This window comes from Malania oleifera, chromosome 2 (assembly GCF_029873635.1).
Source record: "Malania oleifera isolate guangnan ecotype guangnan chromosome 2, ASM2987363v1, whole genome shotgun sequence".
NCBI classification, from domain to species: domain Eukaryota; kingdom Viridiplantae; phylum Streptophyta; class Magnoliopsida; order Santalales; family Ximeniaceae; genus Malania; species Malania oleifera.
This window is the reverse complement of record NC_080418.1, coordinates 59,777,558-59,849,646: the sequence shown is the minus strand read 5'-3', so window position 1 is coordinate 59,849,646 and position 72,089 is coordinate 59,777,558. Positions and strand designations below refer to the sequence as shown.

Genomic DNA, 72,089 nt, shown 5'->3' with positions numbered 1-72,089 from the left:
TATGTAGATGATATTATATATGGTGCTACAAACGAAGATTTGTGTAAAGATTTTGCAAAATGTATGCAAGAGAAATTTGAAATGAGTATGATAGGAGAATTAAATTACTTCCTAAGATCAAATTAAGCAACCCAAGAATGGAACTTTCATAAATCAATCTAAGTATATAAGGGACATGCTTAAAAAGTTTGACATGGAAAGTAGCAAGCCAATAGTAACTCCAATGAGTATATCCATAAGTCTTGACAAAGATGAAAAAGGAAAATCAATAGATATGAAATATTATTGGGGGATGATATGAATTTTATTATATTTGACAGCTAGTAGACCAAATATCATGTTTAGTGTATGCATGTGTGCCCAGTTTCAATTAGCCCCTAAGGAATCTCACCAAATAGTCGTGAAAAGGATCTTAAGATACTTGATAGGTACTATTGACATAGGTCTATGGTATCCTAAGGACACCGGCTTTGAAATAATAAGCTATTCGGATGCCGATTATGCTAGATGTAAGATTGATAGAAAAAGTACTAGTGAGACTTGTTGATTACGCGCTTAAACTGCGTAATTAGGTGCTTTAATTCATGCATTGAGGCTTATATTTTTAATTAAACACCTAATTATTCACAATATTTCAACATCGTGTCTTATTTATAATATTTAGATTTTATTGAGTAAATTATGAATTTTCGGTATTTTTTATCGCAGGACGATTATTGGAAGTTAAAACCAATGCTACTTCGTAATATGTGCATCATTTTTTCGTTCGAGCTCCAATCGAGATAATTCAAAATTATGTGGAAATCTGATAAAATTATCTACAACTTTTGTGTTTTAAGTTTTGAGAGATACTGACTCTAAGATAGTCAAAATCACCCTCGTTTGCTAGAAAACAAAATAAAGAAGAAAAGGAGAAGCAAAGGAAAAAAAAAAAAAAAAAAAAAAAATACAACACTTACCTTGATGTGACCCAGCTATGCAGCCGGGTTTGGGTCTTGGGTCTCCTTTGCTGGGTGTAGGGCAGCTCCCCGCTCTCTCTATATAATTTCCTCCTTTCCGCTCCAACACCCGACTCCCTCCTTCTTCCCTTTCCCTTCTCCCTTCTCTCTCAACTCCCAACTCTCAACTCTCAACTCTCTTACCCTTTCTCTGCCTTCTCCTTCTCCTTTCCTCTCTCTCCCTCCCTTACTTCCCTTATCCTCCTTACTCTACTCTTGTTTTGCTACTCTGCAACCAGCGAAGCCCTCTTCCTTCAATTTGCTACCATTCTCCCCTTCCAGCTCTCTCGAACTCCTCCTCTGTCAGTCCTTGGCCCCCCGCTGCTTCTCCTGTGCTACTGCCCACCCATAGCCGTGAAGCCTCCCAGCTCTAGCTGCTCTTCCCTATGTACTGTTGTTGCTGCCGTGAAGTCAAGAAGACCCCCCTCTCAATCTTCTTCTTCTTCTTCTTCTTGCTGCCTCCCTATTGTCCACAGCTACTACCAGCTGCCGCTACAAACCCGAGACCCCTGCTATTGTCGTGCCACCACCGAGCTCTGCTGCTGAAGGTCCCTATGCTACTGTGTTGTTAAGGAGACCTCCCTGTGTGTTGTTCCATTGCACTACTATTCCAACTTCCCTACAACCAGCTTTGTCTCTCTCTCTCTCTCTCTCTCTTCCTTTCTCCCTTCTTTCTTCTCTCTTCTTTCAGTTTTATTCTGTTAATGCTTTTAATTAAGTGAATAATTGTTTTTTTTAAGTAAAATTTTAAAGTTTTAGTTTTTAAATTGTGTTTAGGAGCTATTATTAAGATTATTTGTTTTCTTTCTTTCTTATTTAGTATAGCATTAGATTTAATTTTATGCTTGAGTTGCTTTTTTTAGTTGATTAAAGCTCGGGTTGGTCTCTTGAAAAAAAAAGGGAATAAAATACCAAAAATAAAAAAAAAGTATTTTCTTTAAAATTTAAATTTGTTTTCTTTTGTTTTAGAGTTAAATTGTGCTAGGTTTTCTTTAAGATTTAGTGTAGGTTAATTAAATTCTGAATTCTTGTCGTGTTTTTGTTTATCGTTAACTATTAAAGAGTTAAATTTTTGTTCTTGCTTGTGTTAAAATTTATTTCTTTTTATGTCGATTGAGGTTGTTAGAATTGCATGTTTAATCATGAGTTTGTATTTGATTGAGTTTTTATCGCACCTTAAGTTGTGTAGGAAAGTTATCATTTTTAAGTCTACCTTGTCCGAAGTTCAACGTAGGTTTCAATTTTTGCTTAGCTATTAAATGTAGGATTTCCATTTCTCATTGTTAAAATTAGTTCATGATAGGATTCAAAATTTACATTGCATGCTCTTTTAATTCATCAAAAGAAATCCCAAACAAGCTAGAGAACCTGAATCTGAACTGTGTTTAGTGCTCTTTTGTTTCTTATTTTCTGATTAGAATTATGCAAATTTTGGAGTTAAACTGCATTCCCTAAAGAGACGATCTGACCTTTGGGCTAAATATTACACGACAGAACTCCTATACTTGAGATGCTTCCAAACTGCTTATTTTTCGAGTGAGTCAAGTTTTTGGCGCCGTTGTTAGAAAATGTTAGTTTTAATTTCAAATTAGTGTTTTTCCTATTATTTTAATTTCTCTCATGAAAAAGAAAAATAAAAAGAAAAAAGAAAAAAAAATTAAGTTTTGAAAAAAAAATATATGACTGCACCTCCACCACGCACGCTTATGGATTTTTTGCAACCCACATGAACCACACAACCATCTTGCATCATATTGTCTAAGAATGCACATAACTTTAACTATAAGCCTGGAATGATATCTCTGATTCCTCAATTTTATGAGATGGAGTATGAAAATTCGTATCAACATTTAACTGATTTTGAGCTTGCATATGTTACATTCATAAATGGGACTGCTACTAATCAGGCAATTAGATTGCATCAATTTCCTTTTCATTAAAAGATAAGGCTAAGACGTGGTTTAATTCTCTTAGACCTAATTCTATCTCTAGTTGGATTAATATGCAAAACGAATTTCTGCATAATTTTTTTTCCTTACAGAGAACTCAATTTTTGTAGGAACAGATCAGTTGATTCATGCAAGGAGTTGATGAGACATTTCATGAAAGCTTTGAGAGATTTAGAGATTTGGTTAACATGTGTCCCCACCATGGATTTGAATCATGGCGCCTGGTCAACTATTTCTACAATGCGTTGACTCCTGAATCAAAACAGTTCATTCATACTATGTGTTCAAGATATTTCTTCGACAAGGAACCTGATGAGGCATTGGATTTTTAGAATCATTGAGCTGACTATGCTCAGCAATGGAACACTAGGATTGACAAAATACCAATTGTAGCTCAACCATTGAGAGCAGTACATGGTAGAGAGTGGTTTAAATTTAAAGACGATTTTTATGTTGAGGCACGTATGGCTGAACTCACCAGAAGAGTAGAGGCTATGGAGATGGAAAAAGAGAATAGTACAAAGAAACTTTGGAATCAACCTTCCCACTCCTATGCACCCCCTTATCAGTCATCATATCATCACGCTGCCTTTCAACATTAGTACCAACCACAACAGATCTCTCCAAGCTATGCACCTTCAGGATTTCAATCTAATGCAGCAACTGCTCCACCAGAGAAGTCTCTTGAGAATGCCTTTCAGCAGTTCATGCAAATTCAAGTCACAACTAACAATCAATTCACTCAGGCCATAAATGAATTGTGGGACATCATTAATGAGATGAGCACGCAATTAAATATCTTAGAAAAAGGAGAATTTTCGATAGAACCTTAGCCTAATCCTCAAGAATACCAGCACCAACAACAACAAATACATAATGTTTCTCTTGAGATATCAGAGGTCGTTATTACTTCGAGAAGTGGCAAAGAAGTTCTCCAACCTGAGATACTCACTGACAGACCAACAGTTGTCCCAACACTTGAAGTTACAACTAAGATAGATGAGGTCAAAGAAAAATCAAGGGAAGCAAGCCTAGAATTGAAGAAGTCACTTAACGTGGATACCGAGACCAATAAGGAGTACCAACCTATGGTACCTCACCCTCAGAGATTGACAACTGTAGAACCATCATTCCTTACTGGATTAAATGTCATGAAGTGTAATGTTGAAGCAAATCCCCATAGTGGTAAAGTGATGGGTACACCAGATAAAGAGGGTAAGCAGACTGGTGAGAATTTAACTTTCAAGGAATCAGGTAAAACTTTTAATGTTAATGTTTCTGAAGAACCAAAGATAACTGTTCTGACACCTTTTCCTCAAAGATCGGTTCTTAAAGAAGTGAAATCCCTGGAAAATATACTGAATAAAGATCCTTTCTTGTTAAAACAAGGAAGGCAGTCTACACATGTTTTGTCTGGTACCTTAGAGCGTATTGATTTATTTTAGGCTAATTTTTGTGTAGGTAACAAGGCAAATTCGTTGTGGCGACTCAAATTTGGAGACTTGCCAGTTCAATTTATAGACTTGCACCCACCAAATGAAATTCCTCCAGAGCCTTCGCCAGACAAGACTGTGATGTTTTTCTTTCCCTTCTTTTCATTTTGTTTTACCTTACTTTATTTTTAGTTTATTTTCAGGTACATTCTTTTATAGTTTTAGTTTTTCTTTTCCCTTACTTTTCACCCAGGTACGCTCTACTTCTCCCGTGCACATTTTTTCTATTTCCCATATGCTTTCACATTGAGAACAATGTTCCACTTTAGTTGGGGGGTGAGAATTTGCATGTGACACTGTGCACGTCTACTTGCTGGGTTTTGTATTAATTAATAAAAGAAAAAAAGAAAGAAAGAGTATAAAGGAATTACACTGACTTATGCCATAATTAACACTGACATATACCGAATTACACTCTCGAGTCATATATGTGTAGTTTCTCTTTATATGACTTTGTAACTCCATAAAGGTTGATTGGTAGTTCATTTGGGTTAATCTAGCTATATAAACTTTTTTATTTACATGGTATCTCATGAGGCTGAAAATTCATGTTAATGTGACTTGTAGCACTTAGGGTTCCTTATGGGCACTGAGAGAGTGCCCATGATGACTATGACACCTTGTGAGGTATTGTTAAGTCATTTATCGTTCTTTTAAGTTTTTGACGTCAGCTCAAAGTTCATGAAACTCAACTTTCCTTCTTTTTTTTTTTTCTAGATATTCTTTGTACACTAGTCTATGTTTTTGACTTGTTAGCCTAGAGATGACATCTAGTGGGGAGATAGAAACCTAGGTCTTGTAGTCTACTCAAGATGTGAAGGCTAAACCACCTTAAGAGATAGACTTAGTTCATGGACTACTATTCGAGCTTAATTTCCATTGGTGGTATGAAGACAATAAAAAAAGTGTAATGATTGTCCTAATTGACCAAGGAAAGACAAGAATGAGCAGAAGAAATAATAAGAAAATTAGAAATGCACATGAAATGAAAGATTAATACCTGCCCCATAGAAATGCATAAAAAGTCATGGACATGACACATGTTTTTCACATATGAAGACTCTTCAACCACTTAATGCCTCAGATGTATTCACGTCTGGTTTGTGAATAAATTGATCTAGGGTGGTCTTGGTTGGACATGGCGAGTAGGTGAGAAGATGCTAGGGTGAAGGATCCAACACCTCACAAATAGGCTAGATCCTTTTCAAACTAGTCCAAACCATACATTTAGCATTTGTTCCTTACAATGTGTAGGATGTTTGATCGTGACACTCCTCCTCACATATGATGAGTGAATCTATCCTTTTTAAGTGTTTTGAGGGTATACCAGTTAGGCTAAATCAAAACGACCATTTTGTAGGTGTCCACTAGTATCCTAGGTGTAACGAGTCACACACATCACACATTCCTCGAGATTTCACCTGTTCATACTCAAATTTATATGACCGCATTAACTCTGAATAGTATTACTAGTTAACTTCATGTGAGTATACTGTTCTTAATTGTTATATAATGATGAAACTTGCATGAGTGACGTGCTTCAAAGTTGTGTGCATTGTATATGATGAGCTTGTGTGAAATTTGGTTATATTCATGTATGTGAAATGATATGGTTGTGTTGCATGGGCAATAATTTCATATTTGCGGAAGTTAGTATTTGTGGACACCGCCCTGGAGTTCATTCACATTATTTGCTAGAGACTAGAAAAACGTTAGTTGGGGGTGTGATTATGTGCTTAAATTACGTAATTAGGTGCTCTAATTCATGCATTGAAGCTTATATTTTTAATTAAATACCTAATTATTCTCAATATTTCAACATTGTGTCTGATTTAAAATATTTGGATTTTATTGAGTAAATTATGAATTTTTGGTATTTTTTATCGTAGGGTGATTATTGGAAGCTAAAACCAATGTTACTTCGTAATCTATGCATAATTTTCTCGTTTGAGCTCCGATCGAGACGATTCAAAATTATATGAAAATCCGAGAAAATTATCTACAACTTTTGTGTTTTAAGATTTGAGAGATACAAGCTCTAAGATAGTCAAAATCGCCCTCATTCGTTAGGAAACAGAATAAAGAAGAAAAGGAGAAGCGAAAGAAAAAAAAAATATAACACTTACCTTGATGTGACCCAGCCATGCAACCGGGTCCGAGTCCAAGTCCTGGGTCTCCTTTGCTGGGCGTAGGGTAGCTCCCTCCTCTCCTTATATAATTTCCTCCTTTCCTCTCCACCACCTGACTCCCTCCTTCTTCCCTTTCCCTTCTCTCTTTTCTCCCTTCTCTCTCGACTCTCAACTCTTTTTCATTTTATCTTCCTTCTCCTTCTCCTTTCCTCTCTCTCTCTCTCCTTTACTTCCCTTATCCTCCTTGCTCTACTCTGCTGTTGCTGCTCTACAACTAGTGAAGCCTTTTTCCTTCAACCTACCACCATTCTCCCCTTCTAGCTCTCTCGGACTCCTCTCTCTATCAATCCTCGGCCCCTCGCTACTTCCTATGCTGCTGCCATCCACCCATACCCGTGAAGCCTCCCAGCTCCAGCTGCTCTTCCCTGTATACTGCTGCTGCTGCCGTGAAGCCGAGAAGACCCTCCTCTCAGTCTTCTTCTTCTTCTTGCTGCCTCCCTGCTATCCATGACCACCACCAGCTGCTATTGCAAACTTGAGACCCCTCCTGTTGTCGTGCCACCACCGAGCTTTGCTGCTCAAGGTCCCAAGCTGCTGTGTTGCTGAGGAGATCTCCCTGTGTGCTGTTCCACTGTGCTACTATTCCAACTTCCCTACGGCCAGCTTTGTTTTTCTCTCTCTCCCTCCCTCTTTCTCTTTCTCTTCCTTTCGCTCTTTTTTCTTCTCTCTTCTTTCAGTTTTATTCTGTTAATGCTTTTAATTAAGATTATTTGTTTTCTTTCTTTCTTATTTAATACAGCAATAGATTTAATTTTATGCTTGAGTAGTTTTTTTTAGTTAATTAAAGTTCGGGTTGGTCTATTGAAAAAAAAAAAAAGGAAATAAAATACCAAAAAAAATATTTTTTTTTCTTTAAAATTTAAATTTGTTTTCTTTTGTTTTAGAGTTAAATTGTGCTAGGTTTTTTTAAGATTTAGTGTAGGTTAGTTAAATTCTGAATTTTTATCGTGTTTCCGTTTATCGTTAACTATTAAAGAGTTAAATTTTTGTTCTTGCTTACGTTAAAATTTATTTCTTTTTATGTCGATTAAGGTTGTTAGAATTGCATGTTTAATCACGAGTTTGGGTTGATTGAGTTTTTATCGCACCTTAAGCTATGTAGGAAAGTTATCGTTTTTAGGTCTACCTTGTCCGAAGTTCAATGTAGGTTTCGATTTTTGCTTAGCTATTAAATGTAGGATTTCCGTTTCTTATTGTTAAAATTAGTTCGTGATAGGATTTGAAATTTAAATTGCATGCTCTTTTAATTTATCAAAAGAAATCTCAAACAAACCAGAGAACCCGAATCTAAACTCTTTTCAATGCCCTTTTGTTTCTTATTTTCTAATTGGAATTACGCAAATTTTGAAACTAAATTTTATTCCCTGAGTAGACGATCTGGCCATAGCTTCTGAACTACTCATTCTTTGAGTGAGTCACTTGTCACTTTCTAGGACGATCTCTTGTCTCTTGGTTCTCTAAGAAACAAAACTCCGTAACTTTGTCTACTGCTGAAGCTGAGTATGTGGTAGCAGCCAGTTGTTGTGCACAAACGCTCTATATGAAACAACAATTAAAATATTTTAATTTAGAGTATTCATCTATTCCTATAAAGTGTGATAATACAAGTGCGATAAACATTTTCAAAAACCCTATATCACACTCCAAAACCAAGCATATAGACATAAGGCATCATTTTTTAAGAGATCATATGCAAAAAGAGGATACTATACTTGAATTTGTAATTATGAGTGAGCAATGGGCGGATATCTTTACTAAACCTCTCCCGGAAGATAGATTCATATCTATAATAAGAGAACTTGGCTTATTACACAGTAGGGAAGTTGCTTAGAAGGGTACATGATGAGTGCTAAGAGAAAACTTGAAAGATAGGTAAAGGTTAGGCGACTGTGCCTCTTACCACAGTCGACTGACATGCTACTGTATGGGCAAAATTAAAATGCACTAAACAGACAGGTGACTGCACCTTATGTATAGGCGATTGACTGGTAGGATGTTAAATACTTAAAGTGCGCAAAACCCTAACTCTTCAGATCCTCAGTCAACTGACTCTGTTTCTTCACTCACCCGTACTCACTTCTCCTTGATCTCTAGTGTCTCTACAACCAATATTCACCAATTAAATTGAGAATATCATCTTCCCACACCCTTCTCTCATGATTTTTAGGGTTTTTCACCATTTATTTCTTCTAAAATCAAAATGCCATGAACCAAAAACACTCCACATCATGGTACTATTTCAGGAAAAGATGATGACAACATTGAGAAGTGGCGTGTCGCTCCTCACGCCAAGAAACGGTATCGTAATCACCTTTGAACTACCGAACCTATCTTTGGTAAGATTCTAGATACCACATTTTTTGAAACAAAATTTTCGATATCCTACCCTTACCTATCAAAGCAATGTTCCTTTGAACTTAAACCTCCACGTGTCTGCCTGGCAATTACTTTTAAGTTTGGATTAAATAGATTAAACCTCACGTGTCCATCAAACGCCTATTCTATTACCCTTTTTGGGTGAATTGTACACATTCTAGGGATATGCCCCAGGTTAATTTAAGTTACATGACTGCAAAATTGTATGCATATTTACTTATAAATTATAATAAATTGATTATAGATGAGAATACAAGAAAAAGTTGTATGAATATTTATGTTAGTCAAAGAAGCTAAGAGTGTGTTTTGTTAAAACAAATGCAACCATATTAAAATTATCTTAATAATGGAAAGCACACAAACTCACACTCCTACCTTTTGCATCTATCCTTCATGCTTCAAAATCTCCCTTGAAAGAATATGGGTACTGAACTCTGGCTTTCATTTGACATAATTGATTTGTGCACTTTTTCAACTGGTGTGATTTTTTTTCCCAAATCCCAAAGACATATTTGCTAGCTCCAATAGACAGCGACCTTAATGGTGAAGGGAAAATTGTATTTGCAACATGTTATTATGATCTTAACTAGTTACTGTAGCCTGAACTGTCTAACATTTCATATTAGAAAGTAAATTCTCTAATCTAAATATTAGCTAAGATGAGCAAAAGGTAGGAGTGTGAGTTTGTGTAGTTTCCATTATTAAGATAATTTTATTATGACTGAACAAAACACACTCTTAACTTCTTTGACTAACATAAATGTTCATACAACTTTTTCTTGTATTCTCATCTATAATAAATTTATTATAAGTAAATATGCATACAACTTTGCAGTCATGTAACTTAAATTAACCTGGGATATATCCCTAGAATGTGTACAAGTCACCCATAAAAAAAGGTAATAGAGTAGGCGTTTGATGGACATGGACGCGTGGAGGTTTAATTTATTTAATCCAACTTAAAAGTAATTGCCAGGCAGACACGTGGAGGTTTAAGCTCAAAAGGAACATTGCTTTCATAGGTATGGTTAAAGGAGGACATCCCTTCCATTTTTAGTGTCCTTTTTCTGCAATCCCTAAATAGAAGGGAAGGGACATTTTGTGCCTCGCAATCCCACAATAATAGGATTTTGTGTCAAAAAGAAGTTGAGCTCAACGCCAAAAATTCTGTTTGGTGGAGAGATTGGAAAACCACCAACATCAAAGTCCACTGAACACATTAAAATGCACGGCAAGAGTTTTTTCAAGATTTGGTTTTCTCATTTGATGCTGCTATCCTAAAAAACGCTGCACCAGCTGAGGCAGCTCTTGGTGGGTTTCTTCAGTCTTTGCTTCTTGTGTAAAATAACACAGAAAATGACACATGATGAGACGAGCAGAGCAGGCAATGGAGGAAGACCCACCGTGTGGAAATTGGTTTTTGACCAAGAGAGAAACAAATGTCCAGATTCCAAGTGAAATGAAAACAAGAGAAACAAAATTGTCTTCTTTATTTTCCATCATTTTAATTTTAAGATTAATCTCTGTCCTTCTAATTTTAAGATCACTGTTGATTTGATGAGTTCTTCACATCTCCCTTCTTGTGCGAGTTAAAAACAAGTGAAAAGCAAAACAGGAAAAGCTTCTCGTTCAGCCCGTAACATTTGCCTACTGTGTTTGTATCCCTTCAAACCCGGCGGTATTTCAAGCACTGTTCAAACTACAAAAAATAATGATTTCTTTACCATCACCATGTTAACTTTAGATAAACAAACAACACCCCACCCCCCCTCGGTGAAAAAAATTAAAAAGATTTAAGAACAGTTAATTATTATGCTTTTTCTTTTCTTTTCTTTTTTTCCTTTTTAAAAATATACAGTAAAAACAAACTACAAATTATATTTCTTTTCAGAAAAGCAAAACCTCTGTTTTTGGTAGCTACAGCTAAAATTGCTGCCTCTCTGCAAAGCATATTGCTTGTCCAAATCTGCTAATAAGCAGCCAACATTCCAGTAAACCCCCAAGCGCAAGAAGAAGTGAGAGAACATAAGCTGTGTCATGACATCTTTGTCACAATTTCCAGCTAGGATCTACCCAAAATTTACATTATCCTTTTCAGAAGCCACCCCAAATTAATCATAAGTCATCTAAAATTGCTGCCTCTGCAAAGCATATTGCAGAGAGGGCTGCCTCAAGCACGAGCTGCCTCAGTGGGTACTGAAACAGGGGAAGGGAAAGGGAGGGAGAGGAACAAAAAAACGCTAAAAAAATAATTGTTTAGAGTCCAACGTTTTTTGCCCCAAGTAGAAGCCTGCCACGGTCCCCCCAAAACAAGCAAAATATTTTGGGCATATTTCCCGCCTTCAGTCAACTGGAAACTGCAACTCGAAATTCAACAGGGTACTAATTTCAAACCCTAAATATTTCTTGAGATTTTAAAAATCTTATATACCTGCCTAATGATTAACAAAATCGCGCAGATGTTATCAAAAATTCCATGAATGTCTTGAGTTATTTTCTTTTAAAACACTTGTACTCTATCCCCACTGATCATTTTACCAAATATTAAGAAAGACGGTACATTTTTTTGACAAACCCCAAGATAAACCCATAAGATCCTTAAAACATCAAAGAATGCCCACTTCTTTCTGTCAGACCCAAATGAAAATAAAATTTTAAAAATATCATAAGACCTATATATTGTTTTGCCACACCATAACTCAAAAAGGATTGATGCCTTTTGTCATCTTTGAAATACAATACCAAGAAAGATTTAGCAAGATCTATAATACTAGATTTGATGGTATGAATTTCTGAACTTAATTTCCTGAATTATACAAAGATCCGATGAACTCAGGTACAAGTTCATATTATATTTTCTCCAAACCCAAAACTAGAACCGGGAGCTCCCAGAGACAGCACAAGGATCATTCAGGAATTCCTGATTTCCCTGTATTCTATCCAACAGTAGGCTAAAACAAACACCAGAAGGAAAAAGTAAATAAATAAACAAGATCATAAGCAATGAAGAGGACGAGGTCACACCGACACATACTCCAGGACCAAATGCTGGTTCAAAAACAGAGGTATTAACTATGGGGAGGGGGGTGAAGAAAAGAAAAGAAAGGCATTCCATGAAAAGGACTGCAGTAGGATTAACAGTAAATGGATTTGCATCATATTTGTAAATTCAGTGGATTTATGGATAGAAGGATATCATGTACACCCCCACAGATATGGTGGCTCACAATTTCCTAAATTATTTACTAGCATCATTAACATGTGGGAGACTATGGAAGTAGGCAGTTAGGCTAAATGTTTATTTACACAGGCTCGTAAACATAACTTCTAGAGAAGCTCCCACTCAGATTCAAAGAAATCATGTGCCTCGAGTTTGTGCCTGTCTGAAACCATGGTAAGATGTGGCATCATACTGTCAGCACTCTGTTGTTTAGATGCCGTATCAATTTCCCTATACTGTACTGCAAGCTGCTCATACTCCTGCTTCCTGTCTGACTTCGACTTTGTTGAAAAAGTGTCCCGAATCTTTTTCTGGGAAAGAATTCTCAATTATTGAGTCAACATGCACGTGTGCACACACGAACAGAGAGAGAGAGAGAGAGAGTACCTTGTATGACCTGCGTTTGCTTTCCCTTTGAGAAACCAAACAAGATTTGTCAGCATAAACCATAACACAGCTTTCCTCGAGTTTTACCTTATCAAGAAGTTCAACAGGGTCGACTCCAGGCATAATAACTCCATAACTCTCAGTAGATTCAGCACCCAGGTTCTCCAATTTTTCTTCAAAATTTGACCAAAAAAAATATTTTTAAAAAAAATAACAATATATCAAAAAAAAGTGGAGCAAGTGTATGCTTGTGCACTGAGAGAGAGAATTCATAACAGAGGACCTAGGATTTAAGAGAAATAATTAGATGCGTTCAAACTTTCTGCCAATGGAAACCATGCCTCAACTCTTCGTCTCATATTTCAAACTCCCTCTGCTGTTTATACCAAATGCCCAAAGACAACTGGAGGTACATCTGCAGACACACTTTACTTCTCTCTATTTCTCTAAATAATTTCTCTTTTTTCACTTTTTGCTTTAACAAAAATTCCCAATCCAACTCATCAATTTATTCACAAACACAAACTACGACCTCGAACCCTTTAGGCTGACTGATTCTGACTTGGTCTAGTATCTCTTTAACACAGCCATTGCAACAACACAACATCAAGCTGCAGTCACCTCTACAAGTTCTCTATTCCAGATTTTCTGGCATTTTGCGATACAGCTGAACCACTAGAAAACTAAAACAAAAACAAGTGAGGTTCTACTGTCAGGCCATGCCCTACTTTAAGTAATTGGGCTTAATTTTCTATTTCAATTTTCCCCCAAACTCGGACTACACGAATTCAGCTTATGTGACTACAAACCCCAAATCTAACCAACAGAAACCTTTGCCTGTTTGCCAGTCATAGCTGCAAATCATGTACTTGACCTTACGCAACAGAAGTACACAAACAAAATAAAAGACAAAATGCCTGTCATCGAACAGAGGAAGCAAATACAGATCTGGAAATTTGTTCAGCGAAATTACTGTATTGTTAACATTTAAATCATTTTTTTGGGGGCGAACACAACCTAGGAATATAGATGTGCAGACAAGACAACATGAAAAAAAGTACAAAAAATAAACAGAGGAATTTATGAGTTTTGGTCATATGCATACATTATCGCAGCTCCTGCAAAAATATCCACCATATTGTGAACAAAAACAACCTTAAGGTTTCAAACTTTTACCCCTCGGCTAAGAATATAAATAGCCCCCATTCGAAAAACCTCAAAATATCCTCAGATTCAAAAATACAACACCACAGGGCCTTCTCACCATCAAAAAAAGGTTTTACTTATGCAGGGCTCAAAGCCCAAGTAGATTACTTCTATAAATATGAGCAATAATTCAACAATCTCTACCATTGGCAAATATTGAACCCTTGGGGACTTTTTAAACTTGTACCCGCACCTAAAGTATTAGATTGTTGATTTAGCAAATTGCATAAGCAAGTTCAAACAATGCAAGAACTTCTCCTTATATCTCAAAAGCAATCAACTTCTGTATCATGCAAAAACTAACTGCAACGTATTTGTCCTAACATGAATGTAGATCAATGGCACAAAAAGTCTAAATCCCTAAACCGCCACAGCTCCGCCGAATATTTATTAAATATGCTCCATCTTGCTTTGCTTTCCAAAAGGAAGGAAAAAATGGAAAGCTTGATATGATCAATTCAGCTATTTAAATTAAGAATGGAACTGTTTTTGCATATGAATGGAAACTGATGTCTATCAATTTAAGTTTAAACTTTAAAGTCTGGAATATTTATTGTCTGGATTAGTTTCACACACAGACATACATACACATACGTATATACACACACCACCAGTTAACCCACCTGTTCGGTATGCAGACCCATTCAAACCATGCCTGACTGTGGACAAACGCTGAAAATAAATCTAAAATAATTTGCCAATGGAGTAGAAACTGACTTAACATTACGCATGCTAAACCTCTCCTAAGACCTTTTCCATGTATGTCCTTTGAGATGCCCAAAGATTTCCAAATTTTCTGCCTCCATAAATATTTCCAACTCAAATTTCTGGGTCGACAAAATATTAAGTGACTAACACTAGTTTTCTCTATTGGGTCATCAAACATAGCTCTAAATTGAACACACTGGTCATACTCACAACATGTATATCTAATGCTCATCATGTGCAAATCAAAGCGCTTGTGCCATGGCCTTGAGTATCATTTCAAGCTATACAATGATTTGCTTCAACTTGGCATGGTTCTTCTTGAGCTCCTTGTAAGTTGCGGTGAATGAATATTGTTTTAAATGCTCAACTCTAGCACAAACTTAGTTGTCGAAGCCAATAACACTTGAATGGAGATATGTCGCGCAATTGGGAAGAATGAACTCTTCTTGCACCCATCAACTTTTTTCCTGCAGCCCACAGCCTTCCTTTTCTTATGAAGCTCCGCTTGTTCCAAGTCTAATTTTTATGCAAAGACTCCACCTCTTCCACCATAGCTCCCGTCTATCTATTTTTCTTTGGACTTGAAACTTACTGCTAGTCTCCAAGGCCAAAGACATCATACTCAGGAGGCGTATTTTCTTGTAGTACTATAATCATCATTGTCAATGGTTTTTCAGTCATTTAGTATTATTATTTTGTTAGTTTCATGTTAATAAGTGAGACTTAGTAAGGGTATTATGGTCATTAGAATGTACTTGATATATATTATAAATAGAGGAATGAACCTATCGCACTGTTAAGTCTTCGGTTTTACTCCACATCTCAACATGACATCAGAGCAAGATCCAACCTAAACCCAACTACCACCACCAAACCAAACCCTAAACCTAACCATCCTATGCAAATCAATCAGTATAGGAGGATCAACCACACTCCTATAGCTTAGAAACAAGTCCAAAAATTTCCGGAAACAGTCGCTGGAAAATTCCCTGGCCTTCGCGGCCCTTCTCAAAACCTTCAAAACCCTTCCATATTTTACAAAACCAACCACATAATTAACAACAGAACCCTCCAATCTATAGAGCTGAAAAACCTACCGCAGGAAACCTCTTCACGCACCCCCACGTGCTGGCCAACAGCCAGTTCTGCCAACCCCATGCATCGGCGCATGACACACTTTCCAGCTATCTCTTTCAGCATTTTGTCTGCAAAATGTCTTGATTACTTCCATAGACCATAATATCAAGCTATTGGGCACATTTTTTGCTAAAAAATCTAACCTTTTTCAACCATGCACTCGTGGCAATCCTGTGTGATTGTTCAAAATTAGTAAAGTCCATGGGTGAGTCTCTCGAAGTAGTGGCAGCATTCAACATTGATTTTGTGGAGCTATGACAATGTTATATTAGGTTGCAGGTGCCTCATTTGTGGTTGTTTTCATGGTTGACCTTGTTCATGGTTGTTCCGATTAGTCCGATTGTTCCTCTTGTTTGACATTGGTTTAATTTGTGTGTTGGGATGGAGTCTATGAATCCCAAAAATGTTTCCTTCATCACTGCCACAAATAACAACCGAAAATTTAAAAAGAAAGAACATTGTTTCGTGGTCTAAGACAACTAGACTCTATTTAACAGGTTTAGGAAAATCTGATCACGTATTCCAATTTGGACCCTCTTATGAGAAAAGAAAAGAAGAGTGGACTCAGGAAGTATTTTGATTGTTTCCCTTTTGAGGAACTCTACGAAACCCAAAATTGGACATATATTCAAGCATCTGAATGCATGCAAGGAGATTTGAGATAATGTCAAGCTATTTTGTTCCAATAACATTACACGTCTGTACTTTTAGTTACAACAGGGGGATAAGAGTGTTACTAAGGTATTTTGCAAAGATGAAGCTTATTCATAAGGAGCTCAACATCATGCAACCAATGACAAGATGCAAAAGCAAAGGGAGCAAATGACAGTTTTTCGGGTTCTAGCAGGTTTGCAACCCAAGTTTGAAGCAGTCCCAGTCTTGAATATTTGGTAGTGCAAAGTTGCCATCATTTGCCAATGTTTATTCTCTCATCTTTCATGCTTCCTTGAGTACACATTCAAGCAACTTCAGAATTTATTGAGGTGGTTTGAGTGGCCATAGTGGACAAGATGAACAAGGTAGAGGCACTCCTCGCAAGTGCGCTCATTGTTGACAAGAAGACCATACTATTCCACAATAAACCTTTTTGTGTTGCCAATGCAACCACCACAGACTCCACACATTAAGGCCCAAGTAGGAAGCAACGTACTATATCTATGTTAAAGGAAGAGTTTACCAAATTCTAGCAATATCGGGTGTCCCAACAAGCTTCTTTACCCATTGCATCCCTCGCCTAGACAGCCCTACAGCTTTCATGTCATCCAATACTTCTCATCCTAGCCCTGCGTTTATAGATTCCACAGCCACTGATTCTATCACAGGTATATCTAATTTCTTCTCTACTCTCTAGTACCATAAAAACCTACTTCATGTTATCCTTGTTGACAAATCCACCATTGCCGTTAAGGGAATTGGGACCATAAATCTGTTTCTCCTCCTTTAATTTGTATATTCCCAAGTTTCCTTTCAATCTTATGTCAATTAGCAAGATTACCAAATCCTTGAATTGTTCAATAATATTCCTCCTTGAATTTGTGATCATTCAAGATTTGAAGATGAGGAAGACTATTGGGCAGAGGATGTGAAGTTGGTAGACTTTATCACTTTGAGCTTTTATCTCCTTCTACCGCCTAAACTCCTAATGCCACACCTCTCCAAAGCCATTGTCACCTTGGTTATCCTTTATGGGAAAAGTTGAAACTATTAGTTCCTAATTTGAGTCCTATGCCTAATCTTGATTATGAAGTCTTGTTGGTTGGGAAAGCATCATCATGTCCCTTTTGCTTCCCAAATGGGCAGCAAGCCCTTTCATGTTAGTCCATTCTGATGTTTGGGATCCTAGTCCAATTGTGTCCAAGAATGACTTGGTTGTATTTAATAAAAGATCATTCTGAGTTATTTTATATATTTTTTGCCTTTTGTTCTAAAATAAAGACTCAATTTGATTTGCTAGTTCAAATTCGGAATGATAATGCTAAAGAGTATTTCAGTACTCAATTCACTACTTATATGTCTCAGCTTGGTATTGTTCATCAATCATCCTATGTCCATACTCCTCAACAAAATGGGGCTGCAGAGAGGAAAAATAGACATATCCTTGAAGTTACTCACACCTTACTTTATGAAATGCATGTACCTAAAGGGCTTTGAGGTGATGTTGCTCTTACTACTTGCTATCATATTCATAGCATGCCATCCTTTGTTCTTAGTAGCAAAATTCCCTACTCCGTTCTCTTCCTAATTCACCTTTATTCTCTCTACCTCCTTGTACATTCAATTTTGTGTCCTTTGTTCATTAACTAATTCCGGGGTAGATAAGTTAGATCCTAATGCTATAAAATGTCTTTTTGGGTTACTCATGCACTCAAAAGGGATATCATCGTTATAGTCCTACTTTTCGTTGCTTTTTTGTTTTGACCGATGTTACCTTCTTTGAGTCCACCATACTACTCTCAATCCCCAAGTGCTTCTGATCAAAATGAGTCTCTTCCTATGCCTAATATTCCAGGTTCTAGTTTGTTGTCCTTACCCAGTCATCCACTTGTTTCTCAATGTAGTTTAAGTACTTCTCATCATCTAGATCATCCTAATTTTCAAGTGTACTCACAACGGTGGCTCCAATGAAGAGAGACCCCTCTAGCTTCTACTACCACGCCTTGGGTTCCCTTGTTTGATGATCATATTTCCCACAATATTGATCCTCCCATTACTATCCAAAATGGTAAACGCGTATGTACACAACATCCCATCTCCAACTTTGTTTGATATGACTTCGTGTCACCCTCTTATTATTGTTTTGTCACCACTCTATCATTTGTTGCCCTTCCTTAAATCTCTTTTTAAACATTAGACAACTTTGGATGGAGGAATGTAATGGTTGAAGAGATGAGTGCACTACGGGACAATGATACTTGGGAATTGGTCTCTTTGGCTCCTAACAAATTTATGGGTGGTAGTCACTAGGTATATACAGTGAAAGTCAACTCTAATGGTTCTATGGCTCGTCTTAAGGCACATCTTGCTGCTAAGGGATATAATCAAGTGTATGGTTTGGACTATTCAAATACTTTTTCCCATGTTGCCAAACTTACCTCAATATGTCTGTTCATCTCCTTGGCCACCACTTGTCATTGGCCTATGCATTAGTTAGATATGAAGAATACCTTTCTGCATGGTGATCTTGAGGAGGAGGTCTATATTGAGCAACCATCTAGGTTTATTGCTCAAGGAGAGTCAAGCTTAGTGTGTTCACTAAAGAAGGCATTATATGTTTTAAAACAATCTCCTAGGTCAATTCAATATTGTAGTACTCAAGTTTGCCCTTCAACGATGTGCAATGGATCACTATGTTTTTATCGTCATACTTCATGAGCTATGATGATCAAGTCAAAGCCTAAAACATTTTCTACAAACTAAGTTTCAAACCAAAGATTTGGGACCTTTAAAATACTTCTTGGGTACACAGGTATCTAGATCTCGTAGATTTAAACTGTTTTGCCATAAAGGAAGTATGTTCTTGATCATTTGGACTGTTGGGATCCAACTAGTTGATACACCTATGGATCCTAACAAGAAGTTAGTGCCAAATATGGATGATTTGTTACCCAATCGAGGACAATAACTGAGACTTGTTGGAAAAAGTTGAATTGTCTCACAGTCACTAAGCCAAATATATCTTTCACAAGTATTGAGTCAATTTCTAGATTCTCTGAAGATAAGTCATTGAAACGCAGCATTCGCATCTTGAGATATCTCAAAGGTGCACTTGGGAGAGGCCTCTGATATCAAGATCAAGAATGCAAATTGGGTCTTCAGACAAAAGATCCACAACAGGGTATTGTATCTTTGTAGGTGGTAACTTGGTCTCCTAAAAGATAAGAAACAAACTGTAGTGACTAAGTCAAGTGCTAAGTCAAAATATAAGGCCATGGCTCACACTACATGCGAGCTTCTATGGTTGAAAAACATGTTTAATAATCAAGCAGCTTTTCATATTGCCTCCACCCTAGTCTTCCATGAGCGGATAAAACACATTGAACTTGACTGTCACTTTGTTCGGGAGAAACTTGTGCAGAAGCTCATTACCACTACTTATGTGAAGTCCAATATGCAGCTTGTTGATTTGTTTACCAAAGTATAGGGGGGATGCTTGTGTTAAATTTATTTGTAACAAGCTAGAAGCACATGATATCTAGGTCCAGCTCGAGGGAGAGAATTAATGGTTGTTTTAGTCATTTAGTAATATTAGTGTGTTAGCATTATATAATATAAATAAGTTAGTAAGGGTATTATGGTCATTATAATGTACATGATATATATTATATATAAAGGAAGAGACCCATGGCTTATTAGGTTTTCTGTTTTACTCTAAATTTCAACAATCACATTGCCCTTGTTATCGCTATTCAACTTAGAGAACATTTGATTGTTGGTCTTGCAACCTATCAAACTCCACATACACCCCCTTAGTCCCAATCTGTCATCAAAAACTACAAGCCTATTTAGTTTTGGAAAACAATTTTCATTTTCTATTTTTAGTATTTCAAAGAATTTTAAAAATGCTCAATATTTTTTCCTAGCTTTTAAATTTTTGTATCAAAAATGTAGAAAATGAAAATTTTATTTAGTTACAAAAAGAAAAAAAAAAATTCATTTTTCATTTCCAGACTTCCAAATAATTACAAAATCATACCTTGTTTTCCAATTTTCCAAAAAATTATAAAAGAAACAAAAATCTAGAAAATGATAAAAAGATGTTTCCAACTCCATACAAATTTAGAAAATTGAAAAATAAGATGGTGTTTTTGTAATTATATGAAAAAATAGAAATAAAAAAAAAAAAATTTCTAAAAGTGAATAGTGCCAAAAGCTTTTTTATTTTGTAAAACTTAAAAACAAGATGGATTTTTTGTAATTATTTGGAACACTAAACATGGAAAAAAAAAATTGTTTTCCACAACTAAACAAGCTCTACATCTATACTCAATGCCACCTTCTTGTCCTCTAAATCCCATAAGCTGAACCTTTAACCACTTACTCATAGCCAATGAAAATGCTATTTCTTGGACCTAAGGCTTTAACTCATATCGAAGCTCACTAAGAATGTGAGAATATGTTGTGCAAGCAAAGATCCTCACATAAAGTAGTTAACCTCCTACTTGTCCAAACTTCTTCAAGCACCTTACCAACCAACTTCATAGAAGGTGACATATTAACAGTATTAGTCAAGTTGATATAGCTCAAAAACTCTTATGCAATCTGGCTTGTATCTCTCGATCATAAATCTAGAAACTCATCTTATGAGTACTCACACCCATTATCTCACTAAAGACACTTCATTACTTTCCCATCTGGTTCTCAACCTCTGCCTTCCACCACTAGAATTTGGAGAACACTTTCAATTTTCACTTCAAGAAGTAAAACCTTGCTAGAGCAACATGAAGCTAAAAAAACACTTCTCCCTTGCTCGTACCCTCAGCATCCCAGATTTCTGTATGAACCTATTCTAGAAACACCTCTATTATTGTTGGTGCTTTCCTTTACCATATATACTCTCCATTCTCATCGATAGACCATTTTCTTTGCCATAGACATATATGATTGATAATTTCAATCCCCTCATTGCCTTCATCCATTCTTTTAGGTTTCCTTCTTATTAGAAGCCATGCAAATTAGTTACCCACATTTTCCACGAGCTAACATTTTATTCCCTCATCCTTGTTCTCACAAAGATGCAAATCTAGCAAACCCAACACAAACTTGGTGCTCTGATACTAATTTCTATGAATATGACCTAGAATTATGCGCACACTGTAAATTGTAGGGAAAGAGAAGAAAAGATATGAACAATTTACATGGTTCATAGTGTGTGTACATCTATAGAGCTTGTGTGGAAACTCTCCACTATCTTGTCAACAAAAACTGCCTTGGAATTTCAACCCTTGACCATAGTTGTTAGATTAATATTCGAATCGTGAATCAAAATTTCAATTTTGGGAATCGAGAATCGAATTGAATTGTAAGATTTAGTAAATTTTCCAAAATAAATTCTTAATGACATGCATATAATGATCTACAAACAACAAGCAAAATAATAAAATACATTTGAATTTTGATGATAAAAAAAATCATATATCATGTGTATACTTTCTATAAACAAATGAAAAGTAAGAGGATGAGCTAGGAAATATTAATAAAATAGTGAACTTTATGCTGTTTAAGGGAAGGAATCAAGAAAAACTAATAAAAGAACTGAATTTCGGTCTTTATCAATAATTAAAAAGCATATTCTTTCTTGGATTAAAAAAATAAAAAAAAAAATTAACCTAAAAAATTGATAATAATTTACCAAAATACTAAAAAAAGAACTAACTTTTGAATCTTAACAGCACAACGAAACATGAGTACCACCTTAGCCGGTGAGTGTTCTGCCCCTTCTTCTCAATGGTAAAGCATATACTCCCTCAAGAGCAAAGAATGGTTTTGTGAAGGCAACATAAGACCCAATATTCTGTTGTCTCCTCTTTTTAAGCACAAAACTGACGTAAACAATGGACGGAAGGTAATCATGCAAAAATTAAAGCAATAAAAACAAAGAAAATTTTCTTTGGGGGTTCCAAACTCATCAAGTTTGTTAGGATACAATAGGTCCAAAATCCGTGAATTGATAGATTTTGATCAATTCAACAAATTCACAAGGTGAATCGATAGATTTGGCAATGAATCAATTGATTTTAGATTTGCTAGCAAGATTCGAATTGATTTGATGCAGAATTGATACTAATCGTATGAATTGAATCATGAATCATATGATTCTAATAACTATGCCCTCGACTACAAATACAAATGCCCCATGCAAAACCCTCAAGATAGCCTTGCATAACAATATAATAACACTACGCACTGACTCATCTTATGCCATATGCGAACATCCTCCCCCAACACACTGCTAATCCTTTCATCATAAGGTAGAGAAGGCTCAAAGCCCTTCCCTCTCCTCTTGTCCTCCACTGGAACTTGCCCACGTAAAAAATCCAAGAAGATTTCCCCTGGTCGCCTTCCATTAATTGGTCTCAAAGCCCTTGGGTCTTCTCGCTCTCCACACAATATCTTTCTCTTATAGACTTCAAGTGGATGACCACTCTAAGAATGAGCCACAACTAAATCAAAATAACCAAAAGATATTTTTTTATTAAAAAAAAAGTATTTAAAATGCTCAATACACCTAAAATTCTCGTACATAGATGTGCTCCAACTGGGGAAACCTAACACCCACAAAAATAAGAAGTGCCCATAGTAGTAAAACCAGTCTGAAACTCTCAGCAACTCCAATTTCACCTGAAAGAAACACAATCTAAATGAGAAAAATACAGATTCTAGATCCAACACTCACACTTTAGAATCTACAAGGCCAATTCTTTCACAAAACCTCATCTATAGAACCCTCTACCATCAACCTGTTTTCCTCCCCGCTCATTGTTGCAATCAAACCATTCCTACACTTTAATATCAACCATGTAGTCCATCAATCATCAATGGTGTTGTTTAAGCACCGGGTACCACTACCATATTTTGATGAATTGAACTCCTTTCAACATTCAATTTTTTACCGCCACTGCAGTCTTCCTATTTTTTGAAAAATTGAAATCCTTCACTCTATTTGCCACGTCTCTCTTTCACACATCAAACAAATTTTGAAAATTATCAAGTCTAAATTGTTGAGATGCCCTGATCATTTGAATGTCCACAGCTATCACCCTAAATGTCTTTTAATGCTATAACCTCCCACTCCCCCACCACTTTCCTTTTTTCCCTTCCTACCTTTTTCCCCTTCCTACCAGGAAAAAATAAAGTATCAGCAACCACCACACTTACTTGAGACTAGATTTGACTCTTATATTTCTAGAACATCACCCAAAACTCTTATTATTTTTACTATTTTCCTTCTCTCTGTTAGCCTTGTCATCTCAAATACCAGCTGAGAAATAACTCCTCTCCTAGTTGCCGTCAAAGAAGTGTTGTTTGAGACTAATTTTGATGCATATCCTTCAATATTAACCTCACCCAAAATCAATCTCATATTATCTCTCACTCCTAATTATAGATGCCACAACATTTATACCAATCAGCCCTGACCTATGGGGGAGGACATGAAATTTAATGCATCAATGAAAATTCTCTCCCTATAAATGAAGAAAAATTTATGTCCATTGTTCCTTGTTCGAGGTTATTTAGAAAAAAAAAACATACCAGTCAACAAACTGCATTCATTTTATTGATGGATTATTTTGCAATAATAACTAATAAGCAACATCAAAAATCTCATTTCCCCAGCCTCGTGGTAAGAATACAGGTTACTGTTGCATTATGCTTTTAATAGGCAAATAGCGGTACCTGGATAAGACATTGAGACCTCTTGAGCAGATTCACCCTCTAGTGTAAGCCTAATCACAGAGGACCCTGTCATGGATTCAAGCCCAGCATTTACAGGTTTACCTGCAAAGGCTAAAACAGAAATTAACAAAAAGAGCTATCTGAAAAGGTGAGAGTACAAATATTAAATAGGGCTCTAAGGGAAGTCACCATTAGATTCTTCCGAAGAGCAACCATTAGGGGAAAATCTCAACTCCATTCCCCTGCTCCCAACAGATTCAACCAAGAAAATCTTATCAGTAGATGGGCTATCAATTGAAGCATCAGCAACACACTCAGTCACATCAACAATCTCAGTACAATTTTTTCCTTTTTCAGGGTCATACTCTTCAGGTTCTACTGATGCTGTGGTTGAAGCAGTATCTATCTGGTCAACTGCCCCTTCATGATTTTCATAGGCCTGTTCATAGACTGCTGATGCAGTGCTCAAATCAGTTGGCAGAGTGGTAGTTACCCGTGAGACCTCGAATGGAGGTGATTTCTTCTTTCTAATAGGATTTCCTTTGGTTCCTGCATTCGAATGTTTATGCATATCTAATTCATTATGTTCAAATTCAAATATGAACATTCTACTTTAATTCCCCTGAAGATGATGAAGATCGAAAATTTACATTACAAATACCAGTGGAAGACAAAGCATTACTAATACCTTTAAAAACATTGGCAATCATGTTGGGGTTTTCAGTTGATGGCTCGACGTCTGCCATTGTAGCCTCTTCCTCGACACCTCCTTTTGGTTTTTTATAGAAGGCACTATCAGCATGCTGTTCCAAAGGCAAGTTAGACGCCACCACTTTCACAGAATCTATTGCATATGGAGGCATATCTTGCAGTTCATCTGGCTGAAACAATTTAACACTTGCACCAGCCATTTGGGCTTTCACAGGATCAACTGAACATGGAGACAAATCTTGCATTACATCCGAATAGAACTTTTTAACACTAGCACCAACCGTGTTTACCTGATTTTCCACATATTTAACTGTATCCTGCCAAAAAATATATACATAATTTTTAATTTTCCAAGAGAAAATTTTCCCCCTTCAACAAGAATATATCATCAGGGATGCAATTAAACTGAGCTCACAAATTAACCAGACATAGGATAAAAGCAATGAAGTTTTATCTGCCTATAAATAAAACATGCATCAATGACCAACCAATGAGGGCGGGCCTTGGATCAACAGTAAGGTTGCTCCTTTGTGACCAATTGGTCATGGGTTCGAGTCCAAGGAAACAGCCTCTCTACATAAAAGTAGGGGTACGGCTGCGTACACTGTGACGACCCTCCCCTTACCCTCGCGAAGCGGGAAGCCTTATGGCCCGGGGACGCCCTTTATCAATGACCAACAAGTGCCAGAGACTGGGGAGTCGATTCTGTGACAACAGGACAGGTAATCAGGATTGTTTTCTGTCAAACCATCAAAGCAGATAGTTAAGTAATCAAACTCGTATTAAGTGGGCGAAAGGCAATTACATATCACCAACTCTCTGCCAGATGTTTGCCTTGTTTATTACTCTTGCATAACAAATTCAGCTACATTCTAGAACTACTTAAACTACTTTGGCTGGCTAGCAGTTTCAGATGGCTCAATCAGATTATCGATGGATAAAGAGTTTCAGAATCCATAGGGGACCAATCTTCATGCTATTCCTGTCAAACATTTCAGATGGCTCAATCAGATTATCGATGGATAAAGAGTTTCAGAATCCATAGGGGACCAATCTTCATGCTATTCCTGTCAAACACTTAGGTTGTTCTCTTTCCATTGTTGGCACATGGGAAAAGTAATGCAGTGAAAGTTCAGAATGGGCTGGAGGTGGAAGACAGGTGGCCGCACTACAAAACAATGACGATGGCAGATAACAGATATCTGAACGTTCATGGAAAGTAAAGCTTCAGCGCTCAGTGCAACGGGGCAGCAGGGAGGAAAGCAAATTGTGTGTATGGATTGTGCACTTATGGGGAGGAGTTACGTAAGCAATCTATATTTCAACTGCCTCAGATGCCAAAAGTTCCAACAATGGAGGTTTTCCAATCAGACTTGCCAGAATATCCAGGAAGGAAGTCTGTCAAATTGGAAATAAGAAGATTAGGAGCAGGAGATTCTCAGCTAAATGGGGAATATATCTTTTTTCAAATGACACACAGGTCGAGCCGGGTGGAAATGGACCAGATATCAGGTAATTACACGGTTAAACATAATGGACTGCTCAAAACACAGGTTGAGCCGGGTGGAAATGCACCAGATATCAGGTAATTACAAGGTTTGGGCCGGATGGTTTTTTAGTGAGAGCTGCTTGGCTAGCTAATACAATGGCTCTTGGGCTGGCAAAGCATGGGTTTATAAAACAATCTCAGCTTCATTAGGGCAGGCATAAAAGCAACACAAAGGCAGCAATATGGGGGAGGTGACGACTGACGAGTCAGATATTAAGGTTCCAACAGCTTTGATGGGGCCTGGAACTTCAGAAGACAAAAGTCGACTCATCCCAGAAACTTGTGTCGAGCAGAATGAGGGCTGAGATGGGGCACAATCAGGAGGGTGCGGATGATGCTTCATCTCGTCTCTCCCAGCAGGCCACAAAATAATGCAATGTTGATCAATGGCCTCAATTATGTACTGGACATGTGGGGCAGTACTAGGCACAACTGGAGATTAAAGGTAAGTTGATGGTGGGTATGGAGGTGCAAATTCAACAAAAGGATGATAATAACTCATTGGGAAGAAGCCCTTGTACCAAATGGGGCTTGAATAAGGATTTTAAGCCAGGGTGATACTGCAGGTGAGGTGATTGAGAATAATAAGAATGTAGCAACAACACTGTCTAAGAAAATTACCAAGGGTAGAATGGATATGGATATTGTTTCAGTTGGTGATAAAAGTTTGGATTTGGTTAGAATTCAGCAGGATCGTCTTCCTCCTGAACTGTAACAGGACTTGGACAACTATGGCAAAGAGAATAACTTACTCTTGGATGAAATTCAAGAGCGAGAAGATGAGTTTCCTCCAATGCCTCCACCAATGGGTTAGCCAATCTCAAGTACTAGATGAAGGGGAGGAACCAGATGGGAGAGGGCGTGTGATGGCTGGGGGATGGAAAGGACAAACATATGGGGGCAGATGTTTTCTCTGAGTTGTACAATTCTGGGTACCATTGTTTTGATTGTACACAAAACTCTCAGGTAAAATAAGTCTTGTAGCTCAAGGAATTTTGGCTGGTACTCATTGTCCAGGTATTGTTGATCCTATCCCTTCTTCATCTTCGTTGTTAAATTCTCATGAAGTTAAAAAAGTGTCTGAATTTTCAGGGGATCAATGCATAAATCTTACTAGAGGGATTGGGGTGTAAGCTAGTGAATCATAAAGGTCAGCCTTTGCAGGTGGTCATTACTCAGGCGGGGGAGGGGGGGAGTGGGTGGATAAAGAGTTGAAAATTTTAGCATTTACTATTAACTAAGAGTTGAAAAAATTAGTGTTGACTATTAATTGTGGGGCTGCAAAGGAGAAGGGAGGTGGGAGGTAGCAAGGTCTTAGGATGAAGGTCTTGAGCCAGAATGTTAGGAGGAGGTTAAGCATCATAAGATTAAGGAGGTTATCTATATATGTTCCCCTGATATTGCCATGTTACAAGAGTCTAAGAAGCCGTGGATGGTTTCTTGTCAATGGTATCTAAGGACTCTAGGTATAAGGATTCGATCTCGCTAGCTTCCACTAGATTGTCAAGGGGTAATCCTAGTTGTTTGACAATATGCTTGTTGGTAATTTGGACTTCTTGGTTGGTTCTTTTTCTGTCTGTTTTTCTAGAAATGAAGGTAGGGGTAATTGTTGGTTCACTTCTATTTGTAAGCATAATTTCCCTGGATTAGGGGAAGGATTTTGTTCCGAGATGAATTGGATCTGTATTCCATTTACTGGTGTTCAGGAGATGACTTTAATGTCATTTTTTCACACTTCTAGTCAGAATTTGGGAGGTTCTAGAATTACTTCTAGCATTCAATGTCCTGATTCATTTATCAGAGATTGTGATTTGACACATATTTCTCTCTTTAATGCTCAATTCACTTGGTTTTCTGATATTAGTAGGTCTGTAGCTACTAGGATTGAAACCTTTCACTCCTCCTTGGTTGCCCTGATGCTTTTCCAAGACCCTCCAACTGAATTTGCCGTAACCCACTGCTGTCCAGTCAAGGATAGAACCAAATTCCACAAGTTCCTTCTCCAGTGGCAGTGGAGAAGAATGTGGCTGGCTGATTCTCCATCAGCCATACAAAGAAAACACCTCTTTGTGACTGTAAGCCTTCTTTTCTGCAGATTGTCAAGGGTTAAAATATTTCCAGAAGCAGACTCCAAACAAAAAAGGCAACCTTTGAGGGGGGCTGCTGTCATCCAAATGTGAACCCAACAGGAGGTTTTACAATTAGTTCCCATCAAAGATAACTACTTGTAGAGAGATTTAACAGTGAAAACACCATTTTTGTCCAAAGCCCATTGTGGTTTGTTGGGGATGTTTTAGTAATGGAATTTATAGAGAATTTTGTAAAAGTCAGAGAGTGCACAAAGTTCCCAATCTGCCACATTCCTAGCAAAAGGAATATTCCAGAAAATTCGCTCATTAATGATTAGGAGATGATGACTGATAGGGGCATTCTTGTCACAAAACAAGCTGTAGATAGAAGGGAAGGCAGCTCTAAGATTACTGTTCTCACACCACACATCATGCCAGGGAAAAACAAAAAACAAAAATACATTGGCCCCATTTCCCACTTGAAAGGTCACAAATTGGAAAAAAAAAAATCATCCAATCCTCTCCTAATGAATTTTCGAACTCCCACTCTATAATGTCCCCTTTTATTGTGTGTTGTCCAACCATTATGCTCAAGCCCATACTTAGAAACAATAATATCCCACCAAAAGTAGTCTTTCTCCTCCATGAACCTCCATAACCACTTCCCAAGGAGGGCTTTATTGAAAGTGAGGAGGGATTTCAACTCCAAACCTCCCAAACAAATGGATTTTTTAACCACTCCCCGTCTAACAAGGTGATATTTAAACTCCTCCCCTCAACTTCCCCAAAGAAATCTTCTCCGAATTCCTTCCAATCCCCTAGAAACTGAGGCCAGTAAGGGAAGGAGGGACATGAAATAAACTGCAATATTCGTCAAAGTGCTCCTGATATGGGTGAGTTTGTCTCCTTCCTGCTAATCTCCTTTCAAACTTCTTGATAACAGGGTCCCAGACTCCCTTGTCTTTGAATTTGGCTCCAAGGGAGAGATCGAGATAATTACTGGGAAAGGATCCCATCTAACAATCAAGAGGACAAAGAATGAAGCCCCCACCCCCCCCCCCCCCCAGGGGTGTTCTCTCCAATTGGAATAAGTTCACTTTTGCCAACGTTCACTTTCAAACCTGTGACAGCCTCAAACCCTAGAAAAATGCATCAAAGATTAAGCATAAGACGGGGGTCATCTTTGCATAATATAATAGTATCATCTACGAAAAAGTGATGAGAAACTTATGTAAGCCTTCCATTTCTACCCCTGAATATCCCTCCTTCAATAGCTTTCATCAGCATAAGGCTAAGCACCTCCATAACCAAAATAAACAAGAAAGGCAACAAGTTATCTCCTTGACTCAAGGCTCTTGAGGAGTGAAAGAAATCAGAGCAGCAACCATTAATGAGCATAGAGAAGCTAGGGGTTTTGATGCATTTAGCAATCCAACTACAGCAGAGCTCCCCTTCCTAAGAGATAAGAAGGAAGTTCAGTTGACATGATCAAATGCTTTCTCCATCTAGTTTCCACACTATTCCCCTTTTTCCCTCCTTCAAATAGGCATCCACCACCTCATTAGCAATAAGGGCAGCATCCATATCCTGTCTTCCAGCTACAAAAGAATATTGATACTGACCAAAAACTTCCAATATTGTTTTTTTAAACCTCTCGGCTAGGACTTTGGCAAAGATTTCATAAATGCTTCCCACCAAGCTAATAGGATGGAAATCATTGATCTTTAACAGCCTCAACTTTCTTTGTGACAAGAGTGACAAAGGTGGAATTGATGCAACAGAAAAATTTTCCTGGTCTATGAAACTTCTCAAACATGTTTAACAATGCTAGAAGGCTCCAATTATCCTAAAAGAATGCCAAGGAGAAACCATCTAGTCCAGGTGCTTTAAAAGAAATCCAAGGAGAAACCATCCGGTCCAAGTGCTTTATCCCCACTACAATTTTTAATAGCTTGGAGGATTTATGTTTCTCAAAGGGTCTCTCAAGACACCCCACAATGATTGAACTAAGAGATTCGAAATTGATGCATCCACCATAGGTCTCTAAGATTCACGTTCAATGTAAAGGTCTCTATCCTAAACCCATAACCTGAATAAAGGACCACCAGGTTTTCACTTACTCCCCAAAAACATCCTGCTTTAACCACATATTCTCGAAGCGAAAGGGGGTTCACCTCCATTTAACTCCCCCTACGTCAAGGGTGATGGGGAAGTGATCTAAGATGGGCCTAGGAAGCAAACTCTAAATCACAGGAGGAAAGTGAAGCTCCAACTCAACAGAAACTAGGAACCTATCAATCTTGGAAAAAAAAAAAGGCGAATCCCTGGAGTTGGACCAAGTGAAATTACCACCAATGAGAGGGAGAACAATAAGAGCATTCACATAGATTAAGTCAAGGAATTTTCCCATCCTACTGGTCTCAAGGCTGCTCCCACTTCTTTCATGTGGATAAACAATCATATTGGAATCACCTCCGATGATCCAAGAAGCATCCCATCTATTCCTAATCTCAAAAAGCTCATTCGAAAAAATACCTAGAAGGTCCTTCACCTAAGCCCTAAACCCATGTGGAAATCGACTGAAAGTTATCATTCATGCTTTTGAACAAACAAGAGACTAAGGAGTTGATGGAGTGGTCCAACATTCCCACAACATTAGGCTTCCACAAGACAAGAATACCCCTGAGCTACCTACTACTCTAAGGCATATCCAATCACAGGTCATTGATCAAGAGTTGCTCTCTTGTCTCCACCTTAGTTTCTCGCAAGCACGCCACATTGCTCCTCCAAAATTTAAGAAAGGATTTAATTACGTTCCTCTTAGAATTGTCATTAAGTCCCCTCACATTCCAGGAAAAGATTTTCCTTAACATGATTTAACACAAAGGCTCTAGCTACAACATGCCTCTGCCATTTCTAAACATCCTCTTGTTTTAATATAGTTCAATATGCATTCAAAGCACTTTAATTCCTTATTGGTATCCAACTTTCTGATACTGCCCAATGGTTTTTTATGATCCCATCTCCACTCTTCTCTTTCTTCCAATATCCACAAACAATTGTAAGGCTTTGTCCACAAACCCCTCAAAGGACATGCCTACGATTTTTCTTATCGATTTTGACTTCTGAATAACCCTAACAAATACCTAATTCTTGAAGTGGATGTTATTTGAGTCCGAGTCATTCGAAGTATCAAAATTGGTTCTATCAATCAAATCCTCAAAGTTGGGATCACACAAAGTTGGAATAAGGGCTAGTCTTCCATCAATAGTTTGAGATATAGAGGATTCCTGTTCTAGAATAGCCTTCTCTTGAGTTTCAGCTACTTGTGAGAGGAGATCCAAAAGGGGGACAGCCTACCCAAAGTGGACTAACTATTTGGCAGCTTCAGAAGAACCGTCACGAAGCCTACAAGGAAAGAAGGAGTCGGATGTGGACTTCCAAGTCTTCAAGTAGTCAAAAGAGATTGCAAGGCCAAAAAAATCCCCGAATTTGTAGCTCCAAGGCCCAAGTTAAGGCTCACTCTGACAACCTAAAACATTTGGGCCTACCATTATCCTGCTTAGGGAAATCAAAAAAGCCATCTATAACACTGCTTTTCTCCCCCACAACACTTGTGAAGGATCACATGAGATTACTCATCTTCCCCACCACCTGTGAGTTAGGAGTCAACCCACCACTTAGCAATAGTCTCAAAGGATTTTCACAATAGGGGCAAGGGCACAAGGGAATTGATCTATTAAGGTGAGGGTTCAAATCCACTAGGGAGATCGTAGGCTTCTTCTCCACCTTTTGAACAATCGTAGAAGTTGAACCTTTTTTTTTTGGAGGAAAAAGACAAAGGCTTAGCTCGGCTGTTGAGGAGGAGATCCCCATCCAACCCTTGGATTCATACCCCTCTATAAATGCAAGGGTTCTCCAACCACCATTGTTGGTCTCCATAAAGGCAAGGTAGTTCCCAAATTTATTCGAGTTCAGCTGCAAAGTGAGTGATGTATCCTTGCTCCTAGTTTGACGAAACCAAGAAGTTGCTTAGGGTATGGCTTTTTTCAAAGCCTGGAATTCCTACCAAGATTCAAATAACCATTTGAATTCTTCCATCTCTAGAAAAATGGATATCCTTCTTCCCCTATGATATTCCATGATCCTAAGGAAATCAATACTTCCCCCTTCAATAACTAGGTCGAAGGACACCCTTTCGATGACCACCACACACTTCCTATCCCTTGGCATCTCGACAAGACAATCAACGAACAAACACAGCCAAGTCTCCAAGAGCGAGAAAGGTCCACGAAAGGAGAAGGCATTTTCCAACAAACAAGTAGAGGCCAACTTCATGCTGGAGAAGCTTGCGATCACCACAAAACAAAGCTTGCAGACCATATCTTAACGCAGAGGGCTGCTACAAAGAGGAAGCAAGCGAGCACCAGAAGAACAAATGGAAGCTTGCGAACCAATGACGGCAGGTAGCTACGTTTAGGAGAAAGCTAGCGAGCACCAAGAATTAAAGAGAAACAGTCGGCGAGGATGGTTCAATGAGTGACAAATGACAACGAAAGTAAAGCTGCAGAGAAGAGAAGAAAGTGGTTCAGTGAGGAGAAAGAAAGGGAAGGAATGAAGGAATTCAAAACTAGGGCTTACAGCAAGAGGAAAAGAATAGGGCTACTCGAGCGAAAGGGAAGGCAAGATCAAAAGGGGTCTCCTGACTAGGTCAAAAAGCAAGAAGAGAATCTCCATTGTTGTTGAAGAATGGAGATGACAAAGGATAGCAAGGAGGGTTTTCAAAAGGTAGCAGCACCGTTGAGTAGCATCGCATCTCTTGGTGCCAAAAGAGAGGTTTTAATTATCAAATGACATAGCCTGTTATAAAGTTTGTTTCTATATATATATAAGAACCTTTATCAAACAGCAAGAAGAAAGTATATAATGAAGAGAACAAGACATCCTCGTATCAAAGGGGAAAGAAAACAATAAAAAACAATTAGCTCAATTGGTTATAAACTTATTAGAAATCCTAATTTATCACCAAAAAAGATTTGCGAGTTTTTATTAGAATCTGTTTAATGGGGAAGAGGAGATGAGACTCATGATTAAAAGGTTCGATTGGGTCCTATTTCTACATAAAAACATAGTGGATCAAGAGTCCTTTCAAGCTTCATAGAGAAGGAGATCAACATGGACAAAGATGGGGCCTATGGGCCAATGAATTCACAATGGATTTCTTTCAAGAGTGTGGGATTGTGTGAAAGATGATCTTCTTGGAGTGGGTGATGAATTTTTTGGTAATGGAGTGGTAGGAAAAAGTATTAATTCAACTTTCATTACCCAGGTCCCCAAGAAGATCACAAACACACTGCTAGCGTTAAGGATTTTAGGCCTCTTAGTTTGGTAACGAGCGTATAAGAACTTTGAAGCCTTTCTAAGGGTTTGACAAGAGCCTTGATGGAACAGTGTGTCTTTATCCACATATGCAACCTTGGTGGAAAATGAGGTTGTAAAGGATGTTGTTCAAAGAAGAAGAAAAAAAAAAAAAGCGATGCTTTGAAATTGGACTTTGAAAAGGCATACAATTAGTTTAGCTGGGCTTTTTGGATGACATATTAGTGGAAGGATTTTGGGGTCAGATTGGAAAATGCATTCAAAGGTGTCTCACATGCTTTGTGGTTTTTTCATTCAGTGCATAGTGAGGTTAGGTCAAGGCTTAAAGCTTCTAAGGGTGTTAGTCAAGGGGATCCTTATCATGGTGGATGTGTTGAGTAGCTTAATTAAGAGAGGAGTTGCTCAAAGTTTGGTTGAAGAGATTAAAGTAGAACATGAGGACTTGTCAATTTCACATTTATAGTTTGCAATCAAACCATTATTTTCTTTCAAATGACATGAGTAGTTTCTATAATATGCTAGTAGTTTCTCTAAAATGCTAACCATTCTACAAATTGTTAAGGAAGCTTCCGGCTAAAGAGTCAATTTTATCAAAAGTGGTATTGTGGGAATATGTATTGAATTGAGTGTCCTTTCCTCAGCTAGGAAAGGCGAGTGTAGCATATTGAGTTGGCCTATTACTTATTTAGGAGTTGTTTGATATCATTTCTGTTTTCCATTACTATAAAGAAACAAGTTATGCAATAGGATTGTTCTTGTAACACTAGAAAGTTGTTTAAAATTATAATAGCTAAATAAATTAATTATAATTAATTCCTATATTATTAATAATATTTGTCTAATTTGTGCACTTTTACATTTTCATTTTTTTAATCATATTTTTAATTGTTGTTAGGTTCAAGGATAAAAATGAATATTAATTGGTTTTAGTTTTGGAAATATTAACCAAATGGGTTTCTAGTTTTCAATTTTTAGTTTGTTTTCTCTCGTTTTCAATTTCATTCCTAGTTCTCCTTTCCATAACTTTTGGCAGTGATAACAAAGAGCCCCTTAGGTGTTCTCTCAAGTTGTAACCCTTCTGCATCCCCTTCTAGGGACCCAGTTTTTGAGAGAATCTCCGGGGAGTCTGGATAGGTGAACAGGTTCTTTCTTCCCTTTAAAGGAGCACATTACCCTTACTCAGGCTTCTCTTGCTTTTAATCCATTGTATTATTCGTTTATATGTGAAGGTGGCATGTAGTCTTTTTGAAATTGATAAGATTTTTTTTTTATGACAAAAGAAGATATATTAGATGAAAATAAAAGGTGTAACATGCAGTGACAAAAAGTCCACCAAGTAAATAAATAAATAAATAAAAAAAATTAAACTAAACCCTTCCCATCATAGTTTACCGAGCTCTTCAAGTTTGCTAATTCCTTTTGTCCCTTCATCTTTCAACTTTTATTGCGCCATCCATACGCACTTCGTTTCCTCCAATGTCACTCAACTTTAAATCCATTTGATCCATAAGAGATTATTTGTGGTCAAGTATCATTGATAGCAGTAGAGGTCATTTGGTAGTGTGGGATAGAGTGAGTTGGTCTAAGAGGGAAGGGGGGCTTTAGTCTTGGTAACTTGACATCCAAAAACATTTCATGGGCAAGGAAATGGTAATCACGTTTCCATCCAAATCTGTCTTCAGCATACAGTAATTCACATTAATTTTGGACTTCAACAAAATGTGTGGGATGCTAAAGTTGGAGTCAATACTACTTAATCCTATGGAAATTTGTGCAGATTGACCATCTTTTTGGTCCCAATGTGATGTAGGACAAGAAGCAAGACATAGGAAAGATCCTTGTTGGAAAATAGTTGCAGCAAATTTTCACTCAAGCGCCGTCTTTCAAAGAGTCCAAGTTTGCTTCTAACTTCTAATCCTCCAACATTTCAAAATTCGAGGCAGAATTTTTTCTAGCTAGGGAAGATTGATGTAGGACAAGAATCAAAACCTTGGGAAAATCCTTGGAGAATAACTAAGAAAAATTGGGTCAAGGGATTGTTGGGTCCAGTTAGTAGTTAATTGTGAGTTTAGTTTACTTAGGATAGGATTATGTGTATTTGGGGGTGCATTGTAATTTTTCAGTATTTTAATGGTATGTTTGTAGTTTTATGTAATTTTTGGAATATGTGTAATTTTATGTGTTAAAAGGCTTTCTTATAAATACTGTGTGAAAGCCATGTTGTAGTTAGTTGATGAATTTGGATGTGAAAGAGAACATATGATTCCCCCCTGTATCTCCTCTCTTCCCTCTTCCTTCTTTTTCTTCTTCTTCCCCTCTCCTCTCCTACATTCTTTCATGGCTGCAGATCCTTGATGCTGTCCCACATCATAGTGTCTGTTATAAGACTGGTAATTGGGAGGGAATTTGTCTTTGGGAAGATATTTGGATTAGGAAGACCCTTTTTTATAATCGAATCTAAGATTTCCATTTCTTGAAAGAGGGTGGCCGATCTTGGGATTTTCACTTTATGAGAACAATTAATGAGAGGGAGACCAATGATCTTCTCCTTTTGTTGAATGTGCTTGATTCATTTCATATTCATTTCAGGAGGGATAGAAGATTTTGGTTGCTTCTCTAGGGATTTCTCTTGCAAATCTTTCTTCTCTCTTATTTGATTCATGGTCCTCATGCTATATTTCTTTTGGCCCTCCTTATTTTATCTAGAAGGCTAAAGTTCCCTCAAAGATCAAAGTTTTTACCCGGATGTGACCCTTAATAAAATATAAAAATCAATATTAGTGATTTGTTTCCGAAGCAGCCAAGAGGAGAACATATAAGGCCTTGTCATGTTCATTGCTTGTGAATGAATTGTGCTCATTTTTTTACACTGCCTGTTTGTTGGACTTTTGGAACAGATTGTTTAGTGTTATTGAAGAGCATTGGGTTAATATCTTCCTTGAATGCTTTCTGCATCGTTGCTTTTAGAGGATTTAGTAGGGGAATAGTGACGAAAGCTCTAAGGCATTGTGCAGTTCTTGCTATTATCTGGTTTGCAGCAGAGTGGTTTTCCTTGCATCATCATTGCGTACTGCTCATGGACTTCAGAATTGTTGCTTTAGCAGAAAGATTGTGCTGCTTTAAGATATTAGACTTCTGTAATATTTTTACTTCTTTGTTTTTGTTGTAATATTATTTTTCAAAAGAAATGGACCATGATCGCATAAATTGGCGGAAAAGGATTCATATAGCCGGCCCCACCTAGTGGGACTTAAGGCATGGTTTTGTTGTTGTTGTTTCTGTTGTACTCTTGGAGAACTCCTTGTCCTCTTATCTTGTTTTCCATTTCTTCGGTTGTATTTTTCTTCTCTCTCCTTAACAATATTCTTTATTCATCAAAATAAAATAAAACAAAATATAAGCAGCTCAGTAGAAGAGAACCCTCATCTGCAAAGAATCAGTCACATAACAAGAAAATAACGAGGTCTGTGTGTGTGTGTGTGTGTGTGTGTGTGTTTGTGAGAGAGAGAGAGAAGATGGAAAAATATATCCTACGAACATATCATGATCATTCAAAACAGCAGATGGAAGAAGAGTAATATTCATTAGATTTTCAGATCAACAATATGTAGATGCTTCCATATTCCAAGAGTGAAAGGGTTCAAGTTATTAAAAAGCTGGAGAGTGGGATAGGCTCAGATTTAAATTAGTTAAAACAGAAGGCCTACCTGATACATAGTTTCCTCCACCTCCAAACACATGGCTTCAAACTTCTGGTATAAATTCCCAACCCAGTTTATTCCTTTGAAATCCATTATCATAAATAATCTTGCTGAACCAGGACCTAGATTTCAACAAATTTTTGTAATTAAAATAACGTTATAATTTTGTCACTTCCTAGTGCAATATGGTTCTATTCTTCATCTGCAGAAATCCATAAGAAAATTTTGTCAAGGCAAGCATGAAATCAAATTTTCCCAATCCAGTGAAATTAAAATCTTATAAATGTTAAATGTGCCTTGAAAGTAAAACATAAAATGATTCTATCAAGAAATGCACCATCAACAAGTTAATTTTGTTTACATGCCAAACCTTTAAATCTTTAAACAACTCCAAAGCCAGCTATAGAAAGAAGTAAAATTTGAAGAGATTCTATCAAGAAATGCACCATCAACAATTTACCTTTCTCTACATGCTGAGCGCTTAAATTTTTTAACAATTCTGAAGCCAGCTATAGAAAGACGTAGCAATCATATCCTAACCCACACATTAACTTAGTCTACAAGACAAAGATTAGAAAATCTCTAAAGCCGATTCTAGAATAATGTCACATTGGCAGAACACACACCATAGTATGCAGCCCAAGAACAAAAGCTCATAAATGATGAAGAAGCAACAGCCGGTCTTCAGAATTTCCAAATTGAATAAACGCAGGGACTTTGCTACTTAAAATAAAATCCTCATGCATCAGAATGCTTAATAAGGCAACACCCAGCTTCAAATTAAAACCAACCATTGATCAATTTGAAATTTATCTTCACAGCGCCCAAAGTCAAACGCAGCAGGCAAAGAACAAAACTACAGATTTGATGGAAAATGAATGGCTAATCATAAAGCCTCACTGTTAAGCAGGCCTCACAAACTGCTATCTTGCAACAACTTGTCCTATTCAGCTATTCCAACAAGTCATTCTAATTAATATCTATGGGGGAGAAATCAAAGTTGTTTGAGATTAAAATCATACTATTGGTATTGGATATCAAAATTTCCCAACAATGTTTACATAGCCTGTTTGGCCAAAGTATCATTTCGTTTAAACAATCCCAAAACAGACACAGAAATTCTCCACTAAATCTAAAAACTAGATGTCACCAAGTTGGGTGAGACCTTTTCTGGTGGGGCATGTATTCCATTATGAAAAATAAACACAATCACTAGATTAAAAGCTTGTCCATTTGGGCTTTATTAAAAGGAGCCTTCAAAATTAGTTGCACCTAGGTTTTAGTACAGCATTACTCTGTGTGAGCAGATGCCTGTGTAACGCACTTGTGTAAAAAGAAATCAGCATGATACAACTTACAATTTGGATTGCCTATGTGACGGTTAGAGGGATGTGTTCATTGAAAAGACTTGGACCTACCCTGAGGCCTTACATATCATTAAAAAAGATATCATAATTTTGATTTTATTTCTTATGTCTTATGATTTGGCTACGGCAGTATTTCTACACGGAAAATTAGCAAAATTTTTCTTTTGAATTCTAGGAAATTAAAACTTGGAAACTAATTAGTTATATATAGTGGGTTGTAATCTTTTGAAGGAAAAGTTGAATAATATGAATTAGGTTTGAGTTTTAGAGTTCAGATTGGTAAGGGCTCATTTAGCACATTCATTTGCATAGAAAAGCAATTTCCAAGAGTATTAGCTCATTCAATGGGTTGCAAATTGACATCTTTATCCACACTCTTATTTGAGTCTTCCATGCCAGCAAGCTTCTAAGTGGACCAAATCTAAGCATATAAATGAGCCCAAATGAGTCTATAAATGGAGTATTCATGAGAGTCTTGGAAACTGACAGCTACCAAAGCTTCTGTCAAGTGGTCAACCCACTTGTCTCCACTAAACCCCCACACCCCGGGCCAGCACAATTTGTGAATCCCTCCTGGTTGTTATAGCTGACCAACCATCTATGACCCAATTATCATGCTATGAGCACCATAACTAATGAAGCCTCAACGGCATAAATTACAGCTCCACAAGCCATTAGATATGTGTATCCACCATCATAAAATTGAAGCTCTTCCATCTACCATCTGAACCACAAGCTTCCAAGTTCCCCTTCATTGTACACAAGCATGTCTTTATCGCCCTCTTGCTTAGGCCCAACAAATCTCAACCCAATGCCCAATATTTCAGCCCCATAACCCAATCCAGTCCCTATTTAACGGATCCATGTCTTTAAATTAGCACCAATTCCACCTCTAATCCCAAACTGCAGGCTTGTCCTTAAAGCCCAAGCCTAGTACCATATGATCTAAACCAGTTATATTGCAAACCTAAGCCCAAAACTATGACCCACCTTTATTAGCCACCAAACTAACCATAAGCCAGTCCCTAATTCGAATGTTAACTATGGCCCCTGCTATGAGATGTGATCAAGTTGAAACATTGGTAGGATCACGCCCATCGCCTCGTACACCAAACTCATGCGACAACTCAGCAAAACAACCAGAACAATGCAACCCCTTAAAAGGGTGTTACAGATATCGAAAAGGAGATCTAGGACCTTGGCAATCAATCCTCCACAATGAACATTCCCTCGCACCATCACTCTCTCACCAAAAAAAAAAAGTTTGACCTCGAATGTTGTTCAAAAGATCAACTAAAAGAACAGGAATGAGTCCAAGTTGACCACACACCTTCATACAATTTGGGGTAAAATGGAAATCCCAACTCATTATAATTCAAACCAAGTTTGACATATAAATAGCATTCGCACAACATCTTAGACTATGTGATACTCAAACAACTAATGCCTCCCCATCATTATGTCAACAACAAGAGAATTGCAAACCTAACATTGTAACTTGAAGAAAATTCACCCAAGAGGATAAACTATCTGCAGACCATGTAAAGACCACAAAGCGAACATTACTATCAAATTAATCCCTACTTTGATAGTTTGATGTCAATAGCTATGCTTGCTAGTATTTGGGCTTTTTTCTTATGCCTGACAACTCCCACATGCCTAAAAAGCTCAATCAGTCTAAGAAATGATCACAAGCCATGCTTTTCTCGTGCTTTGGTGAAGAATAGCATATCCGTGCACTTAGACCTACTCAGTCAAAACACCCTTATTACTAGTAGGGTCCAAAGGTTCATAAACATAATCGATCTCCTTCGGCTACATCTTCTCTTCCACCATACGTAAGTACTTCCCTTTTACGGTTGGTGGGCTTTCACAGGCTTTGGGGACTCTCAATCAACATGTCTAGTGTTGAGTTGACCCATATCACATATTAGCATCCTCCTATTACCTAATGACTTGCTGCTTAGTTGCATTAAATTGGCATCAGGCAAGGAGTCAGTGAAGTACTTATATGTATGTCTCAACATCCTTGTCATAATGAGACTGGTCCAAGTCCAATACATCAGACATAAAGTGACTCAAGCATCAATTACAGGTTAAGCATAGGTTTAATAGTATCATGCAAAATGAGGTTACTTATCAAGAGTCTTAAGTAAAAGTGCAACATAGTTATGAACACCAGCAACTAGAAGTCTTGGACCCAATGCACATAAGGTATCAAAACCCATATCCTATTCGATATGAACTGCAATATTTTTTTTTTTTTTAAAAAATGAAGATAAATACAAATGCACCGAAGTCAAGGAAATTTTTCTAGAATGCTCGAGACAACTAAAGAATAGGAACAATAGTACATAGAGATGCACTCAAACTATAATACCATAGGTCAGGTATTGCATAACTTGTGTGGTCGAGAATTAATGAAAGTAAATGTACAAGTCCGAAAAAATTTTAATCAACTTTTATTCTTTTGAAGAAGAAGATAAATTTCAACTATGAGGAGAAATAGAATAATGAAAAACTCCCTTGTTTAAATGTGCAAGACATCTCAAAGGGTAGCATATTTCATATGAGTAAAGTTAAAAGTAAAAGGCAACAACCTCACAGACTTCTTCCTAATATTTATGAATTTTATTAAATCTCATATTAACGACAATAATATTGAGCTAATTTTTAAAAAAAAATTCTAATAAATAATATCGTCTATAAATAAAATGACAAACAGCTAAGGGTATCAAACATTAAATATCCTTCGAAAATTTTTCCCTTTTCCTTAGGATAATCTAATGAAATTTTATTGGAAAAGAAGTTAAGGGCACAAATAGGAGGAGGAGATACAAAGGATCAATGATAACACAAAATTGGTGAACACAAAATCAATGAAGGAAAACAGCCACCCAGCAAATAGTATTATGACAAGAAAAACTATGACTCCAAGAAACCCTTAATAAATTAGAATCTAAGAAGTGGAAAAAAAACATAACACCCTAAATCATAGGGACAGAAGAATTCCTAATCTACACCTGCAAACAAATGATAAAGCACAGAGCTCTACTCCAATAGAATTTCCTTCAAAATCCAGCTCATAAAATGCAGAAAATGAAATTGCAGTCATGACGGGTTTTGACTTCAATAAATGTCAATAAATCTCTCCTTCCTTATTTGACTCTTGAAATAACAATGTAGCATCCGTCAATAAAAAAAAAATGTTAAAAATAATTTCTTTGACCATTTAATAAACTGAATCCACAAGAAGTATTCAATGCCAAACCAGTGCAACATGCACCTTTTGGAAACTATCATTCAACATTTCCCATTGCACTGCCCAAAATACCATTGCTTCATCGCTCTCATGTTAACAGTTTTATTGCCTCAGTTAAAAGTACAAAGATGAAGCCCACATAATTATTGAACCAAAAATAGATCCAGATGGTTCTAACAGTCAACCTTTCACTAATAAGGCTGCAAAGTCTAGGATAAAGCAAATGGAAAATCTAGAAGATTGACTTATTGCAAGAAAGTCGTTTGGAAATAGTCATGGAAAAGTCAATGGTTTAAATTAACTAGTCCTAGAAAGGATATTTTCCAGCTTCTAATGCAAGTGAATGATTGCTATGCCTCATATACATTTGAGGCTAGCAAACAGTTGAATACTTAAATGCATTTTGAAACTTGAAAGAGCTACCCAGACTTTGAAAGTTAATTTCTCGCACCATTATGCAAAAGATAACAAATGCCAACACATCAATATATCATGAAAATTGAGAAAAAGAATTTTCCTACCCGTTCCTTTTTTCTTTTCTTTTTTTTTTTTTTTTGCTGCTAGAAAATCAATAGTTTCTATATATTTAAAAAAAAAAATCAACGAAATGCTCCATTGGTTTTTATTGACCCCATCTGTGAAGGCTTTTGTGTAAAGTGCACCTGACTGAAGTTTAGTGAGACAAACAACAAATCCGCCAACATATATTAACTTCTTGCAGAGCTGGCTTGCATAAAAAATCAGAACAAGAGCTTTGAAGAATAGTTTGGTACCAGATTGGCCAATGTGGGTATATATTATATGAGACCTCCCTTCAAGAGCTAGGCCCTTTTGGAGTGTGAGCATGGGGTGGGGCTCTATTATCCCAGCTACCCTGATTCTGCCCGTGCCATCCCCCCACCAATATGTCTAAATGATAAGTGCCTAGTACCTCTGATATGATCCTGATTTTCATACAGATTTAAGTTGAAGATGCCTAATTTTCAGGCAACAAACAATCCAAGCAGAAACTATAACAAACCCATAATTCATAAAAGGGCTATTTCCCAGCTCAGCTTAAAACCAAAAACTTCTACCAAAGTTTCTTTTCTTCCTCTATTTTATCAGCAACTCAATAGAAGTTAAAATAAAATAAACCGAGTCGACTCCCTCCACACCATATTCTAGAATAACTATAATTTTAAAAGTAAACATAATCCCACGCAGCTTTTTCGACCATGCATTAGGTGCCCAAAACATATTAAGAACTCTCTCGCAAACTTCATGAAATACACGAGCGTCCGTGCGTGTATACACACGCAAACTAAAATTAAGCAAACGGCACACGATCATACAATAAAAAACCCCTGATGATCATTAAAAATATGACGAGTAGAAGATGCTGCCTCAATTAACCAGACTGAACATGATCAAACAACAAAAGCCTTTAATAATCAATTGAAAATTCAATGGAAAACTCAACGATTACTGTAAAAACTGAAGCTGAAACACTTACAGCTTCTGAAATTTAGATACCCGAAGAGGAAACCTCGAGAAATCACAGATTATAAACAAACCCCGAAAATTTCAGCTTTGATAAAAATCCAGAAGGAGGAAAGAAAGAGGGGCGGAGAAAGGAAGGGAGAGACTAGGGAGGGAGAGCAATTGCGAGAGTAGAACAGAAAACTTATAGGCAGAGACAGTCCGTCCACACAAGGCTCGTTTGGTCCTCCCTCCCCATTCCGAAACCATAAAATAAAAATTAAATTATTGAGTGAGGAAAATTAGGAAATCTGTTTTTATTATTATTTTTTATTTGTTAACTGAGGAGAGAGAGAGAGAGAGAGAGAGATTACATGTGGCAGTCCTCAAAATTTTTATTTTTATTTTGATTTTTATGTTTAATTACTTGACTAAAATTTTCTAATTTGTCATAATCTTTATGTGAACTTGTGTTAGGTTTTAAAATTGCTCTAGGTGGGTGGGTTCATGTCCTAATAAAACATTAAAATAAAATATTACCAATGCGTTAAGTTTGAAGTAATATAAAATCACAAAAACAAATAATTAAGTACAAATAGAATGGAAAATTGTAATTGTAATCATGGTTTTAAAGACTATGAGACTTTACAGCAGTTAGGGAGATATTAGCTAGATATACGAGGATGAGATGAAGGAAAGGGCTGGCTGGGTTTCCAAATAGGTAAATAATCAAAAAGTAAAGCCACCTTACCAATAAAATGATGTAATATTTTTCTTATTTTGTGGAAAAGGATATACAGTAATTTATTTTAAAGTTACTTTGTGCCCTCAGGGAACACAAATCTTACGTTTCGGCAATCTTACAGTTTGTTTGGTTAGAAGGAATTAGGGTTGGAATGGTATCATAATTCCATCACTGATTCCTTTCCTTCCTTCGGTTGTTCAGTAGATGTTTAGACAATGAATATTCCTCTGATTTGACCATATCTCCAGGCAAATGAGCATTCTATCCCTAACTTGCTTTTCGTTAAAGACAAAGAAGCCTTTAGTTCCCAAGCATGTAAAGCAGCAGTGCAGGCAGCTGATTCAGCTCCGAAAAAACTAAGCCCCACACTGCGGATGGTTTTTTAATAGCTGCAGACCCTCAACTTGAGGAAGATTATTGTTTGGTAAATCAAAGCAGCAAAGAGAACGCCCCATGGCACAAGGATTCATTTCCTCCCTCCACCACCCCCCCACTTGTAGGTGAGGATTCAACCGTACAAGAAAATGAGCTTATTTGGAATTTAGGTTGCTGTAGGTTGTCCCCTCGAGACCTTCTGCCCCAAAAAAATAAAAATAAAAAATAAATAGCAAAGAAACTAGTTAGCAGGAAAGCAAGTTTCCCATGAAAATAAATTATTTGAAAAAAAAATTATTAATTTGGCCGGCACCTTTTTCACTCTGAACAACCAAACAAGGGGATGAACCCAAATCCCACAGGCACATTGCAGAGGCCAATACCATTGTATATATTTACCATAGTGGGTAATTTGAAGTTATGGAACCCAAATCATATCACACCAAACCCAGTAAAGATATAAGACAATTTGAGGAATTTGAGTACTTTTAATTTTACAGAACAATCTCATAAACAAAATTAGCCAGCTGTTTGAAAATCCCCAAAGTCTTCATCTGTTATATCTTGCGAATTTTGATTTTCTTGAGAATTCCGTTCTGATTTTTCCTTTGTTGTGGTTGGGGCCTCTTTGTCTGAAGTTCCCTCCAGGCTGAATTTTGGTGACCAGTTTGGAGCAGAATTCGGAGCAGTAGCAGCAGGGGAAAGAGGAGATGGTGGAGGCGGTGGCGGTTTTATACAAATTCCCAAGTCTTTTTTGTTACCCTTTTCTTCCAATGAGAGATTGTTCAGACCCTGCTCAAAAAACTTGGATCTCACACCACCACCACCTTTCTGTCAACAAGCAATTTTCTTTTAGAAAATGTAAATTCAGTGCAAATCATTCAAAACAGATGATAAGAAGATGAAGTGAGTTTACATTCTTTATTTGAAGCACTAGTGTCTCCCCTTCCTTTAAACTGTAATCAGTAGACGACGTGCTTTGGTAATGCTGCTCCATCTCTTCAGCAGTTTTCTTTTTGTTCAGATATCTATTAAACAATTTAAGGAAATATGTGTTTCAGTAGGCTTTAGTACTGAAATTCATTCTAAGCCAATGTGCAATTAAGTGATAACCATACATAAGAACTCGCAGAATATTCAACACATGACAAAAGGAATGATAAGAATACATATGGAAGAATGGAAGGATACTTCATATGGTCATGCAGGGCAGCCTGAAAGTCATAGGCTTCTGATCTTTCTCGAAAACCTATGCCAATAAAAGCATGCCGAAGACGACCATCTGCATGAGTTCAGGACTAATATTATAATGCTGCAAAAATATAATATATCCATAATAAACTTTTCTTTAGGGCTACAGGATGGTTAATAATTCCCAATTTAGCAGGTTGAGCATGTGTCCAACGTCGAAACAGCAGTTTTTTTTTTTTTTTTCTTTTCAAGTTTTTTTTTTCTATTCAACGCAGCAATGAATTTCAATTTTTTTCAGGTATTTCAAACCATGAACTGTAAAACAATACAATACATAAGATGGCAAAACCTAACCCACAGCAACCATCTAACCCCAAAAATATAGTACTTGAATAACTTCTGTTCCAAAAGAGTTTCATACGAAAGTAAACCCCAACGCATAGACTGAAAACCAACCTTATTGGAACTTTAATTAAATACATTTTCTTAACAATTTTAGGCTTCACACCTAATGCAGCTCAATGGCTAAAAATAAACTTGTGTAGCCAACTGCAATTACTAGGGATTTAAGGCTTTACTGAGCTGATATATGCATTATTCTATCCTTATTTTAAAATTTTATGTGCAAACAAGTAGAAGATAACAGAAGGAAAAGAAAGAAGTAATTTTACCAATATTCTCTTCTATGCGAAGAACAAAGTATCTGCAAAAGCAATAATTTTAAATTAGCCACTACTGGATATTGTGTTACAGAAATAATTATTTGTAGATAAACAGCTCAATTATTTGTAGTTAAACAACAGTGAGTCCGGCTGCATGAAACTAAATTGCACTACAAATTCTAAGTTTGTGCTTTCTAACACTTTAATAACCGAATTCTTCAATAAGTGATAAAATTACAATGGACATTGGTTTCAGTCAGAAAAGAACTAGACCTGCTGCTATCAATTACAGTCTCCACAGGATGCGGCTCTCCATTCCTCAAGAAAGCCCGAGCATATAATTCGCCTATTTCAAACAGAACAAGAAATTCTTGAATTAAAACATCAAAGGAAAAATGCATATACTAGTACTCACAATAGTCATCCAGACAACCTCACCAGTGGTCTTGTCTTCAAGTCTGATGATACACTCTTCACCCTTGCTAATAACTTTTAATGTCCCTTCCCATGCCCATTTGTTGACATTCCATTCGTCCGCCCTAAAAGAAATTCGCAGATTAAAACTTCCATCTCCAAAATAATTAGATTTTGAACTGCCTCGAAAAAGAAAACAGAAAATCTTTTGAAATCTAAAGCGTTGCAAATGAGTCTGAGTCTGTCTATTTTTAGTGCAAAAATGAGTCCTCGAACATGCACCTACACTATGCCACAGAAGCTAAGACCAAGAGCTGAAATGGATTGTTTTAAGGCAAAACAACTCCACTTCCTCACAGATTTTCAAGCTAGTGGGTCTCGACCATCACATATGGCTCACTAGGGATAAAAAGGCTTTTCAACAGCAGGTTGCAAACAGCGAATAGGCATTCAACAAGCTATTGCTGCAGATATGGCACACAGGCCAGCTAGCTTTGCAAATATTAAGAAAGTACTAGAATTGTTTAATAGTAGGAATGTAAAGATCGGTGTTTGAATTAGCTTAGGCCATGGGAATTTTTACCTAAGCTGTTTATTGTAATTAGATATCCTTTGTATCTTGCTATTTTTATGGGTTTGGTAGGGGAGAGGACAATCAAGTTGTAGCTAGCTGTTTTAGTTAATAAAAAGATGTCTGCATAGAACTGAAACCTAATTTCAACTTCTGGTCTATTTACTTCCCCGATGACCTCTGCAGGTATATTAGCAAGTTTTTGTCAATCATTACTTCATCGAGCACACTTCACAAATTCATTCTCAGAGAATTCCCATCACACAGTGGCAAAGGACCACCGCTCAGACCACCCATGCAGTAAACATACTTTAGGCACAGACAAAGGAAGTTTTTTCTTCATTTTTTGGTTACAAAAGAGTGCAAAACCCTGGGGATGTGGCAAGTCAAACGCAGGACCTTTGGGGACTAGCAAGGCCTAATCAGGGGATCCCACAACTAGGCTAACCCCACTTCTCATAGGCTTAGGAAATTAGGAATCTTATTATAATTTGGGAAATGTGGCTGTATTAGAAATGCTCTCTTCTGTTTTTCCCCTGTTGTCCAAGATCAGTTTGGCATTGAAGAAACTTCCTATTAGTAATTAATCTCAGTAACCACGGCCTTTTAAAACCTCCTAATATCACATGCATACAGTCCAAAACTTGCCGGGGAAGGATCAAAACTTCACAAACCTTCCTAAGTTCTTCAAACCAGCAAACCAACCCCATAACCAAATCTTAAGTAACCACAGCAGGCCACTACAAAGCACAATGTCACAAGCCAAGATTTTTCATGGCACTATGCTAGTTTTGTGACCGCTTGTCTTACGTACATGGATGGAAAACCATCATATAAATAATAATGTAGGTTTTATTCTTTGAGTAAGAAAATGTCAGTGTAAAATGAGGGGTATGACTCCTCACTCAGTTTGATGTTTCCTAGTGTTAAGAGCTAAAAAAACGTAGAAAGGGTGACTGCTCATCAGTCATTGTTAAATCACTAGCTTTTTTAAATGAGTTTAATCTACTTGCCTCTCTCACTAAAAACATGTTGTTTGTGGAGGTGCTAATAATGAATTGCTTTGTTTTACAGTTTACCACATGACTCTTGTCTACTTCCATGGAGAGTTCATCAATCATTGTAAAATTCAGTAGCTTTTATAAATGAGTTTAGTCTACTTGCCTACCTCACTAAACATATGTTGTCAATGGAAGTGCTAATAATGAATTGCGTTGCTTTACAATTTACCACACGACTCCAGTCCACTTTCATGCTTGTTAACTGCTTCTGCTTGACTTTTTATTCGATAGTTGAAAAATTGTTCATGTGGTGAAATAATGGAATACTTTCAGCTGACTAGTTAAGCAAGACTGCCATAACTAGTGCCGCACGTTCCTTCACAAGGTGTTAAGTGTTCGGCCCATGACAGTAGGTATTAGAGCTATTAATTGCTTTGTGAATTGGTTGCCCTCGCATTGTGGGATTGTATGAAGCATTGGTAAGAGATCATGCCCACCAATACTAAGAGAATTGAGGTGCCAGAGGCACAAACAAAGACATCATAGAGATGGTCAAACTTGTTGAACATGTTGATGTACTAAAGGGATCACACAAAAACATCAAGAAGGTTCTATTGTGGAATTTTCAGATAACTTCCGCACTATAGTCAAAGATTTACAAATCCAAATGGGGGATCTTACTGCCAAAATGAATTTGATGGTTTGGGATGTTGGGAATTCCAATTCTACATGGTAGGATATGAAGAACAAGGGTTCTAGAACCCAACTACATGGGGATGCTAGAACACCAACTGTTTGGGGGTGCCCATGTTGCTAAGGACTCAAGAGAATTCTTATTTAACATGGAGTAATACTTTTGTGTGGTGAGGATCGACTTGGAAGAGGCAAAAGTATCCATGGCGACAAGGTGCTTAAGTGGTGATGCTAAGCTATCGTGGCATGCTAAGTACAATGAAATTAAGAATGGACAGTATGTAACTGATAGTTGGGTAGACTTGAAGAGAGAGGTCAGGGCAAAATTCTTTCCTAAAAATGTTGAGTACAATGCTCAATGCAAATTGCAAGATCTTAAGCATAATGGTAAAGTCTAAGAGTATAAGAAACAATTTTTTGCTTTGATGTTGGGTATCTAGGACAAGTTAGAAAAAAGACAAGTTGTTCTATTTCCTTGAGCAGTTGAAACCAGAGGCAAGGACTGAACTTCATTGATAAAGAGTTCAAGACTTGCCTGCTACACAGGCTAGTACAAAATGCTTGGCTGACTACACTAAAGAGAGTTTCACAATGTCCAAAGAGAGTAGCATATTAAGTGAAAACAGCAAAGAGTCTTTAAAGAGGGGCAAACCCAAATGTGGGGAAGCCAACTCCAAGGCATCAACTTCAAAGGAAGTTTTGTCATCTTGGTCTTGCAACACAACTGGAGGTGAGGGTAAGTTACATGCTTCTTATGTAGAGGCCATCACAAAGTAGTTGATCGCCTTCACAAGTCATCGGTCAATACCTTGCAAGTTTTGTAGAAGGGGCAGAGGAAGACAATTAGGATGAGGAAGAGGAGGAAACCTCAAAGATGGGTGCGATGCAGTTGCTTAATGCATTGGAAAGGCAGGCAAAAGAACCAAAAGTTACCCAAGCTAAAGGGTTAATGTTTGTAGGTTTGCGGATCAATAGGAAAAGCAATTGTGCTATAGTGGATACCGGGGCTAGCTATATCATTGTCCCATGGGCGGAAGCGCAAAAACTCAGCTCAAACTTGGAGAAGGATTTAGGACGCATGAAAGTTGTTAGCTAGGTAGCTCAGCCTATTATGGGGGTACCCAAGCAACTGACTATGTAGCTTGGACAGTTGGCAAGACATGTGAATTTCACAAATTGTAGGGCAATCCCTTCATGAGTTGCATGGTTGAGAGAACCTTCTCATCGTCCCCTTTATGCAATGGCTTGAACCATGCAAGGGTGCTCTTGTATATGACAAAGGGAACCAACAAATGGCATCGATGCAAGTCATTACAAAGAAAGGGGATGACAAGAAGCAAGGTCTTAAATTTCGATTTCGACTCAAATTTCGAAGCTCCAAAAGATCGGAAATTTCAACGAAAATTTCGATTTCGATGTCAATTTTAATTTCGATTTGAAAAAATAACAGAAATTAGCAGTAAAGCATGGAATTCTTTGTGAAACTTTATAAATGATTAACAAACATAATAATATAAGTTTTAGGACTAATATATTACAAATTAAATACATCTATGTTTTGTATGAGGTAGAAAAGTTGTAAAATAGTAGTATGTGTATCAAACATATTTGTAAGATAATGTATATTAAACATATTTAGTTAATACAAATGAAATTCATAAATGATTTAAATATTATTTATTATACAAATAATGATAGTTTAGACATGAATGGTTAAATAAAATGTTACTACAAGTTTATTTTTTCATATAAATTCAAAAGTACTCGTAATAATCTTTTGTTTCAATAAAATAAATAAAATAAATTAGGAGAGAAATTTCGCTTCACTCCTAAATCTCTTATTTGAATTTCGACAAAATTTCATTGTATAGTTAAATTTCAACAAGTTTCGCTAAAATTTCGAGATTTCGATAAATTTCGGATGATTTGTTGAGATTTCGACGGAAATATTGCAAGACAGAAATCAAGTGCCATTTCAATTTCAAGGGTGACGGAAATCGGAAATTTCGACGGAAAGTTTGACAATTTCATGGAAATTTAAGACCATGACAAGAAGTTCCTCTTAGCCATGCAACTCAAGAAGGGATTGTGGAGTGAACTAGCATACCTAGCACAATGGTAGTGAATGAAGAGATAGGCAAACGAATCTTACTACCATCCAAGATGTGCTAGATGAATACAAAGTTATGATGTTAGACAAGCTACTACACAACTTGCATCCACCATAAGGTGTGGAGCACGAGATCAAGTTGTTACCACAAATAGAGCCTCCACCTAAAGGATCGTATATGAAGGAACCTCCAAAGTTAGCAGAGTTAAGGAAGAAACCTGATGAGTTATTTGAAACGGGCTATATATGTCCTTCAAAAGCACCATTTGGAGCACTGATGTTATTTCAAAGAAAACATAGGAGCATGCAGATGTGTGCAAACTACTACACACTCAACAAAGTGACTGCACAAAAAGTATTCAACTATGCCGAGTACTTCTTGACTTGCGGTTAAACTCCTATTAGGTGAGGATAGTAGATGGTGATGAACCGAAGACTACTTGCATGATGTGGTACAAAGCAAATGAATTCTTGGTGACACCCTTTAGGTTCACAAATGCCCAGCAACCTTCCGCACACTCATGACTCAGGTGTTTCACGACTAACTTAATAAGTTTGTCTTGGTGTGCCTTGACGACATAGTTGTCTATAAAGAGCACCTATGGAAGGTCTTTCATAAGGTGAAGAAGGACAATCTTTATGTAAAGAAATAAAAGTGCTCTTTTGCTCCATGATTTTAAAACCCAAACGAGTAACTGGCTCGATGAAGTCGCCTAGTTGGTTGGACTGATTGAATCGACATACCAAACTGGTGGTCAAACCAATTATATATATATATATATATATATATATATATTTGTGTGTGTGTGAATCAAAATTTTTCGTCTTTATTATTCCAAAAAATGTCCTTAATCTTACAAGTTTCATTTATTTGCAAAATTTGCAAAACATGGATACACAAGTATTTAAATAAGTAATTTTAATTTGAAAATATTTTATAACGCTCCATTAATATTCCCACTATCTACATAATTTCAACTCTTTCCAAAGAGATATTTGTTGAGTGTGTACCTACTTTGTGTATGTATATTTGTATACCTTTTATAAATTATACTAGTCAATTAGAAAAAAAAAATCAACAAAACTGAAATAAATTTTCAACAAAACTGAAATAAATTTTGTACTACTTTTTCTACTATTAAAATACTTTTCAAAACTTATTATTATTAGTGAGAAAATACTTTATTTAATTAAAGATTATATATATATATATATATATATGTGTATGTATAATTATATATACACACAAATGGCTATATGGCATATGGCATATGGCATATGGCAATGGAGTTACATTACATACATTCATTCCAAAAGTTGTAGCATAAAGCATAGTGTGGCGCAGTGTCATCTGCAGTAATAAATTCTAGCAAGTCGCAAGTTCAAGGCATTCCCATGGCTTTGGGTTAAATTTCCCAAGATCTTTCCCCTTGTGTAAGGCCCCGAGTCAACCCAACTAGTTCACCGAGTCCGGCCTAGTCAGGCGAAGTCAATGGTTTAGCCAAGTTGACTTTAGTTCCTTCAATTTCTAGTTTAATCCTATCACCCAAACCGGCCAAGGGTCTAGTTCCAATCCAACCCATTCGAACTAGCCGGTCCAATCAAGGTTTTAAAACCATATTCTCTCCAAGGAGCATCAAATCCCTTGGTCATACGGTTAAAAAACGTCATATGCTGATGGATATAGAGAAGGTAAGAGCTATTTAAGATTGGAAGATCCCAACATCAGTGAAGGAACTACATTCCTTTCTTGGACTCGCCACCTATTGTCGCAAATTCGTAAAAGGGCACTCAAGGAGGACTGCCTCATTGACAGAACCACTAAAAAAAGGTCATAGATGAAAATAGAAAAAGAAGTGCCAGAAAGCCTTTGACAAGTTGAAAAAAGCCATGATGTGAGATTTGGCACTATCTCTTTCGTGAAGCCCTTTGAGATACAGGCAGATTGATCAGACTATGCCCTTGGTGGTGTCTTGTTAGAAGAGCTTCTTGTTGCATATAATAGTCGTAAGGTTAATGAAGCTAAGCAAAAGTGCACAAATCAAGATAAGGAGATGCTAGAGGTGACTTTCATTTTCAGTTTCCTATTAGTCTTCTATAATATTTAAGTTAATATTGTATTGAATTTATGAAAAGAATAGGAAATTCCCCCTTTTTCTAAAAGTAAATAGAAAATATTAGAAGTGTTTTTCTTGCTTCAGCCCGTGAAGAGATATACTCTGGCCTTTTAGATTCATCGAAAAGAATAAGGAACTATAACAAAAAAGACAAGAAAATAAAGAAAATGAAAGAAAGAATAAAATAAAAAGTAATATGTAAAAAGTAACTAATATAAATTAATATAATAAAATAATAAACTATATGATACTATAGTAGTTTAGTATACATAGAAATTAGAAGAAGAAGAATCCATAAAAATCTTAGCATGTGACGGCATGACCTACTTGGGTCAAAGTTCGTGGTAAAAACAAATAACTCAGCTATTAGTCATTTTTTTACACGACCTAAGCTGTCCCCAAAGTATGCTCATCGACAAGAATTGCTGGTGAAGTTTGATCTTTCATTCGAGCACAACGTGACGCAAGTGAACCAAGTTGGAGATGCACTAAGCAAGAATACAAGCTTGCTGCCTTATAGCTGGTAACACACTTGATGGTAAATAGGATTACCACAGTAGTGCAAGAGCACATTAAAGAGATCCTTGTCAAAGATCCAGTTGTGTAAAACCTCATGAAGTTGGTCGACGAGGGCAAAGCACGCCAATTCTAATAAAGGATGGATTGTTGTTGACACATGGTAACAGGATCTTTATGCCTCGAATTGGTGACCTAAGGAAGGCAATATTGAGAATTTTATAACACAATATGGGCAAGCCACCCAAGATGGCATCACACTTCAGCATTGTTGTAGCAAAGGTACTACTAGTCATACGTGTGATGAGGTGGTTGAATATAATACCTGAAATTTGTCTCAACTACACACAAGACAAGGTCGAGTGTAAGAAGATTGCAGGGCTATTGGAGCCTCTTCAAGTACCAACAAAACCATGGGAGTGTCTCACTAGACTTCATCACCAAGCTACGTACAATAGTGGTTAAAGACAAGTTTTCAAAGTACAGTGCTTCAACACATGCACTAAATTATTGTTCCATAGAGGACATAACCCACTTGTTTTTCAACCATGAGATGAACTATTGATGTGTTCCCCAAGGCATCACCAATGATCGAGACACAAGATTCATAAGAAACTTTTGGATAGAACTTTTTAGAATTCTCGATTAACAGCTCGACATCTCTTCAAGCTACCACCCACAAACAGATGGAAAAACAGAGAGATTCAGCGAGCTATTAGAGGAGTACTTGCGCCAATTCGTCAACGCCAACTAGATGAATTGGGTGCAGCTACTCGATGTCGCTCAATTCTTTACAGCCCAAAAGAGCTCAACAACCAACAAGAGTCCTTTTTTGGCTTATAACAGGCCACCAGCTATTGTTACCTCGCACAAACGAATGAGTCTGACAACATACACCTCCACCAAAGAACAGAGAGAGAATGCGGAGATCACCCCAGCTTACTTGGAGAAAGCTTCCAAGCAGATGAAGAAATGGGTAGATCAAGGGAGAAGATCATTGTACTTCAACTTAGGTGACTTGGCGCTTAATAAGCTCATTCAAAATAGATTAAGTCACTACGGGTCGAGATAGGAGACAATTTAGCAAGTATTTAGGACTAATCCCCATCTTACCAAAGTCAGGAAGGCCTCTTACAAGGTTGATCCTCCTGCTTGGATGAAGGTGCATCATGTGCTTCATGTAGCTGCCTCAAGCCATTCATTGTTGGCACTAAAGATCTAACCAAATTCAGTCAACAGTCAACTGGAGCACCACTAAAGACACCGCCTCTTGAAAGAAGAGAAATTGAAATCATCCTTGTAGATAGAGAGTTCACATCATCAAGGAAGAAGTAGCACGAGTTCTTCGTAAAATGCAACGACCTTGGAGAAAAAGAAATCAGCTCGATGTCAACAAAAGACATAGAGTCATTCGTGGAGAAAGTGGAAGGGTGCCTTAGGCTAAAAACACGTTTACAAAAGCTAGTGAGTTTTACAATGACTAATGAACAATCACCCTCCCCTAAAGAGCTTTCTACACTACTCTAGCTCTAATACTAGGAAACATCAAACTAACCAAGCATTCATACTAACATTTTACACTATTGCCCAATGAAAGGTTATGAAGTAGAGACTCAAGGAAAAGTATCATCCCTCCTCTTGTAGGATTGGACATTTGGTCAACAATGAAATTATAACAAAACCTTGACTATGACTAGTCATATGAAGCATAGTTATAAAATCATAAGCGATGACAAGAAAGTTTAGTTTGCCAATATGGAGCTAGAAGGATCAGCTAAGAACAATTAGCAAAAACAAAATCTCTAATGTATATGTGAGCTACCTATTATCCAATGAGAGGTTATAAGGTAGAGACTAAGGTAAAAGTATCTTCCTTCCAATAGGAATCAGATGTTTGGTCAGCTCTTAAATCATAACCAAAACCTTGACTATGGTCAGTTATATGAACCACAATTGTCAAATCATGAATCAAATAACAATTTGGAAAGCCCATTTTCTAAATTGTGAATTGTTCTGTGAGTTGCAAGAAGATAGCTTCAAAAAGATAAGTGAGTTCCCAAAATTGAGTAATTTATTTCAAGAAAGAAGAAAACAGCATAATATGTGTTCAGTGACCTAGTTAAGAATCAAGATTAAATAAGATTCAAAAAGCCTCCATAAATCCAAACTTAAATCAAGGTATCCTCTCACTCAATATCATATTACCATCACCACCACCACCACCACCATCATCATCATCAACAAACTACAATGGTCATTCCTTCTTCCGCTTCCACTTCCTTCTTACAATCATCTTCAATTTCTTCAATATCTTCACCCTCAATGATTTCTCCTTCCATCCTTGTCAGCATTTTAAGTTTCTTGGTTCCATCAAAAGGAAAGATCACCACTTTAGCAAGCAACTCTTCTAATCATCACTCGCCCAATTCTCCCCACCCCTGCTTCAAACACAGGCAGCCCTCTCAACAAGCTAGCATTTTTTAAACCAAAGGCTTGTCCAGGGCACTCTCCACCCTCAATTTGGCTGATTCCTCATTGCTTATAGGTCCTAGTATGTTCATTAGACAGCCTAGAGGTTCAAGTCACTGTGGCACACCCTAACAGAGCCAAAAACACGGAAGTACAGAATTATGCAATTCAAAAAACCAAATCAAGTCGAAACAGATGATAAATGAATCAGATGATTCATAACAAATCTGATTCATATGTTCAATTCAAATTGTTGGAGCCCTGAATCAAATGGAATCGTACAAACCAAATGATGAATTGTGAATCATATTATTTGAACAACCAAGATATCAAGGTACTTATTTTTAGAAGCAGCACTCCAGAGGATGCATGGCTGCATGCCACCCAATCACTAAATTCGTTAATGGAGAGGCAATTAGGAGCAGCATTTAAAAGTGCCGCTTATGCATATCATCATCATGCAACAGACTTTTGGGGTACTGCTTTACACTGCTGTAGCAGTGGGACTAAAAATCACAGTGGCTGCTACAAACAGCTACAATACCAGACTGCTGCAGGCATACATGATTATTAGAGCAGCAAAATATTTTTCATGATTTTTTTTTCACTCATTTTCTCCCTTTATGTATACCAATACAAATCCACTATGTGAAAGGAAGGGGGAAGTGAAGATTGTAGCAAGGATAACAAATACAAAACCCTTTTTTCTTTCCCCATAGTACTTGGATTTTATCATTTTTCTATTTCACTAGGAATTTTGTTAAATTTTCAATAATAAGTTCTGTGATTATGATGCTGTTATTTTATGCTTAGATTATATACTATGACTACATAAAGTCAGGATAGATTTGTTGCATAGTTGTATATATTATTAAATTTTAAGACTTCTAAGTTTTTAATAAAAATAACAGAATATAATTTTCTGCTTATAGAGTTTTGAATAACGGAAATATTATTAAACCAGCATAAAAACACACAAAGCAATGTTTGATGGTTGAACTAAAGAAATAAAATACATCAAAATACTATTAGGAAAAGCTGAAGGCTTACACATGCAATCTAACAAGATAGACAATGTTGTGCATGCCTCAAAAAATTCCATTCACACATCATTAAATTGCGGATTCCTAAGGACATTAGATGGAATTCTATTCACACACAATGTTTTATTGATGGTTGTCACCATTTCATGGAATTGTGGATATTAAATGGAATTCCATTCACACATAATGCTGCTGCTACATCAATTGCACCTCTCTCCGCTACACCAAAGGATTCCTAAAGAGTTCTTTGACTAGCTTTCAACTTTAGACAAGCAAGCATTGAATCTTTGGTGATAAGGACAGCCAACTATCATTTTTTTAATTCAAAATAAAATAGAATAAATTAATAAAAAAATTTGTTTCTATTTTTTCAAGTTCTTCTCTACTCTTCAATAAAGCATGAAAGATCTGAATTACTGATTTTTCACAAACAGAAGCGCGAAAAAAAGTGTGCATAAATTCAAGTGTCAAAGCTACAAAAGTTTTTTCGACAATGGTTGCACTCCCACTGTCTGGCTCCCCCTCCTGGATTCATGCCACACCAACGACACATTTTAGACATGCTTCATCTATTAAGGACTTTGCAATCACCTTTTCTTTTCTTTTCGAAGGAATAATTGGTGTATCATCAATAACTTCAATTTCTTCAACACAATCATCATCACTAAAGTTATTTCGTTCATGCATCAATACGCCTTCAATGTCAAAGTCTTCTGCTCAAATATCTTCTTCTCTCAAACATTTTCCCAAAGCCATGCTGAGAAGAGGATGCTATGGCAGGTTACACAAGTGTAAAACTGAATAAATGCACCCCTCCCCCCACCCCCACCCCCACGCACACCCAAACCAAAAAAAAAGGCATCGAAAAGATGGTGGTAGAGTTGGTTGCTGTCATATGCTGAGGGTTGGAGACTTGTAAAAAGTGTAATATGCTGTGATGACAACAGGGATTTTATCGTGCATGATGATAACATGTACATCAGATGACTCCTCTGGTTGGGTGAGATAATCTTTTTGCAAAACTATTTGAATTCTTTTTTCTTTTTTTTTACTTTTTATTATGAACAGGAAGATAATATTTATTATTTATTATAATATATTATATTATCAATTGGGGGATGAGTCTTTGACCTCTTCACACTGCAGCTTTTTTATCATCACCATGCTTTTTTTTTTTATTCAATAGCTGATTTGTTATTGAATCTTCTAATAATAAGGGTTACTTAAAAGCTTTGTCAAGTTTCAGCACACAGTGTTTCCACCCATTCAAAAAACAAAAGATGAAGCCTTTAGTTGACAATCCCAACTTCAGTTTCACAACCTTAAAGTCCTTAATTAAACTGCAACCTCTGTCTGTAAGCCCCTTCTGTCTAGCTATACTCTCCTCTCCTATGTGATGCCCCTTCCCTTTCTGTCACTAAGATTGTTACTACATGGATAGCAGGTGATGGACAAAGACCTTTCATCTTCCAACTTCAAGATTGTTCTCTCTCTCTCTCTCTCTCTCTCTCTCTCTCTCTCACACACACACACACACATTTATTGCAATATATTACACTATCTATTAGGTTATGGGTCTTTGACCTCTTTACAGGGCAGTCCATTTATGAATTATGACCATTTATTGCAATATATTACAGTGTCTATCAGGTTATGGGTCTTTGACCTCTTTACAGGGTAGTCCATTTAAGAATTATGACCAAAGCATTGCTTTTTTTTCAACAAATGTTCCCTCTTTCTCTCTCTCTCTCTTCACACACACACACATTTGTTATAATGTAATACACTTTCTATTGGGTGATGGGTCTTTGATGTCCTCACACGGCAGTCTGTTTATGAATTATGACCAAAGCATTGCATTTTTTTTTCAACAAATGTTGCCTAAAAGCTTTTTCATCACGCAGCCTTTCATCTCTTTCGCTCTTTCTCTATTATTTATTATAATATATTACACTATCTATTGGGTGATGGGTCTTTGACCTCTTCACACAGCAGTCTGTTTATGAATTATGACCAAAGCATTGCATTTTTTTTTTCTCAACAAATGTTCTCTCTCTCTCTCTCTCTCTCTCTCTCTCTCTCTCTCTCTCTCTCTCTCTCTCTCTCTCTCTCTTTACAATTTATTACACTATCTATTGGGTGATGGGTCTTTGACATCTTCATGCGGCAGTCTTTTTATGAATTATGACCAATGCATTGCATTTTTTTCCAACAGATGTTACTTGAGAACTTTGTCAACACCTAGTCTTTCATCTCACTTTCTCTCTCTCTCTCTTTCTTATTTATTATAATATATTTTACACTAACAAAAAGCTTCTTAAACACGCAGTTTTTTAAGCCATTTGTAAAACAAAACGTGAAGCCTTTAATTTCCAACACTACTTGAACAATGTCTACAAACTACTGCCACCTCTTCCATTAAACCCCTTCTGTCTTGTCATTGTCTCCTCTTTGGATGCAATTGATTCACTCTTAGGAACAAAAAACCCAGAACAAAAATCACAGGGGGGAAGAGGGTATGCTGGTATCAGAGATACACCCCTGCCACAATATATCACAGCTTGGGGAACCAATGGAACCTGGCGAGCCTTTCAAACCCTGAGACCAAAAACGCGGTGGACTCGTGAATCCGTGACACTGAGAGGAATCTAATCCCACCAATAGATAGCAAACATCAAACTATGCTAAGCAGATAAGCAGTCGAACAAAATCCTAGTTTAAGAAAGTGGTTGGAAAAATATAAAAAAGGAGAAACGACCACAGATGCAACAGCCCGCAAATCACGGTGGGCAGTGGCTCACTGGTGGTAGGGCTGTCAATGAGGATGATCAACCAATTACAAAATGGCAGTCAACTGACCTTGATAAAATTGAATACATATACATAAATGCACATATATACATGTATATAACTATATACACATGTGTATATGTATAAACATACACACACATATATATATATATATGAGAGAGAGAGAGGGAGAGAGAGAGAGAGGTGGAAGAGTGCAGCAGTTCAAATGCCACACCAGCCAGTTATTAAATAATAGGGTTAATGAGTGGGATTGGAAAGGGTTGGTCAGCATGGGCCCTGGAGATTTTTGAAGGGCCACTTAACACTCTATAAATTCCTGTAAACTCTTCACATTCCATTAACTCCTAGGTTTGCATCATTACAAAACCTATTTGAGATACTCGGCATGCCATACATTTGGTCGAATTATCTTACTTAGTTTTCCCACTAAAGGTTGGACATTAGACCCCGTGTACATGCTGAATTGAAAGACAAGTAGGTGAGCTTTTAGAGAGGGGTATTGTGTAACATAGTCCTTCTCTTTGGCCCCTAGAGAAAGATAGATCTTGGAGGATGTGCATCGATAATTGTGCCACAACTAAGATCGCCATCAAGTATGGATCTCCCATACCTACACTCAAAAACATACTTTGTGTGTTAACTGCCACCAGTAGGAAGTCTAAGATTGAAGCATGCTGTGGTCACCATTAGACTTGAATCAGACCAGAGATGAGTACAAAAGCATTTAAGACCCAGGATAATTTATTTGAGTGATTGGTCATGTCTTGCAGACTTTCTAATGGCCTTAACACCTTGGATTATGAGACACGTGTCTTACAACCATTCACGGAAATTCATAGTCTTCTATTTTGATGTTATCCTAGCCTACAGCAAGACTAAGAAGGAACAGCTAAATGATCTTTGTCAGGTTTTCCTCACTCTTAGGGAAGCTAAGTTGTACGCAACATCAAGAAGTACACATTTTTTCAGTCAAGTGTGCTCTTTATAGGTTTTGTAGTTTCTACAAAAGTACAACTAATATTAAAAAGATAAAAGCCATTAGGGAGTGCCTTAAGCCAAGTGCGAAGGGACAACTTACAGCATTCTTTAGTGGGAAAAAAAAACTTAGGCTAGATAGAAACTACTTTTGGTAAGGAATTTTATGGGGTGGCAAGCTCCTCCCATTGTAGGAGACATGATTTTTTTATCTCAAGAAAATCAACCATAATGCTCTGCCAAGGGCAAGATTCCATTTGAGTGTGCCTTCAGTTTCACACCTCATGTGCCATTTGATCTTTTTCCCTTACCAATTGATGCCTGCATTTCTAAGCCTACAAAATATTTTGTCCATCACCTTCATGAATGGCATGCTGAGATAAGGCATAATGACAATAAACTTACTGCCAATTTGCATCATAGGGCTAAAGAATTTAAGGTCATAGAGTCGCATACTGAATCCCCTCAGAGTTATCTTAAGAATTCCCTTAAGAAACTACATGTCTGTGCCAATGGTCCATTCTCATGAAGGAACTTGGATTTAATGCATACTTACTTGCTGTTCCCATCATCTGGGATAAGTCCTATGTTCAAGGAAGAATTTAACACCCTACAAAGGTACCTTTGAACCTGCCATGTCTCCCACTGCAACTCCTCAAACACCATCCATTTCCCTGCAATTGGATGAGGATGAAGCTATTTTGGTTGATGAGATTGCCAGGTTTTCTTAGTATCGAATAGACAATGTAATAAAAAAGTTCAATAAACAGATAGAGTCAATGGTACAATAAATAATGCTGCCTACATGCAAATTAGCTTTTGAGGTCAGAGAGGCCAAGCTACTTCAAATGCAGCTTGGCTCTTTAGGGACTATCTTTGTGATGTTACTGCCAATCCCTTGCAGTGGTATTTAACAGTCAAACTCTCCAGAACGAGTTATTTCCACCAGTAGAATGCACTAAAAGACAACACTCATGCCACCTAAACGGCAACTTATTTTAGGCGAATGTTTAGGAAGTCAATAATCTATTTTAGTTTGGGAAATCTTAGGGCCTATTTAGTTGTGCAAAACAGTTTTCATTTTTTTACTTTTAATTTTCTAAGGAATCACCGCCGGGGGGGGGGGGGGGGGAGACAGTTTTGGCACTATTTGGCTTGCTAGTGGAAATAGTTTTAATCTTCATTTCTAATTTTTAACAACAATTACAAAAATGCCACCTTGTTTCCCAATTTTCTAAATTTGTATAGGGAAGTGAGAAATCATTTTTTATTGTTTTGTAAGATTTCTTTTTTTCTTATATATTTTTGGAAAATTGAAAAACAATGTAAATTTTAGTTTTTTAGAGGTTATTTGTGAATAACTAAATATAAAGTTACTTTTCAAATGAAGTGCATAAGCACTACATTTGAGCAATGGAACAGTCTTCTTCCTTTTCTAAGGGCAATGGATTTTTCTGCACACAAAATGGTCAAGTGTCAAGAAGTTTAGATTATTTTATTTTCGCTTGATCACATCCTCGAAACTGGCTTGCATCACACTTATCTTTACCCATAGGCTTTGCATATTCAGCATTAATTTCATAAAACTACAACCAAAAAAAAAACTAAGAAATAAAAAGTAGCAATTAATAGGATGAATTTTTTATATTCTTTATTTTTCATTTCTTGGTTTGTCTTTTTGTCTTAATTTTCTGTAAATATTCTTTTTTTTATCAGAAAAGGATAATTTATGAAGACCAAAAACAGAATGTACAAAGGAGGGAGGACAAAACGTCCTCCTGAGAATAGAGTGAAATACAGGAAAAACTTGAAAAATAAATTACAAAAATTCTGCCCACCAATCCCTAACAAGATCGGGCAGCAGTAAGCCCCTAAAAAACCCAAAAGTGGACCCAAAAGGAGGATAAACAGATGACGCTACCCACAAGACCAGGGAAGTAGTGCGATCATCAAATGTTCTCGCATTTCTTTCAACCCGAAGCATCCCACAAAATAGCAAACACAGCACTGTGCCAGAGCACTTCTCCCTTCAGACCCTTCCTGCTCTTGCCAAAACCCCTAACTCACCAGCAAAAAATTGCTCACAGCCCGCTGAGGGATCCAAGCACAAAGGGAAGATAACACGGCACTCCAGAGATGAGTATCAACCCTACAGTGAAGGAAAAGTGAGCATTCAATTCATCAGACTCATGACACATCACACACACGTCAGGCATGAGAGTCAAGAAAGCCCTTCTGATCTGAAGAAAATCATGTGTTAATCCTGTTCAGAAGTCAATTGTACTTTCTTTCTCTATCTAATGAATTTCTTTGGCTATCAATAAAGAAAATCCTAGCCTTGTGGTTCTAAGGAAACAGGATGGATCTGGGAGATTTGAGGAGGTGAAGAAAAAAGGATTTGGAAGGAAAATGATGAATTGCCTCCCGCTCTCTCTCATCAACCCTCCAAGAAGGAACAAAATTATCCAAAGTTTTAAGTGGCCAATTGGACAACCTCTCTTTGTTTGAGATTCATAAAGAAATGGAATCCCACAAACAAGAGCCCCGCTCAAAAGAAAGAAATTCACTGATAGATGCATTATGGAGGGAAGAAAGTTTATACAAGCAAGGAAACAACGACCCAAATGAACCCTCTCCCACACAACGATCCTCCTAAAACCGGAACTTATAACCATTGCCCACTTTGAAACAGGTAAGAGGAAAGAAATGACTACCAATCTGAGACACAAACATCAAGGGGCTAGCATAAGAAACATAATGACTTCCCTTAGAGCTCAACCCATTCTGACGAACCCCATACATTTAGTTACCTTCCACCATGAGGAATTACTCTTTAAAGGGAACATCCACATCCATTTTCCCACTAAAGCGATGTTTTCAAAAACCACATTCCCGAGAGCCAGTTACCCCCCCCCCCCCCCCCACTAACAAGGTGATCTCTCCTAAAATCCCCAAAACCTACGAAAGAAAGTCGAGCATTATCCTCTCCAAAATCTTGGCACCTTAAAAATAGTAAAACGTAAACCGGAACATTACAAGGAGCTAAACTAATGAATGTGATACGACCCCCTAAGGAAAAGTACCCCCTTTTCCACCCCTCCAACTCTCTGAATCACTGGGCCCAAAAAAACATGGGCTTGGGATTTCCTCCTAGAGGCAGACCATGATAGGTCAGGGGCCACTCCACGATATCACAACCCACAATGGCCTTAAACCTCTTCAAAAACCTGCTACCCACATTGATGCATGTGACCCCACTCTTAATCTTCAAGCCTAAGATTCTTTCAAAAATATTTAACAAAATAAGGGCCTTCGGAAATTTCTCGACATTGACCTCCAGGAACATCATGGCGTCATCCGCAAATTGGAGATGAGATACCTCAACCTCCTCGACCGAAAGGCCCCTAATACCCCTTAGTCCTATGCATGAGTAAGCATCCTAAAAAGGCAACCATGAACAAAAACAAAGAGGATCTCCGAGACTAAGCTCATGCAAGGCACTAAATCACTCTCTAGGTTGCCCATTAACAACGACAGAAATATTTGTCAAGCTCAAGCTCCCTCTCATCCATCTTCTCCACACTACCCCAAAATGTTTCCTGCACATCACAAAATCCAGAACCCAGTTCATCCTATCATATGCTTTCTCAAATTCCAACTTGGAGACAAAAATACCCCTATTACCCCTCCTTGCATCCTCCACAACCTCATTGACTACCATAATCACATCCAAGGTTCGTCCATCTTTACTGCAGGTGCACTAAGCTATGGACAGCGCATCTCCGAAAACCTCTCTAAGCCTCTTAGATAAGACTTCAAAAAAAAATTTATACGGGCTAGTAACCAAGCTAATAGGCCTGAAATCCCTAATGCTCAAGGACCTTTCCTTTTAAGGGATGAGATTTAAGAAAGTAGAGTTCACAATTTCACCCATGCCTCATTTTTATGGAACTCCTCTAAGAATCCTATAATATCCTCCTGCACTATCTCCAAATTTTCATGAAAAAAGGTCATCATTAATTCGTTGGGGCCTAGGGCTCTCTCCTTACACATACCAAACACCATGTTTCTAACTTCTTCAACTTCAAAAATCCCTCTCGAACCACTGGAATGAAGTTGCATTGGTGGGGCACCAATCTAAAGCCTCCAACTTCAATCTACTGTGGTGATCCCTCAGTGAAAAAGTGTTCATAAAAATTTGTAATCTCCTCCCCAATTTGCTTGTCACCCCACACACCCTAGACTCTACTTCCAGTTAATAAAATTTTTACTCCTCCCACAAGCCATTTTATGAAAGAACCCCATGTTACAGTCCCCTTCAATGACCACTTCACCCTTGATTTTTCGTGCCAACTCATTCCTCCTATAAAATCAGCACCTCCAGATTATTGCAGAGTCTAACCCTTCTCGCCCTATCCTCCTCATCTAACATACCACACTTGTCCAACCTATTCAAACCAGAAACTTCCCCAATAATGTTATATTTAGCCTCTTTAACATTACCAAAGGCCTCTTTATTCCATTGCTTCGACTTCAACTTCACGTACTTTAGTTTTTTCATTAGTTTAAAACACTACCACACCTACACTAAGCAGTAAGCACTCTCCCCACCAAACTCTCACGCGCTCCCTAAACAAAGGGTGCATCAACCACATGTTTTTGAATCTAAATGGTGTAGGCCTCACTACATCAGGTGGACTCAAGGAGCACATGGCAATGATCTACGATAGACATCACAAGGGCCTCCTACCTAGCAAATGGATAGGCATCTTCCCACACATTGGTAAACAGGAACTTGTCAATGCGTGAGGAACCTTGTCTCCTACCTGCTACTATCCAAGTGAAATGGCCCGTGCTTAGGAGGTATATCTCCAAACCCCCACTCTTGAATAAAAAATAAAACCACCTTATATTCCTAGAAACTCTAGAGCCCATAGTTTGTCCCTTGAACTATGAATAATGCTGAAATCTCCCCCTACCAACCAATGGCAATTGACAACTTGAAAACACTAGCTAACTACTCAAAAAAAGAGTCCAACAAAGAGGAGTTTGGGCCATAAACATATGTGAACCACCATTTTCCCAAACCTTTACAGTCAAGCAAAACTGACAAAGAAAAGGACCCAATTAAACAATCCTTCATGTTGGCCGCCCTTGAGTCTCAAATTACAATTAGATCCCTTAGCACACCTGCCCCGAGGGTGCAGGACCCAACCAATCTTTTACCAAGCCCCCTAACAAACTCCTAATATTCAAGGACATGATCTTCATTTGGCACTCTAAGAGACCCCAGCAGACCTTTCTTCCTTCTCATAATTCACAAATGATGCCAACCTCTCTAGCTCCATCTTAGCTTTTTGGCTTCCTACCTAAGCCCCGGCTCCTTGGCCTTCAAACTAACTTTCTCCCCACTAGAATTCACTAGCGACCAACCCAACTCATCTAGGAGATCCTAGGCACCTAGGTTTTCCTTCTCATCCTCTAGTAGGTCCACAATTCTAAAAGAACCCCCTCTTGGCAAACTCTTATGGCACAAAGGTGAAAAAAGATTTTTTGGGGGCCACCTCAAATCTGGGAGAGTGCCATAAGAAAGGTCTTATGGTTATGTTTAATTTTCTGTAAATATGAATTCATTTTAATCCATTGAATTCCTAAAAGTTTGGAGAAAAAAGTTACAAGATGCTTAGTATTCACATAAATAAATTGGACAAATTGTTAAAATTTACAAACTCTAGAGGACAAACAACTAACGGGTCAAGCAAACATCATAGCTACAAAATTAAATTTTCTAATAGGCCATAGAGCATGATACCAATTTGAGCATTAATTAAAAATGTTCAAACAAACTATATGTAACACATCATAATATTTTATTTTCATGACATCCGTTGAGAAAAACCTGTAGGAAGCTGCACTTTTCCTTGGGGGTATCTGCAGAAAAAATATACAAATTAGCTAGACATCCAAGGACCACAAAGCCATCCATGAATGGACTGAAAACAAAATATTGATTATTTGAATGCCTAACAAAATCATGAAACTAGAATATGCTCTGAATTTTGGTATATCTATAGAAAAGGAATCAGGCATTATAAATGAAAATTGTTGGAAACAGCAAACTAATCAGTGGAAATATGGCAAGTCAAACATTTTGAGCAGCTATTTAATAAATTATGTAAACTCATAAAAATTAAATAGTGTAATAACATAAACACCTATTTGTGCTCCAGGTCACAAACAATCAAGCTCAGAGTCACACATTTTGAGCTTCATAAAGCTACTTTCTGAGGTAGAAATCCAAGGACATGTGCCTCCAAACTGAAAGCAGTCTTCCTCAAATTTGAAGAATCTAAGAAGATTTTGAAATTTTCTTATTTCCATTTTTATTTAATATTTTTGTGCAATATCATATTTAGCCTCATCTATTTTTGGGTGGAAAACATTTCAGTAGTCGAGGATGCTTTGAGCTTCCTTAATTAGTTATTTGGGTCACAAGGGAACCTCTAAAATCCTTTTATACCTATAAATTCCTATTAAACTAAGGAGTCATTTGCATGGTTCGAAATCACGGTCGCGGGTAACGTCGCGAAACGGTCGCGGGTGTCGCGGGTCGCGGGTGTTACGTAACGGGAAGCGGGCGTAACGGTCGTGAATTTTTTTCACGCATGCACAACCATGCCAAAATTAAAAAATAAGCATGAAATCCATTAATACATGATTTTTAATGAATTTTGAAGGCTTTCATTCAACCTACAAATGCTTTTTAATAGGCATTATGATTTTTATATTAATTTTAGTGCGCTGTTTACAAAAAAAAACATATTTTTTTATAGTTTACATTACTTTAATGAGTAAAAAGATGTAGAAATGTAAGAATCAATTAATTAAAGTCATAAAGTTACTAAAAATGAATCAATACTCAATATACACATTACACATACATGAATTTAAAAAGTGATTAATATCAAATATCAATAAATAGTTGAAAATATATGAATACAATATTACAAATTTATAACATAACACATGTCACCACCAAAAAGAATGACGTGGAGGGTCTTCATAATTTGCATCTGTATCTTGAGATTGGGATGGGAAATTATCTCCCCATCCTTGTGGAAATACATAGTTGAATGAACCCAAGTTTGCGTCATTGTTGTTGCTCTTGAAAATGTACTGGTGATGAAAATTCTCCTGAATAATGTCTATAAGTTGGGGCAGGGGCTGGCTCTGGGTAGTGTGAAGAAGAAGACTCACTAGATCCTGAGATTCCTGATCCACTGGAATAAAAATGTGAGTCACGAGATCCATAATGTGGATATGCTGGATGAGATCCATATGATTGTGATGATGAACCATCTAAACCAAAGTCGCCAAAACTACGAACCACGACATATGAATCTTCAGTAGAATTACTAGGGTTACCATGAGCACTCCTTCTCCTAGGTTGTGAAGATTGGTTCCCTGGAGGAATACCCAACTTTCAATTTTATCAATTTGGACTACATTTTCGAAGAAGATGATCATTTAAGTCAATGGTTAGAGGAGAGAGAGACACCACTACTCGACGGTCAGGACAATTCAAATTGGTTAAATGAAGAAGTTGGTGGTACTACAGAAGGAGATGATCAACCACCAATAAACGTGCATGATGATTCAAGTTCAAGCCCTGAACGTACACAAAGTGATGACAATCTTGGTTTGAGCCCACCAAGTGATGATGATGGTAATAGTGGTGCTGGAGCTGGGGTTGGGGGGGGTGGCAGTGGTGGTGGTGGAGGCGGCGATGTAGAATATAATTATGGATGTGATACAGGGACATCATTTGCAAGGGATATATATCCTTCTGATCCTTATGGACTACATGACATACCTGAAAATTATGACTTGGGTTAACTCATTTGGTATCACTATCAAAAATTATGAAAACGAAAATCATACTAAAAGCTAGTAACAGAAACTAAAAACTGAAAACTAACAGCATGTTTGGTTAATATTTATAAAACTAGAATAAATTAAAAACTTGATTGAACAAATGCTTATTTTTCTCTTTGAATCAAATAACAATAGAAAAAATATAATTAAAACAACAATCACACAAAATATAAATAAAAATTATAATAAAAAAATTAACAATTGAAAAAATATAATTAAAATAGCAATCATACAAAATAAATAAAAATGAAAAATTATTATAATTATTTTATTTAATTATTATATTTCAGAATTCACTTTAATTATTTACATGGCTTTTATTTTATTTTTTTTAAATTTAATGGATATTTTTGTTTTAATTAAATTCATATGATCATTTTATTTAAACTTTAATTAAAAATTATGCATGAAATAAATGATTTAATCCAGAAACGCTAATTGTTAAAGTATTCTACCAATAGCTTGCCAAAACAATTGAAAACCATATTTGGTTTTCAGTTTTTTCAAAAATAGCTCAAAGTAGAAATAGAAAATTGGCACGTAAACAAACGCGTTTGCATAATATGATTCTTCGCTATACAAAAACGAAAACAGAAAACAAAAGTGATACCTAACAAGCCCTAAATTTTGGAGTAGTTTTAAGGAAGTTGAAAATTAGGTCTTTGACAAATTGTGGGTTGCATTTACCGTCCTGCACCTTCAACGAGTTCTTGCTTATATCTTTTATTCGATTTTGGTAAGGATAAGGATGTTAAGAGGCTGCGGAGGTGTGTGCGAGGTGCTTTGAGGGAAGTCAGCTGGAGAGGAAAAGAACTTTTCCTGTGAAGAGATTAACATTGGGGCTTCTTTGGGAGAGGGTGTATTATTTGGCTTCACATTGGGCTTATAGTACTGGCTGTTTTAAGAGCTGTAGTTTTCAGGATGTTACCTATGATTGGGTGGCTTTATTATGTTGATGAAATTTTTCCTTTTTCTTGTGTTCTTGTGTGAGGGCTTCTGGACCTCTGGTTCTCTGCTACTGTATATGTTTCAAGCTTGGTTTAATAAAGCTTGTTTTTCTATCAAAGACAAAATTAGTTGAAATGAAAATATTATGAATGAGTGGAAAAACCCTAAATGATAAAGCAAGGAAGGAACGCATCAATCAGAAGTTAGGCGTACCACATGTGAAAGATAAGATAAGAGAATAGTAGGTCTACAAATTTGACAATTTTAAGTGTAAACCCAGTTGACATCATTGTCAAATATTGGTTTAAATGACATTAGAGGTTGTAGGAAAGGGAGGGACAAACTTAGAAGAACTTGGATTAAGGTAAAAAGAAAGAACTTGGTGATGCTCCAACTTTTGGAGGATTTGGCCCTAGAGCAAAATTGCAAAAAGATATAAATACAGCCAACCAAGGGACTTAAGGTTTTATTCATGTTTTTACTCTCTAATTTAGAAGCAAAGAGCTATGGTTGATTATCATTCCACTTTTTTTCCCTTTTCAGTGCTCCTTTTTTTAACAAATTTAGATTTTATGATGGCTCAATTCTCTTAAATTTCAACAAAATGCAACAACTGCATACCATGGAATGCAAAAGCCCAAAGTAGATGGAGACGAGTGGAGTAAATAGACAGAGCAGAATAGAAAACAAATGCATTGTGAAAGCTTGAGGCAGCACCAACTGAGAAAAAAACAAAAGAAATCAACCAACGATCATTTGGCCTTGGGGAAAACAGATCGATGACCACACTGAATACCTTACAACTACAAGAGTAAGGGCACAAAGGGCGTTTGACATGGCAATTATAGAGCTCAAACGGAATAAAGGATCTGCATAGTTGCCCAAGTGGTTGATTCAAGACTCTGTTAAATTAATGTATGTTGGCAACATGAGACTGCGACATCAAACAACTTTTCAAAGTTTCACACACAAAGAAAGTCAAGAACTGCGAGAAAACGGTTTGATCTCCAATGCCTAATTGATAAGCTAACAAAAGAAAATCTGACAAACACGGTTTCAGAGAAAGAGAGAAATACCAAATAAACGTAACATTCAGCAACTTGAAAGAGAACAAGCTCCACTGGCTCAACATTGCTATCGTCCGCGCCGCCGTCATCGTTCGACGTCGTCCGCTTCTCCTCCATAGACGCGCAATACAGTCGCACAGAGACAGGCAGAGAAAGGAGATCGAACAAAGATCAGAGAGGCGTCCGTGAGTCACGAAGAAGGAAAAGCGGACAAGATTGGAATTGAGTGAAATTCGCTTGGGATTTTAGGGACGGGAAATTGGAATGAACTCCTTCAGTACATGGCAACGAGTCAATTCTCTTTGCGGAAGGAAGAAGCCACGTTGGCGCGACCTGGCGGAGGGTAGGAGCGACCCATACGATACTATCCTGATCTGATCATCAAGCATCGAGTGAACCAGTTGACATGCATTCAAGTCACGATCAATTTTTGACACTTAATACACCTGATATACTATAAAATGAAAATATTAAATATATCTATAAAAAAATATTAAATATGAGTCTCATAATAATAAAATAATAAAACTATATCGATTTGATTCATGAATAGGATTACAAAATTTAAAAATTATAAACAAATCTAGGTTTCATGTTTAGTTATCGAGAAAAGTAAGGAAGAAAATAAAGAATATATCAAATTTATGAATAAAATTTTGATTTTATTCATCATTAATATTTAATTTTTCTTAACTTTTAGTCATATAAAAACATTCATTTTTAATAAAATTTAATATAGAAAGAAAATATAATTGAAAATGAGTTTATAAACATAGATTTCAGATCTTAAATTTAGATTTAAATGGATTTAGACAAATTTCAACGCAATTTGATGTTAGTTTATCCAAATCTGATGTTAGTGCACTAGGGTTTTTGAAAGTTTCCTTAAA

At 37.0% G+C, this 72,089-nt stretch overlaps 2 protein-coding genes across 12 annotated transcripts; both read right to left on the bottom strand.

The window, feature by feature from the left end:
* Positions 1-12,114: 12,114 nt before the first annotated feature.
* On the bottom strand, positions 12,115-43,860 carry LOC131149681 (uncharacterized). 10 transcript variants are annotated; one of them, XM_058100340.1, is made up of 7 exons: positions 43,591-43,860; positions 37,473-37,668; positions 24,746-25,085; positions 24,247-24,606; positions 24,058-24,168; positions 12,613-12,785; positions 12,115-12,536 (listed from the first exon to the last, which is right to left on the bottom strand). In XM_058100340.1, exons 2-7 carry the CDS (start codon positions 37,563-37,565, stop codon positions 12,333-12,335), a joined length of 1,281 nt encoding a protein of 426 aa, XP_057956323.1. In that variant the 5' UTR covers positions 37,566-37,668; positions 43,591-43,860; the 3' UTR covers positions 12,115-12,332. The 10 variants fall into 10 exon arrangements, with proteins under 10 accessions (XP_057956323.1, XP_057956325.1, XP_057956327.1 ...); XM_058100342.1 differs by having other exon boundaries at positions 24,058-24,159; positions 37,473-37,588; XM_058100344.1 differs by having other exon boundaries at positions 12,700-12,785; positions 37,473-37,588; positions 43,591-43,850.
* Positions 43,861-45,043: 1,183 nt separating this feature from the next.
* Positions 45,044-71,620, bottom strand: LOC131149680 (uncharacterized protein At1g03900). Of its 2 annotated transcripts, XM_058100337.1 has the most exons (8): positions 71,209-71,620; positions 67,149-67,180; positions 46,968-47,068; positions 46,803-46,875; positions 46,539-46,570; positions 45,868-45,958; positions 45,593-45,704; positions 45,044-45,507 (listed from the first exon to the last, which is right to left on the bottom strand). In XM_058100337.1, the coding sequence occupies exons 1-8, from the start codon at positions 71,314-71,316 to the stop codon at positions 45,196-45,198; spliced, it is 861 nt and encodes a 286-aa protein (XP_057956320.1). In that variant the 5' UTR covers positions 71,317-71,620; the 3' UTR covers positions 45,044-45,195. The 2 variants fall into 2 exon arrangements, with proteins under 2 accessions (XP_057956320.1, XP_057956321.1); XM_058100338.1 differs by lacking the exon at positions 67,149-67,180 and having other exon boundaries at positions 46,968-47,099.
* Between the last annotated feature and the right edge of the window lie 469 nt (positions 71,621-72,089).

Coding starts and splice junctions, on each gene's coding strand:
- LOC131149681 (XM_058100340.1), bottom strand. CDS start 37,565: ATGATAATGGATTTCAAAGGAATAAACTGGGTTGGGAATTTATACCAG. Junction 24,607..24,745: donor GATTGCCAATGTTTTTAAAG/GTATTAGTAATG, acceptor ATTCGAATGCAG/GAACCAAAGGAAATCCTATT. Junction 12,786..24,057: donor GGTCTCAATGTCTTATCCAG/GTACCGCTATTT, acceptor CAAATTTTGAAG/AAAAATTGGAGAACCTGGGT.
- LOC131149680 (XM_058100337.1), bottom strand. CDS start 71,316: ATGGAGGAGAAGCGGACGACGTCGAACGATGACGGCGGCGCGGACGAT. Junction 47,069..67,148: donor AAAAGTGCAGCTTCCTACAG/GTTTTTCTCAAC, acceptor AATTTCTTTTAG/GGCGGACGAATGGAATGTCA. Junction 45,508..45,592: donor TAGTGCTTCAAATAAAGAAT/GTAAACTCACTT, acceptor GCTTGTTGACAG/AAAGGTGGTGGTGGTGTGAG.